The sequence below is a fragment of the Amborella trichopoda genome, chromosome 11 (assembly GCF_054954075.1).
Source record: "Amborella trichopoda isolate Santa Cruz 75 chromosome 11, AtrichopodaSantaCruz75HAP2 v2.0, whole genome shotgun sequence".
NCBI lineage: Eukaryota > Viridiplantae > Streptophyta > Magnoliopsida > Amborellales > Amborellaceae > Amborella > Amborella trichopoda.
The window spans coordinates 14,217,398-14,289,486 of NC_142346.1; the positions used below are offsets into that span (position 1 = coordinate 14,217,398).

General features: G+C 43.5%; 1 protein-coding gene and 1 non-coding gene across 8 annotated transcripts; one reads left to right on the top strand and one right to left on the bottom strand.

Moving 5' to 3' along the window:
- Positions 1-28,458: 28,458 nt before the first annotated feature.
- On the top strand, positions 28,459-32,507 carry LOC18444803 (ferredoxin, root R-B1). 6 transcript variants are annotated; one of them, XR_016044709.1, is made up of 2 exons: positions 28,459-28,677; positions 31,781-32,507. It is a non-coding gene; the product is annotated as a ferredoxin, root R-B1 (transcript). The 6 variants fall into 6 exon arrangements; XR_016044705.1 differs by having other exon boundaries at positions 31,800-32,507; XR_016044710.1 differs by having other exon boundaries at positions 28,459-28,542.
- A 1,925-nt stretch (positions 32,508-34,432) lies between these two features.
- Positions 34,433-54,250, bottom strand: LOC110008176 (uncharacterized). 2 transcript variants are annotated; one of them, XR_016044711.1, is made up of 3 exons: positions 50,722-54,250; positions 45,350-45,451; positions 34,433-45,107 (listed from the first exon to the last, which is right to left on the bottom strand). XR_016044711.1 is itself a non-coding variant. In XM_088852206.1 (3 exons), the coding sequence occupies exon 2, from the start codon at positions 47,096-47,098 to the stop codon at positions 46,169-46,171; it is 930 nt and encodes a 309-aa protein (XP_088708332.1). In that variant the 5' UTR covers positions 47,099-49,053; positions 50,722-54,250; the 3' UTR covers positions 34,433-45,107; positions 45,350-46,168. The 2 variants fall into 2 exon arrangements, 1 of the variants encoding a protein (XP_088708332.1); XM_088852206.1 differs by having other exon boundaries at positions 45,350-49,053.
- Positions 54,251-72,089: the final 17,839 nt, after the last annotated feature.

Here is a 72,089-nt window from a genome sequence, read left to right on the forward strand (position 1 = left end):
CTGGTGCATGCCTGACCTGAGGCGGGTGACTCAAGGTGGCACTCTTAGGGAAAACCTTTGAGTACCTTGTCTCAATGTGCTTCCCTGGTGAAGGAAGAGTGATAGAAGAAGGGACTAGTTCATGACTCTTCCTGAGTCAGGATCAGGGATGAACATACAAAGCTTTTGCATGTGCACCATTAGGGTTAGCCATCCGGGTGACTTAAAGGTTAGCCCGGGCTCGGTCAGCTGGTTCGACCCTAGGAGGTCGGGACTCATGAGCTTGTGTCTGTGAGGGACCGAGCTAGAGCCTGTCTCTCACAGGGTGAAGCTGTGGGTGCTGAGAGGAAGGAAAAAGCAGTCGGCCCTCATGTGCTCGAGCTTGCACTAAACTGGCGTTTCCCCGAGCTGTAGGATGTAGATGCATGGTGTGTGTAGGGTTCGACTCGAAAAGGCCTAGCCTTGGACGCGAGCTCAAGGCAGCATAAAATTTCCCCCGAGGTGTGGCTTGAGTGGATGGACCATGAGCCTTTAAGTGTGTGTGAGGGGTGGAGACCCCAGGATCTTGGCCTCTGTGTGTCGAGCCTCTACGTGTAGAGGTTCGGGGTGGTGAAGGAGTATGGGAGTTTGCCTTACGGCGACGGTTAGGAGCGATGGCAACCTGCATTTCTTTCGCGAAAGTAGATAGGGTAGCCTTCCGGCGTACCTCAATAATATGACCGGAAAGGCACTTTCCAGTAGCAGAGTGTGTGCTGTGAGCGGTAGCAGTTGTGCTATCAATGCAAGGGGCCTTGGTGGAGGGTCCACCAAAACGAGGAAGTGGGGGGTCAGGGACTTTTAAATCCCTTCTCGTGCCAATCCCGAAAAAACCAGGGAGCTGGACTGTGAGTCCAGACTTAGAAGGAGTGTAAGAAAGGAAGCTTGAGTAGTTCGCTTCCCTGAGATGGTCACAAGTACGAGGATGAGAAAATCCCCAACTCGGATGAACGTGTTGAATAACCCAGATGCCATAAAATGTAGTGCAGAAAGTAAAAGGTGCTACTGATCAAACAAGAGCGAACCGACAAAGGGGTAGTAAGTCTTCAATGGAGTCGCCAAGCTGGTTAGGTGTCTCGATCTCGCTTCTCAGGATCTAAGTGATCGGGTGACCCATGTCTCGGGTTGAAAAACCTGGGACTTGAGATCGCTCTCTCGGCAACCTCGTTCACAGAATAAGGGCAGGTGTCCAACTAGTGAGAGAGGAATTTTAATGTGAGGTGAGGATCAACCTCACCTGGGTCCGTGACTTACTTGGGCTGACTCACGCGAACGCCCTCTTAGATCACGACGAAAAACCCCTAAGCTACTTCAGCTGGTTCGAAATATACTCCCTTGACCTGCAATCTCCTTGTTTTATGTACAACATTATCATGGTTAACCTGCAAGACAAGTGGGTCGAAGGACCCACCCTTGTCTTAGGGCAATGCACCTTCATAAGTGAGGGTGATGAAGTGTAAGGATAGAATAAAGGTAGACAAGAGAAGAGAACTTGGTAAAGGGACAAGACTACCATGATAGCTAGACCAGTACAATGATCGACTCGGAGCGGTAGCAAGATAGGCATGGTACTAGGACCAGCACGACGACAATACTACTCGAAACCAAGGCCGATATGACTGTCCTAATCTAATGTGGCTGCAAGATGGGCATGGTACTCAGGACCAGCACGAGAGCAATACTGCTTGATAGCCAAACCGTTATGGCAATGTTAGGCCGAGTCTACCCTCAATCAAGTGAGAAGAGAACAGAATGAGGAGAGAGCGCGAGACGATGGAGAGACCGGGTCCCGACGGCGCTTAGGCATCGCCATTCACATCCATGGAGTAGTAGTGTCATGGCCCTTGGAAGGCGCTAGGCACTATTGCTCACAGCTGGAGAGTGAGCAGTGAACTACAGGCGGCATTGAGCATCGCCGTTGGCAACATGAAAAGGTAGCACACCCCTTCGCAGGCGGTGATAGCCTCTTGTGAAGTGCGCGGCAATAGCCACTTGTGAAGCATGCAGTGATAGTTCCTTCTAAGGCACACGGGGATGGGTATGGGATGTAAGAGAAACCTGTGGACGGCGATGGGCATCGATCACATGAAAGAAGCTTGCGGACGGTGATAGGCACCGAGCACACGAAGGAAGCTTGCGAACGGCGATAGGCGTCGAGCCCATAAAAGGAGCTTGGAGGCGGCGATAGGTGTTACTACGACCCTTCGCGAGCGGCGATAGGCATCGCCATCTACGGTAGGCATGCAACATGGGAAGACCCATGCGGGCGGCAATAGGCATCGTTGTCTGTGCTTCTTGCGAAGAAGTAGAGACGAATGAAGAGGAAGAGATAGCAACTCGCACATGGCGCTGCCATCGCCATGCACGACCTGTGAAGCCACAAGAGGGGGAAAGAAAGAAAGAGGTGTGCACGGCACTGCCACTACCGTGCATGGCCTCTAAGAGGAGTTCAGACGAAAGAGAAGAAGAAGAAAGATAAAGCAGACGAAAGATAAGAAGAAAAGAAAAGGAGAGAGAGAAATATTTACCTTGAGCCTAGAGGTACCGATCCAAAAGTTTCTCTCTTCTTCTTTTCTCTCTCAAAATGTGACCCAACAATAAGAAGCAAGAGAAATTTTATTAAGCAAAGTTCTCTTTTGCGAAGGGTCTGCGTACATTGGTAGTACGTGGTATATATAGAGTTGTGCCAAAAAATGGGTGGATTGATCAAAATTAAACCTAATTGTTGAAAATTTAGATTTTACTGAATTAAAAGAAATTGTAAAAATGGATGCAAAATGACTGATTTGCCTTTTCTCAACAATTTATGGAATTCCCAAACAATCCATGTACTGTCTTAGAACGTGTGTGATCTTTCATGAATGATCTGAGGTTGTTTTAATGCTCGCTTGATCGAAAGAAGATTGTTTCCTTATAGGTCTCGACATGACAATCGATTTGATACCAACTTCAAGCCATGGATCGTGTTTTTAAGCCACGATCATGCGGCTTCAAATTTGGATGAATCTTGAAACTTTGGATCGATAGTGTGCTCATTCCTTGATATTTTTCTATGATTTCTTCGCTGGATCACACTGAACATGTCATTACAATCGCGTGCAACAACCACAGCTTGATTTCGTATCCGGACTAGGATTTTGCAAATTTGGAGTTTTGATCAGAAGCTAAAAATCTGACGCCCGAATATACAGCCACTTCTTCGGCTTCCAGTGATAACCATGGATTCTACGCACGTTGTGCAACTGGTTTCTCATCGATCGGGTTTACGAGTGCCGTGATTTGGCTGCGTGAGTGAGACATGACGCTTTCTTCGCGCCCAAGCGTCGTCACAAGGCATGACACATATTGAAACGCTCGTCTTGATGAGATGAATATGCTCAATAAATTGGAGCACGATCTAACTCAAGACGGGTGAGATATGAGCATCAAAATTCAATGTTCGTGACTGCCCTTGTAATGGACTTTAGTTGCAGGGTGGCCGCATGGGAATAGTGTGCGGCCTACCCCTTTTTGGTATTTTCCCTATAGCTTCTTCCTGGAGTGTCCATTTAAGCTGAAATTTTACCCTTGGGGGTTTTCAATTGTAATAGATCCAATAGAGATGGTCCCACATCAATTTAACGTACAAAAAATATAGTTCTAGTTATAGGGTCCGTTTTCGGGCGTTAGAGGCTCATTCTGTCAAATCTGTTCCTCAGTTTGCACTGCCTTAGACATGTAGGAATGTGACAAAACTTGGCAAGAGACTTTTAGGAGTCTTTATGAAGGTCTTGACTAGTTACGGGGCCATTCTGAGACTGTTAAAATTTTCACTTTAAGTTAGGCTTTATTGACCAGCTTCTCCCTTTTATTCCACATAGGGGACCCATGATGACGAAAAATGTCTTCCAACACACGTAAGTTAGCTTGAGTATGTCATGGACCCAAGTGAGGTAAGTCCCATCTCACACCTTAATTCCTCTCTCACCGGTTGGTATTCATACTTGTGTCTTCTCGACACGGTTCACAAGAGAGCGGTCTAACGTCCATTTCGAACCGGAAGCCACGCCACCAGGTCATCTCGACCAGAGGGTGAGATCAAGGCATCTAATCAATTGGGTCCGCTAAGGCATTTATCCATCTCTTGTATGATTGAGTTTGCTTGTCGGTGGAGTCATCTGATGGTGGCGTCAGTGCAAGCATTAACTTGGTAACTATGTAAGTCATTTTCAGAGTGGTAAGCAATAAGAGAACCTTTTATTGTCATTTTTTTAACACATTTCAGCACCTTGGCTCCCAGATGCAGAATAAAAACAAGAAGCCGGTCAATAAAGCCTCAATTACAGTGGAATTATCGACAGTCTCATAATTGCCCTAGAACAAGTGGAAATATTCATAACGACTTCAAAAGACCACCTGCAAAGTTTTTGTCACAATCCAACATGTCTAAGGTAGTGTAGACAAAAAAAACAATTTCGAAAAAATTAGTCTCTTGCACCCTGAAACGAACCCCATAATTAGAACTCTATTTTTGATACGTCAAATTATTGTAGCACCACCGCCATTGGATCCGACAAGGTTGAAAATCTCTATGGGTCAAGTTTCAGCTTAATCAGGTGCTCTAGGAAAAAGTTATGAGTAAAAGACCAAACAGGAGTAGGCCACACACTATTCTCGTGCGCCACCCTGCACCAAAGAAACATCAAGATGTGAGCACACTATCGATCCAAAGTTTTCGAGATTCACACGAATTTCAAGTTGCATGATCGTGGCTTAAAAATACGATCCGTGGCTCGAAGTTGGTATCAAATTGATCGCCATGATGAGCCTTACAAGAAAGTAATCATCATTTTGTTAAATGGGCACCAGAGCAACCCCGGATCACCCATGGAAGATCACGTACGTTCTAGGGCAGCAGCAAGGACTATTTTGAAATCAATGTATTGTTAGGCAGGGGAAAAACAATCACTTTGTTCCCATTTTTAGTATTTCTTTTAATTCAAATAAATTGTAATTATCATCAATTAGGATAGTTTTTTGGTATCCACTCATGTTAGGGGGCTAGTTCTATAAATACATGCTAAACTTAATTGTAAAGGATCCCCCTCTCATACTTTCAATTGATGAATAAAGTTTGAGTTTTTGCATTGAATTGGAGTGGCAGGTCTTGGAGAGAGAGAGTACAGAGAATAATTAAGCCGGTACCCCTCTTTTGTAAGATAATTCTCTCTTCTTTTCTTCTCTCTCCTCCTTATTTTTCTCTCTATAACTCCTCTTCTTTGGTTTCTTTTCTCTCCCCTTCTTTCTCTCTCTTCTCTTCCTTTCTTTTTTCTCTTCTCTCTCTTCTCTGTGAACATGTACAGCTGTGGCAGAGCCGTGCATGCCTCTCTCCTCCTTCTTATCCTCTCTTTCTCCTTCTTCCTCTTCACCTTCTTTATTTATTCTCTCCCTGCTCTCTCTCTGCTTCTCGTCTGACCGTTCATGGCGATGGTAGCGCCATGCATGAACTTCTCTCTCAATTATGTTTTATCTCTCTAAACACACATGGTAATGGCAACACCGTGCGTGTCTCCTTCTCTCTCTTCTCCTTCTTCCTCTTCTCTTTCTTCATTTATTCTCTCTTTGCTCTATCTTTCTCTCTGCTTCTCTCTATCTGAACGTGCATGGCGATGGCAACACCATGCATGAACTTCTCTCTCTATTTTTGTTTTTTCTCTTTAACACATACGGGGGTGACAGTGTCATGCATGTTTCCTTCTCTCCTTTGGCTCTTTCTTAATCTCTTTCCTTCTCTTTCCTTCTTTCTCCTCTGACTCTTTTCTAACATCTCTCCTCACTTTCCTTTTCTCTCTTTTCTTTCTTTTTGTCTCACTAATCACCTTCCTTCTCTCTTTACTTTCCTTTCTTCTTTCTCTTCCCTAAACTCTCTTTCTTCCTCTCTGTCTTTCTATCTCTCACCCTATTATTTCTTTTCTCTCTCTTCCCCAGTCACGCATGACAAAACCCATCACCGGGCATGAAATTCTTATTCTTTCCTTATCCTCTGGAAACATACAAAGTGAGTCGGGCCTTAACTCGAGTGGCAGGCCGAGCCTCTATTCAAGTTTCCCCTTTCCCATATTTTACACGGCGATGCTCATCACTGCGCATAACATTCCTTTTCTCTCCTCATTCTTTGACAAGGACATTGAACCAGGTCCTTTCCCGAGTGGCAGTTCGATTCGTGTCTGAGTCCCTTACGACACGAGTGGCGATGCCAAGTGCCATGCATTTTTTTCCCCTTTCTTGTTCCTCTCTCTCTTGACATGGATGATGGAGACCCATCGTCATCCATGTTCTTTCTCTCTCCTCTTTCCTCTATCATAGGTAGTGGAACCCATTGCCATTCATGTTCTTTCTCTCTCCTCTTTCCTTTGCCATAGACAGCAGAACCCATCGTTGTTCATGTTCTTTATCTCTCCACTTTCCACTACCATGGGTGGTGGAACCCATCGCCGTTCATGCTACCGTCTCTCTCCTTTCTCTTTTTATCTCTTATTCTCTCTCCCTTCTCTTCTCTCCTTTCTCTCTTCTTCTTCTCTCCCTTCTCTTTTCTCTCTTTTATCTCTCTTCTTTTTCTCTCTTCTTCTTCTCTCTCCCTTCTCTTCTCTCTTCTTTCTCTCTCTGTTTTTCTCTCACCTTTCTCCTTTCTCTCCCTTTTCTATTTCCTCGTCTTTTTGTCCACATTCCTTTCTTCTTTTTTCTTCTCTCTCTCCTCTTCTCTCTCATTCGTCTTCTATCTCTTCTCTTTCTCTCTTGCTTTTCTTATCTCTCCTCTTTTTCCTTCTTTTCTTCTTTTCTCACTCATTTGACCAAAGGAAGAATCTAGCACTGTCATGGTAGTCTCGTCATCGAGCAGTATTGCCGTCGTGTCGATCTAAGTTATCGTGCCTGTCTTGCTGCCACGCTGAACTCACCATTGTGTCAGGCTAGTTGGTGTTGGTGTTCTGTCATCGAGTAGTATTGCCGCCGTGCCGGTCCACGTTACTGTGCCTGTCTTTCTACCACGTCAGGTCAATAACCATGCCAATCTAGCCACTATGCTAGACTAGCCACCAGTCGAATCTCTCTTTCTTTTCTTTTATTCTCTCTTCTTCCTTCTTCCATCCCTCGTCACATCATTCTTTTCATTTCTCCTTTGGATGTGCACGACTGTGTGCATTACCCCAAAGACAAGGTGGGGTCTCTTGGCCCACTTGTCTTGTAAAATTAACTATGTGTGTGTGATCACAGAAACAAGAGAATACAGGCCAAGGGAGGCGATTTCGAACCCGTTGTAGGACTAGGGGGACTTTTTCCGTGATCTAAGAGGGCGCCCACATGAGCTAGCCCGAGTAAGTCTTGAACCCACCTTAAATTCCTCTCTCATTGGTTGGAATACCTGCCCCTGTTCCTGAGCAAGGTTCCCGAGAGAGCGATCTCAAGTCCCGGGTTCCCTTTGAAACCTGAGACGAGTGTCACCAGATCATTCAGATCCGGAGTTGAGATCGAGACACCTAACCAGCTTGGCAACTCCACTGGGGACTTACTACCCCTTCGTCGGATCGTACTTGTTTCGGTTATTTCTCCGTTGTTTTTTTTATTTTCACACACCACATGGCTTTCAGGTTCTTTAACCCATTCATCCGAATTGGGGATTTTCTCATCCTCGCATTCGCGAGCTTCCCCCGAGAACAAGTTCCTCGAACTTCGTTCCCAAATTTTATTTTGAGCAAAGACCTAGTGTCTAGCTTCTAGGTCTTAACTCCCCATCGCCTTGCCCTGGTGGACTTCCACCCAGGCACCTTGCATTGATAGCGCATCTTCTACCACTCATAGCGTTCACGCTATTATTTAGTAAGTCATTTGTTGGTCGTATTGCCGACGTACGTTAGAAGGCTGCCTAGTCCCTCTCTGCAAAAGGCAAAGAAGTTGCCATTGCTCTTATGGTTCACCGCAAGGCCACCCCCCACATTCTTGCACCACCTCGGGTCTCTATGTTTAGAGACTCAACACATCGAGGAGGAGACCCTAGGACCTCCACCTCTTGCACACACCCTACGACTAGTGGGTCATCCACTCGAGTCACACCTTGGGGCAGCCCTTGTGCTACCTCGAGTAAGCGCTTAGGATCAGGCCTCCTTAGGCCGAAACTTGTACGCATGCATGTGCATCTCACTGCTCGGGGCAACGTCATTGCTGCGCCAACCCAAGCACACGGGAGACGATCTCTTTGTCCTTCTTCTCAGCACACACTAGCACATCTTGTAAGGGGAAAGCCCTCACCTATTCCCTCGTAGACACCTGCTCTCAATTCTCGACCTCCTAAGGTCAGACCACCTGTTCGAGCCGAGGCTGACCCCCAAGTCACCTGGAATGCTACTTCAAGGGGCATACACACGCCACCTTCTCAGACCACTGCTTGCTCCCGACCCAGACATCGTCGAGAGCCGGTCCTCTCTTCTTCCGCCCTTTCTCCTCCCTGCAGATATCTCAAGACCTGGTACTCGAAGGTTTTCCCTAAGAGTACCATCCTCAACTAGCCCCTTCAGGTCGGCTATGCCTCTGGAGCCCACAAAGGAGTTCGGGGCAAAGGCCTGATGATTGATGAAGTTCTACAACTTCCAAGGCAGTAGCCCAAGCTGGCCCCTGTCCATGGTCCACATTCACTACCCTATCTTATGGACACGACCCTCTCATGCTCTAAAAAGGCCGGTCAACCTCGATCCCAGTCTCAGTTCTGGAGAGAAGTCTACCTCAGCCTCAAAGATAAGCAAAACAAAGGACTACAGATCCTGAGAAGACGAGAAAGTCGAGGCACCCAGCTCCAAGGGTCTCCTTCCTGAAAATCCCTTCTACCCTCTTCAAATCACAGAGACTGAAGAAGAGGTGCGAGAATCCTGCGTCGTGGTCAGCATCATAGAAGATGACCCGACCACCAAGCAACCACGGTCCGAAGACCGTCAAGAATCGATGCTCACGCGGTCAGCATATAAGACTCAAGTACAGTCGGGGAATGCTGAGCCCTTGCTGACCGATCTCCAGCACGGGACTCGCCAAGCTCCGAAACCTTCAACCGCACCTAAGGTTGGCCGTCCTGAGGAAATGGTTAGCGTTATGGTTGTGACAGACCCCAACGACTTCCAGGAGGAGCGCATGAACAGGTTTGAACATATGGTGCAAGCAATGATGGAGAAGATTGATCGCATGGAAAGCACGCTCTCCCCAGTCAATGTATCCCCTCATGGGGCCAACTCCCATCACTCGAATGATGCATCTCTAAGGCAGCCTTCTCTCCTTGCCTCATAGAACAATTCTGTCCCTCACCCTATCTCACTGGTGAACATCGATCCTATGGTAACCCAGAGCTTAAAGAGCAGACAGCACCCGAGTATACATGGTACAATTCTTTATTAGAAGTCGTACCCCTCCTACATCGATCAGGTTATGTTTCTCTCAAACTACAAGAAAGGGAAGTTTCCCCTGTGGAACAACATCCCCGCACCAACATATCGTGCATTTCCAAGCGGCATGTTTAGAGGCAGCGGCTGATGGGAGACTCCTTCTCCGTCAGTTTGTTGAAACTCTTGATGGCCTCGCCTTTCAGTGGTACACTCGGCTTCCCCCAAATTCAGTACATACTTGGGAGGAAATGGAGAAATTGTTCGTCCAGCATTTCTATGAGGTCAAGAGAGAGGTCCAAACCATCGAGCTTCTCACCTTGACCCATGATTTAGATGAACCTGTGGATCAATTTATATCAAGACGGAGAGATTTGGCAGCTTGTCATCCCAATCCCATGCCTGAGAAAGAAGCTGTTCAGACCTATGTGCGAAATATGTGACCTGAAAACGCTCCACATGTTGAGGCCTCCAATACGACCTCCATGTCAGAGCTGATCCCTAAGTTAGTTCGCATACAGAGTTTGTCGCGCCACCATGGCGGGTCACGACAACAGCCTTCAAGCTCAGGAAATAAACGGGGTAATGGCAATTCTCGGACCAATGCTCGAGCCAACCATCAATGATCCAAAGAATTCCGCCTCTCAAACTTTGGACCTCTCCAAAGGGGTAGGCACAGCAAAAACAACGTCTCAAGCAAGCAAAAAGCAGCAATCATACAACCGGGTACGCCCACCTGTGAACCTTAATCGAAGTGATTATTGAACTAACCATCAAAATAGGGTATATCCTTTTGAAAAGGAATGGCTTCCTGCACTGCTGTAACTATTGCTGGAACAAAACATGATTGAGCTGCTAGAGATCAAGTTTCTCGATCAAGCTGGTCTCGATATGCATGCAAGATACTGTGCTTATCATCGAATGGTAAACCACTCCACGAAAGAATGCTACACACTTAAAGACCTCATCAGGGCTCTGATCCAGAAGGGTCAGATCAAGCTCGACGAACTCAAGAAAGCACTCGGGGCATTTGAGGCTTCCCACATGGTAACAGTACAAGAGAAAGACAAAAGCCTGCGTCGTTCTGATGAGCTGTCAACAGATCTTCTCCACGCTCTATTCGATATGATGCTTTAACAAGGACTCATTACACCAAAACTGACGAGGCAACCCAAGCACCTTGCTCAGGGGATCGAGAATCACTGGTGCCCATACCATTATCTATGAGGTCATGAGCTAAACGAATGTTATGGGTTCAAAGACGAACAAGGTTCCTCAGCCACCGGTTGAGCCAGAATTTCTCAGGCCTCTTCCTCTCTTGCCGACCTTACAAGACTTCATACTGGTCGCCATCGACCTTATTCCTTCGTCTCATCAAGAGGATACCCCTAGGTCATCTCTTATTCGAGGCACGTCCAATGAGAGTGATGACATTAAAAGCACCCCCCAACAGTTTAAGCAAGGGAAAGACCTAAAAGACTCCCTGCATACGTCCAACTCTAGTGATGAGGTAAAAAGCTGCCCAAATCGATCCGATGAAGGGAACGACCTTAAAATTCCCTCACCTACTGTAATAATCCTAATATTAAAAAAAAAAAAGGGAAAATAAACTTTTAATAAGTGATGGTCCATATGAGCATGATGGTCCTTAGGGACCATCACTATTTTCATAAGCTTTTCTTATCTTATGACGTGGCTTGTAGTTTCTCTTACTTGTTGGCCCTTGACAATCCACTATGACGTGTAAGTAAATTAAATGTGCCATCTTCCTATGGTATAACCATGAGATGTGTTTTTTTAACTGAAACTTTTATCACTGAGCTCTTGTGCATACTGATTCCATAAGATCTACTGTAAACGGGTGGCCTTTTAGTGCCCCAACCAACATACACCAAAAGCATCAATTTCGTGAGTGATTAAAAGTAAGTGACATCGTCTTCCTGAAAAATAGTCTGTTTTTAATAAATAGTGATATTTCCGTCCAGGATCTTTATTTTATAAGTTTTGTGTGTAAGTGACCTTATTGTCTCAAAAAATAATCCATTCTTTTTAAAAATAAAATGAAATAATTATTTCTACTTATTATCATGAATTTTAGGCGCGATAAATTTTATGCACACGCGACCTCATTATCTTGAAAAATAATTTTAATAAAAATTGTGATATTTTATCAATGTTAGAAATTTTAAATGCTGTAAATTCTTAGAAAAATAAATTTATTTATTTTTCTTGTCTATTGTTAGAAAATTTTAGATACTATCAAATTATTAGAAATAAATGTGATATTTCTGCTTTTAGTAAAATTGTGAGATTTCTTTCTACTGTTTTTAAATATTTAGACATTGTAAATTTCATGTGCAAATGACTGCCTTGTTATCTGAAAATTGATATTTTTGCATTTGATTATAGCATTGTTGTGAAATGTTTATTTGCAAATTAACATCCCATAAATTGTGATAATTCCGTATTCTTGAATTTCTATAAGAGTTTTTCTATACATATTAGATTGGAAATTATGCTAGAATATCTTTACGAACTGCTACCTTTCTAAATTTGAGCCCAAAATATTTGATTGGTTATTTTTGAAATGTTATTGAAAGTGAATGTTATTAATGGTTTTAGTGAAAATCATATTAATGATTTCAGTGATACGTTGAGTACATGATATTGCTGTTTTCGAATGTTTAAAGAGATTTAGAAATACTTTAAGTATGCAAGTGGACTCATCTGGTTCGCCGATGAGGTATAAGTGGACCTATCCGGGACGCCGGTAGGGATTAAGTGGACTCATCCAGTACGCCGATGAGGTATAAGTGGACCTGCTGGGATTAAGTGGACCTATCTGGGACGCCGATAGGGATTAAGTGGACCTATCAGGACGCTGATGGGGTATATAGGTGACCTACTTGGGACGCCAGTAGGGTATTTTGTGAAATCCTTTGAATTATGCATTGACGCGTTAAAGTGTTATGTGCATTTCAATTATTCGGATTATACTTAATTATGCATTTATTGAAAGTGAAACTGTTGATGCATTTCTGTTAATAGATCTTCTTTTTGAAAATATTGATATCTTTCAACCATGATTATTTTTTAGGATTGTGATGATCACTTGCTGAGTAGCCAAACTCATCAAACTATGGTAAACATTTTTTCAAGATAACTGCGGATTCATTTTGAGTGCTAGTCAAGATCAACCTTGGAAGATACTGTTGTTGTGCTAGCTTTCTTTATTTACTTTGTAAGACCTCGCCACTGGAAATTTGTCCTATCAATAGATGTATATATGTTTTGTCTGTCACATCTCAGGAATAACAGTATTGTAAATGCTTGGGGTGTGACACCTACCTTCTTCTTCTTCTTCTTCTTCGTCTTTTTTTTTCCTCTTCAATGTCTCGTGCAGGTACAACCTTTAAATATCCAGACTTCGAGGCTCTAGATAGAGAATTTGAAAGAACCAATATAAGTAGGACGCACCGGAGATGGCTTGAAAAGGCAATAGCTCAAGCGGCTGGATTCTTGACAGTTGCTGACGCTCTGGCAGCTCAAGCAAAGTCAGATCCATCTTCTTCTACAAAGAAGCACAAGAGGTCAAAGCCAAAGAAACCCCAGTGGCCACCTGAGCACGACTTTGAGCAGAGGCAGAGAATTAAGAGGGCAGAGCTTCTATTCTCAGGAAGCCACGTGGTGCAAATCTCAAAAGCATCACCCAGCCTCCACCTCAGAAGACATGCATCTTGAAGTTCCCTGGTCCGTCAGTTCTCCCTTACCTGAATCCTTCAGACAATTCGCCCATCCTCCAACTCCCTGGGCTCGTTCCTCATCCAAATACCCTAGACAATCCACCCATCCTCCAATTCCTTGGGGTGCCGCTAGTCCCATATACCTAGCCACCTCCTAAGCCTCAACCTCAAACCTCCATTCCACTAAAACAAATCCCTGTCACCCAATCCACTCAGACTTCCCAGACCAAGCCAGCTGCACAATTAGGTCAGTCAGCATCCCAAAATAAACCTCTTCCACCTAAACCTACTCCTCAACCCATTATGCCACCAAAGCCGTTGGCAGGACCAGGAACACAAAAGGCTGACAAAAACAAGTTGAAATATGATGTGATAGGGCACCTAAGGAAGCTTCCAGCCCTTCTCAGCATCTATGATGCCCTCATGCTCTCAAGGGGTTACCATATGGCTCTAGTTCTGGCTCTTTCCAATCCAGAGGTATACGAGACCGAGGTGGAACCATTGAAGTGGACCCAACGATCTTAAGTGGATGTATGGCAATCACCTTTTCAGGGGATGATTTGCTATTGGCACACAAATTTCACAATTTCTCTCTCTTTATGATTATTGAGTTACATGCATGCCCCATCAACCGAATTATGTTGGATGGAGGGTCAGCAGTCAACCTTATCCCAAGGAGACTCCTCACTCGTTTGGGATTATAGCTGAGGATCTCACTCCGACTCACATCATAGTCTAGAGGTTCAACCAGTTAGGAGCGAAGCCAGCTAGCACGGTCTGCCTTCATCTCAAGATTGGTGAATTAAGCGAGTACGCCCAATTTCATGTGATTGACACCGACAATCTTACAATATCCTTCTCGACTGCTCGTGGCTCCATGATTAGGAGGTGGTTCCATCCACATTGCGTCAGTGCTTCAAGTATAGTCGAGATGGGAGACAGTATATGATCTATACAGATAGAAGACCATTTCCTGTAGCCAAAACTCACTATGTTGATGCCAAGTATTGCTTCATAGATTCAATGTCACCCCAAAAGTTAGGAGAAGGTGATCACAATTTTGTGAAGAAGGCGGAACCTTCGCCTCATGAAGATGTAGAGGACATTGGGAGAACGCTCGTAAGCATGTTTAAAGAAGAAGAAAGACAAGGAAAAAATCTCCCACTAACTCATCAGCATGCCATCAACCATCCCTGAGGAAACGTCATCTTCACCTGAAGATGAGGCTTCCCCCTCTGCTTCCAATTCTGAGCCACCTTCACAAGAAGATGAACCAGAAGACACACCCGTGATCGAGGAAGTTATGGGGATAGATCTTCTTGCTCTGAAGATCACCTACACGCCAGACAATAAAAAAGTCCTGCATGTCCCCATTGCACTCTTGAAAGAAAAATTGGCACACCAGTCGCCGCGAAAGGATTTGGGTTTCCCTGATTCTGTGGGAAAAGAGAAGTTAAAGAAACGACAACCCTCTTGCCCTCAAGAGCAGGATCTTCTGGTAGAGTTAAGAAGCGAGGTTTGCAGTCTCCAGAACCAATTGGGGGTTATGTGTATCGCTTCAAAACACCTAAAGGAGTTTGTGCCTGAGACCATGAGCTACAACGGGCTTGGGGCAAATGCACCTCAAATAAAAGCCAAAGCCCCCTCTGATTGGACTATTTACAGCGAGCAAGCTCATCACATTATGAGAACAATGAATTATGAGCCCATCTTCAATCAAACATTAAGGGGAGAAAAAGCAACTGCTCCCCCATTTGAGGTCATTGAAGCTACAACGACTTGTCATAAAACAAAGCCAGGTATAGGGTATTCCTCCACGACCGAGAAACAATGAACAAGAGTAAGAGATAGAGTGTAGAGAAGCAAATGGAACAAAAAAAAAGTCAAGCATCATACTAAAGAAAAAGGAGAATTTTATTCATAAATCAAGGGCATATTACAAGTGTCGAAATAAAAACAAGGGAAAAGGAAAAGAAAAATAAGATGACACTTTCAAAATCGATTAATCACTTCATTGGTCTTTCCCTTATATGCTGCAGCTAATATCTTAGCCTGTTGGATGCGTCCCTTCAACTCTACTACCATCTCAACCTCGTGCTTCATCAAGGCAGTCCCTTCCTCTAAGGAGTACTCAAGGAGTCAAAATAGTATCGGCAAGCACCTTATCCTTTGCTTCCCAAGCTGCAGTCTCCTCCTCCAATTTATCAAGCTTTTGCGTCAGTTTCACTATCTCCACCTTCAGGGTCATCACCTTGTTGTGGCGAGCGATGGCCTCCTCAACAAGGTCGGATCTCTGGGAAACCGCAACATCCTTATCTTGTAATTGATCTTCTATCAGTTCACAATGGTGTATGAATGAGGACTCCAAAGAGGGCAATTGCAAACTCTCTAGTCGTTGTGCAGTTACTTCCTCCTACAAGGCCCTTATTCTCCACCGTTCTAGCTTGTTTATAACACCATCGAAATATGGGAGGACCTCTAGTGCACCCCCTAGAAGGGCAATCTGCCTTAACTTCTGGATTGCATTGTCAAGTTCAGTAAGAGGCAGATCCTTGAGTCTCTGCACGCCCAGACGAAGCATGTCTATGATTATGCCAGACATCCCACTCAAACTAGACCTGGACCATGCGGTTGGGGTCGCCGCAATAGAAGGACCATCAGTCTCAATGGAGGGGCTCGAAGGGATGATCGTCATGTGAGTCACTGGCTCTTCTCGAGCAATTATGAAACCCAAGGTTTCATCCTTTGCAGATTCACAAGGGGGCCCAGTCTCAAGCTACTCAGCCCCCACAGTATTTGCCTCCTCACCTGGCCCTTCAGCCTCACCATTAGTAGGCTTGGTCCCTTCAAGGCCAACCTCTTCTCCTTACCTCTTGTTTTCTGGAGCAGCCTCAATATGCTCCAAGATAGCCTCAGCCCTTTCAGGCCCAACTTCTTCTCTCTGCCCCTCAATCTCTAGAGCAGCCTTAACAAAGACCACCACTTCAGCTACAACCTCTTCGACCTGGCCCACATCTTCTACAACTAGAACCTCTGCCACAAAAGATCAACTCCCTCATCTTCCTGACCTACACCCTCTGGGGCCTCAGTCTTTGAACTCTCAAAAAAGGCCTAGTTTTGCACTACCCGTAACTCCATCACCCGGGGTAGCGGCTTCCTGACACTCAGGAATTTCTTTAATTATACCCTCTACTTCAGTTGGGGCAACAATCTCCTGCGGTTCGAAGGCCCTGTTGATTTCAGGTTCCTCCCTTAGAGCAGCGACTCCAACACCGTCATTCCCAGCCCGATCAATCTCCATTGGAGCCAGATCTGACTCAGCAGTCGTTCTGCGAGTTTCGAGCACCACCCCAAGCTCAGGTGTCCCCTCTCTATCGGAAGCAATGATACTGGGCCCAAAAGGGCCAACGTGTCTCCGAAGAGGCCAAAAATAGCTCAGGAGTGATAGAAGGTGACTCAGAAAGAGCGGAGGGTGACTCAGAAGGAGCAGCAGAGAATTCCAAAGAGGCAGAAGATGAAGAGCCATCAGCCTGTTTCAAGATGGCAGCACGTCTTGCACTCCTGAATTTTTGAACAGGCTTGACAGCTCGGAACGGAGCTCGAGTGAGAGTAGGGGTAGCACACTTCCTCTTCTTTCCTACCCCTGGTGGAGGAGCAACTGTCTCAGAACTCCTCCTGTGAGAAGAGCCTGTAGCAAGAGAACTATGAGAGCCACTCCCTATCAGTGCATTCAATTCTTGGATCGGGCACCGTTCATGACTCGGGACCTTTCGACTCTCGTTCCATTCAAAGATAGAGGTGAGGTTGTCAAAAAGGCTCCCCATCCTCTTCTCCATAGCAAGAAATTGTGGTGAAGTTTTATCTGCTGCTATCTCGCGAGGTATCCCAAGAGCCTCCCAATTCCAAAGGTAATCCAAGGTAAAAATCTCTTCTAGTGAAGGAGTCATGAGTATCCTCTTTTGCCTGGTATCCCGACACCAGTGGCAGTTCTCCCCTTTCCAGGGGTGGTCAGCCTCCTAGTACCCTCAGCTGATAATCCTCCACCAGTGCGCATAGGCCTCAGTCATTTGGGCCTTTCTGCCAAAATGTGGTACCACGTACTTGCTGACCTCAGTCATTTCTGAACATGTGGACCATGCGGTACGAATATGCTCTGGAAAGTCTCTAGCTCTTCTTCCCTACCAGTGTTCACTCTACCCTGGCTTTTTTCAAAGAATACAGAAAAGGGAAACCCTGATCAAGCCCATGTTGACGAGCAAACCGATGAGGAAAGTACCTTTCGAGTCTGGCATTGCGTGGGGTTCGATAGGCCAAAACCCTGCCTCTAATGCTCAAGATAAACATGAGCTCCTTCATGGTTGTGGGAGCACCATCCAGCTCCTTGCTCAGTTCATCAATTAAGGCACGGTCATTAAAGCCTCCAACTGAAAAGGTAACCAGACGCATGCTGGAGAACTCATTCCCAAATTAGTTACGAGCCTCCCCTGGGCAGTGAAAGATTGTCTTCTGCCCGGCAATCCTCATCAAGAAGGGGCATATCTTCTCCCCCGTGCCTAGACTTCTGACATAAGTGGCAGGGAAAAAAGCTCCTAGCCACTCGTGTACATAATGGACGAGGAATGGTCTCTTGAAGTCCCCTGGCAAAGCTTCACTTCCGACAAGGCCATTGCCCCCTCTTTAACTTTCGAAGCTTTCCCTCTAGAGATGGCTTCCAGTCCGTGATAGATACTGCATAGAACTGGTTGCGCAAGGGTGTACTGACGCCTGCTCACCATATCGCAAGCCACATATAATGTGCCTAGAAGGATGTCATCTGCCCCTCTAGGAATAGCGAACTTGCACATAAACAGGGCCAAATATGCGGCCAAGAAGACGCAGTTATCACTGGTCTCGGGTTGGTAGATTGGAGGCATCCCCTTCACAACTGCCTTTCCCTTCCTTCTTGAAGCATCTGGACCACCCTCCTCGGGGTAATCTCCGAACAAGAATTTCACCCATTTGATGAAGGTCACTCGATTGTTGCTAGCCTTGGAATAAAGCAGCTGGTAAATCTCAAAGATTTTCTGAAGACTAGTAAGCAACTCTTATTTTCCTTGGCGAGCATCGCCAAAGATGACTGAGTTCTGTGGCACGAACTTGTCATACATTGCTCCGATCAGTGGAAGGCTACCAATGAAGTGAAGATCGAGTAAGGAGATTCCTGCCTCCCCATGCCCAAGGAGCCATGTGTTGCTAACATGACTCCAGGTCTTCAGCAGTATCTTAAAGGAGTTGGGGCACTGATCATAATATCCGGCCGAGCATTGAACTGCTGCTAGCAAAGAAGCACGCTCAAGAATGCTTATGTGTAACCCCAGCACTTGGATGGTCCAGGAAGAGTACCCCTTCAAGTATTGGTGCTCCCCTGTACTCTATGACCTGTAGAAGACCATATCAGCCCCTTGGTCTTCACCATCGTCTTTCTTAGAGTGGGCAAGTTTGCACCAGAAGCCACGTTTCGGTGCATGCAATGAGGAAGAGCCATCCCTTCTTCAACACTGACGTTCCCGTCTTTATCCTCCTGGACCTCAAATCGAACTGGATAAATGTGACACTAGGAGGCTACTCCGCTTTGCATAGTGGGGCCGTCAACCAAATGGGTTCACCCCGGACCAGACTCTCACCAGTAAATTCACTGGTGCCAATCTCTCCTCCTTTTGGAAGATTCTTCATGTTAGGGATTCTGTTTGAAGGCCCAACCATTAGACTGACTATAAGCACTCACTACCATGTAAAACTCACCAAGACACAAGGCTATCATTGCACGTGAAATGCATTGACTAGCTCCACGTGTGACTAACACTGCTTACGTGAAATAAGACTAACACTGACTGTGCTTGCTGAAGGCTAACGCCGGGTGCGTTTTGAAAGCCTAACATCGGCTATGTTTGCCAAGGCCCAACGCCGGCTGTGCTCTCGAAGCCCAACGCCGGCTGTGTCTTCAAGGACTAACACCGGCTGCGTTTTCAACGACTAGCGCCGACAGGGTTCTCAAAAGGCTAATGACGACCGTGTCTTCAGGACTATCGCCGCTTGAAGTAGCGCCACTCATATCTCCCACACATGTCACAACTGCACACATGTCACCGCGAGCCTTGGGAGCGCTGCCTGACAACCGTTGGCCACGATGTGGCCTGACGTACGTGCTCGCACGTGTGGACTAGCAGCTGCTCACCTCCCAGTGACCACTGTCAATGACTGCTCATTCCCCTACGACCTCTCGGCTTCCTTCCCCCTCTCGCTCGCCAAAAAAATCACTGGCACACATTCCCCTTTTCTTCCTAATGGTGGAAAACCACTGGAAAACTCCCGAAAACCAGTGGAAGTTCACCAAAAAACCCTTTCAGATCCATTTCCTCTTCTCTAGTACTCCCAGAACCACAGCTGAAATCTCTACAAACTCCGGCCAACTCATTGTTTTGCTCGCATTGCCTGCTTTTCAACTCCAACAGCAGTGACCCTCGCGAAGCCCCCAACGCAACTCTACCGGTTCTTTCTAGATGACGTGCTTGTTGACAAACTCTTGCCTGTAAACTCTGTGTTCTTGCAGCAATTCTCGTTGAGAGCTCCCTTACTCTTACTGTTAAAAAGTCTTAGCCATTTTTACCTTTGGTAAATTGGTAAAATGGGGTTACCCCCTTATATAGAAGACGCTTCCTCAAAGTGCCCCTCACAAAGCAAGAATACCAGACAGGTCCATGAAGGTCAAACAGCAATGGGCCGAACCGGGTTGGGCTCAGACCCAAGACCCGAACAGAGGTTTACCCCTGTCAGTGTAATGTCGAGCCTCAAACAGCAATGAACCAAGGCCGGGCTAGGCCCAAGCCCAAGGCCCGATCTCAGACCAACGCCGCTGGCAGCTAATGACGCGTGTGAAACTTCGTGACTAACGCCACGCATGACACCTCAAGATGAATGCCGTGAGTGAAACTCCCTGACAAACGCCTCTTGTGAACTAACGTCACACGTACCAACGCCACGTGCCAACAACTGCTCAACATTGTTCGTGCAACTGGTGACTCCATTCTAATGTCGCGTATGGCTGAACTCGATCACCACCGTGAGTGTTCTACAATCATCCTCAGTAGGAGTTACACCAGTGTCGCAGCCCATCATCTCTAGTGGAGTTAGGTGTATGCCAAAAAGGTCGTGCTTACCCCTTCAATCACCACGAGTCAGTCTCGCACCAAGCTATTTCCCATGGAGTTTCATCTTTCACCTTAAAAAGCCATGCTTGCCTCCTAACCCCCAAAAGTTCGCTTCCGTTTGCCACTCTTAATCAGGTCACCATCTCCGTCTAAGCCCTCTGCTTGGGTATAGCCTTAACTATTTTATCCCCAAGGAGTCAAATTGCTATCCAATGACCTATCCCCCATAAAGCTTCACCTACATGGCGACCCACACAATGGTCCGTGCTACATAACCTTAAATTGCACAGTCATGATCAGTGCTGCATGACTCTAAACTACACATCTATGACCTGTGCTGCATGACCTTAAACTGCACAGCCTTGGTCTAGGTGCGCGACCCCAAAACTGTATGGTCTAAACTATACGACCTTAAACTGTAGTGGAGGTCTAGTTGCACGACCTTAAACTGCATGGTCCTTGCTGCATGACTTTAAACTGCATAACCACGGCCCAAGCTATATGACCTTAAACCATAGTGCATGTCCCGGCCACATGACATTAAAAGGCTTAGCACCATGGTCCAAACTATATGACCTTAAACTGTAGCGGAGGTCTAGTTACACGACCTTAAACTGCGTGGTCCTAGTTGCATGACTCTAAACTGCATAACCATAGTTCAAGCTATATGACCTTAAATCATAGTGCACGTCCTGACGTCTCGACATTAAACTGCTTTACATAAGTCTAGGAGGCATGACCTTAAACTCGCCCCAACGCAGGCGCATACGCCCTTTATGTGCATTTTCATGCATTTTTTCCCTAATTGACCCATCCGTGTGTGCACATCCTCTTCATCAGCTCCCCAGTAAATCGATCTTCCTTCATTACCATTCATCATTCCCTAGTGAGTCTCACCCATGCTCACAAAACGGCGAGCCATCCTGCCAGCCATACTCGCCATCAGCTAGTTGGTCACCACTTTTCGCCCACCATTCATACATCATCCATCTTTCATAGGTAGCCTCATGCCATCTTCCTAAAGTGAGTCAAAACCACCATCATACTCACTCCATGGCCTCAACATATTGTCATCCATCCCCACTACGGTTCAGCTATATAACCTTAAACTGTAGTGCATGTCCTGGCCGCATGATGATAAAAGGCTTCCCACAAGTCCCGATGGCATGACCATAAATACGCCTTCACAAAAAAAGAAAAAAATATAATAACGCGCATGGTGCATATCTGGACAAGGGAATACCATGAGTAAAAATGACGAACGGGCATTTGTCACCAAACCATGAGTAAGAGAGTTTCATAAAAATATAAACCCCGGTACGGTGAAAACCCAAAAAGGGCACCATGAGTAAAAATGGAAGAATAATGGTGGACATGGCCGAAAGGTCATGGGTAAAAGAACATCAAATAAAAGGAAGTTGGTGAAAACCATCTCTACGACACCGCTTCCCAAGTCCAAGTGAAAACCCGCAAAGGGTGCTTGGACCAATAAACAGGTTGATATCGCGTTCGCCTCAATAGGCGGCTTCAGCCTGCATTCAAAAAAGAAAAATCCTTAGTTTCACAATACCAAGACCTAAAAATATGAGCTTCAAGCAAGATTCCGACAGCCTGAGTTCATTCGCAAAAAGGACTCGAAGGACAGAAGATTCGTCAAGAAGGCAAAACAAGTCTCATGAAGAAGAGCACCATTCTCACAAGGTCACTAACGCACTTCAAGATGCTGAAGATGCCCTAAGAAAGCCAAGTCAGCCAGACCTTGAACCTGCTATGCAACAACAAGATTGAGCCCTCAGGGGATGCCTCAGACAAAGAAGAGAGGTATCCTGATTGTTAAAACTGCTAGCAGTAGGCAGGGGTTATACCCAAAGCCGTTCACCTCGATAAACTGAGGTACCCTACCCATCGAGGACAATCTGGTGCACCATGCAGACTGACTCCAACCAAAGGCCCTTCAATAGTCCATTCAGAACAAACAACAAAACAAACAAACCTAGACCAAATGGGAAAAATACCTTCAGCATGGCACTCCACTGCCAGACGGGCTTGATTCTAACCAACCAGATCTGTACAAAATCCTTAGCTATCAGAATCACAAATAGTCCCTTGAGGGTGAGGACTTCGACATGATCCCTCAAAAAAGGCTCTTCTCCCCCTAAAGTCTCCACGGATGGACCTGTACATTGCATCCAAACGTTTGAGCATCCTACTTATAGCATTGTGTGGATCTCCTCGACGTTTGCGTGGTCCTGTGGCTAAGAAGAAAAAAGTAATAAAGCCAAAGGAAACTTTTCGAATTTTGTCCTTCTTGTTTCTCTCGAAGCATAACATTCGGTGGGGCAAGTTGTTTGAACATTATTTTCAGCATCTTGGGTCCCCAATGCGAAATAAAAAAGAGAAGCCGGTCAATAAAGCTTGAATTACAGTGGAATGCTCGATAGTCTAAGAATTTCCCCAAAACAAGTGGAAATGTTCATAAGGACTTCAAAAGGCTACCTTCCAAGTTTTCATCGCAATCCAACATGTCTAAGGCAGTGCAGATAAAGAAACAATTTTGGAAAAATCAGTCTCTAGCACCCTGAAACAGACCCCGTAACTAGAAATCTATTTTCGATGCATCAAATTATTGTGAGACAACCTCCATTGGATCTGGTGCAGTTGAAATCCCCTATGGGTCAAGTTTCAGCTTAATCAGGCACTCCAAGACAAAGTTATGGGTAAAAGACCGAAAAGGGGTAGGCCGCACACTATTCTCGTACGCCCTCCCTGCACCAAATCACCATTAAAAGTGATTGTTTTTATAGTATCAAGTAGTAAATTTCGGGAGCCATATCTCACTCGCCCCTAATTGGATCACACTCAAATTTTGTGAGCGTGTCCGTCTCGTCAAGACGAGCGTTTTGATATGTGGCATGCCCTGTGACGACGCTCGAGCAGGGAGAAAAGCTAGAGATAATTTGATGATTCGTGGAGGAAGTTACAGGAAATTTAACAATGAGATATCCCTCTCGAGCGGCCATATCAAGGCACTCGGGCATCATATTGACACGAGACAAGTTCTATCACGTGTGTAAGGTCTAGAGCTACCATTGGTCCGAACCCCGTGCGGGATGAACAGTCGGATTTCACGCACAAAGCTGATACAGTTATTGTAAATTTTGGTTGCCAGAATTCAGATTTCGACCAAAAACCCAAGACTGCAAAATCTTCGTCCAGGAACGAAATTGAGATGCGTTTGTTACCACATGATCATGATGACATGCTCAATGCAATACAGTGAAGAAATCCCAAAGAAACATCAAGCTATGAGCACACTATTGATCCGAAGTTTTCAAGATTCACACGAATTTCCATGATCGTGGCTTAAAACATGTTTCGTGCCTCGAAGTTGGTATCAAATCCATCGTCATGACGAACCCTACAAGAAAGCAATCATCGTTTTATCAAACGGGCACCAGAGCAACCCCGGATCACCCATGGAAGATCACGTATGTTCTAGGGCAGCTAAAGGGATTGTTTGAAATTCCATGTATTGTTAAGCAAGGGTAAAACAGTCATTTTACACTCATGTTTAGAATTTATTTTAATTCAAATAAATTGTAATTATCATCCATTAGAATAAAACCTCTCTCCTCACTTTCCTTTTCTCTCTCTTCTTTCTTTTCATCTCTCACTGTTCACCTTCCTTCTCTCTCTACTTTCCTTTCTTCTTTCTCTTCCCTAAACTCTCTTTCTGCCTCTCTGTCTTTCTATCTCTCACCCTGCTATTTCTTTTCTCTTTCTTCCCCAATCACGCACAACGATACCCACCGTCGGGCATGACATTCTCATTCTTCCCTTATCCTTTGGAAACATGCGTGAGTCGAGCCTTAACTCAAGTCGTGGGTCAGGCCTCTGTTCAAGTTTCCCCTTTCCCATGTTGTGCACGACGATACTCATCAATTCGCATAACATTCCTTTCCTCATTCTTTGATAAGGACACTGAACTGGATCCTTTCCTAAGTGGTGGGTCGGATCGTGTCTAAGTCCCTTACGACACGAGCGGCGATGCCTAGTGTCGTGCGTGTCTTTCCCCTTTCTCGTTCCTGTCTCTCTCTCTTAACATGGATGATAAAGACCCATCGATGTCCATATTCTTTCTCTCTCTTCTTTTCTCTGTCATGGGCGGTTGAACCCATCATCTATGTTCTTTCTTTCTCCTCTTTCCTCTGTCAAGAGCGACGGAACCCATCGCCGTCCATGTTCTTTCTCTCTCCTCTTTCCTATGCCATGGGCGGTGGAACCCATCGCCGTCCATGCTTCCTTCTCTCTCACTTTTCTCTCTCTTATTTTTCTCTTGCCCTTCTCTTCTCTCTCCATTCTCTCTCTTCTTTTTCTCTCGCCTTTCTCCTTGCTCTCCCTTTTCTCTTTTCTCATCTGTTTCTCCACATTCCTTTCTTCTCTTTTCTTCTCTCTCTCCTCTTCTCTCTCCTTCCTCTTCTATCTCTTCTCTTTCTCTCTCTTGTTTTTCTTATCTCTCCTATTTCTCCTTCTTTTCCTTCTTCTTCTCTCATTTGATCAAGGGACAAGTCTAGCAGTGTCACGATAGTCTCGTCGTCGAGCAGTATTACTGTCATGCCGGTCTAAGTTATCGTGCTCATCTTGCTGCCACGTCGAACTCGCCATTGTGTCAGGCTGGTCAGTGTTGGTGTTCTGTCGTCGAGTAGTATTGCCATCATGCCGGTCCGTGTTACCGTGCCCGTCTTGCTACTACGTCAGGTCAATCACCATGCCAATCTAGCCACTGTGATAATCTAGTCACTATGCTAGACTAGCCACCCGGTCAAATGTCTCTTTGTTTTCTTTTCTTCTCTCTTCTTCCTTCTCCCAAACCCCATCGCATCATTTATTTTCTTTTCTCCTTTGAATGTGCACACTTGTGTGCATTCACCCAAAGACAAGGTGGGGTCTCTTGGCCCACTTGTCTTGTAAAATTAACCATGTGTGTGTGATCACAGAAACATGAAAATATAGGCCAAGGGAGGCGATTCTAAACCAGTTGTACGACTGGGGGGCTTTCTTCATGATCTAAGAGGGCGCCCAAGAGGGCCAGCCCGAGTAAGTCCCGAACCCACCTTAAATTCCTCTCTCATTGGTTGGTATACCTGCCCTTGTTCCTAAGCAAGGTTTCCAAGAAAGTGATCTCAAGTCTCGGGTTCCCTTCGAAACCCGAGACGCGAGTCACCAAATCATCCAAATTCGGGGGCGAGATAGAGGCACCTAACCAGTCATCTCTTGAAATTCAACCTGTTGAAGCGTTCGAGTTGAGTAAAATCGTGATTCATGAAATTTAAAAAAGTCATGTCAATCTCCTTTCTTTCACCTATGAAATATCGTCTTGAATTGTTGGAGTTTGGTTGGGTGAAATGGGGGCAAAAAATGATACGATTTCGAAAAATTAGATATTGAACTCTTCTTATTTTCGAGCATGCAGGAGCTTTATCTCAAGGTGATATTTGGCCCCCTTCGATATAGTATTTGACGTGCAAAGGAAGGGTAATTCGTCATTGACATATAAGAAAATAGAGAGGTATTTTATAATGTTCCAAAGCTCTATGCACCCGAGCTTGGAACCCACACACTAGACACCAGAGTCTTGATAGTTTAGAGAAAGAAAGAGACAAAATCGAGTAGAGAGAGAGAGAGAGTTAGCCCACTGGTTTGCTTGCTGGAATTGCAGAGAATGATGTATTGTTGAGAGGATAAAAAATTGTTCCAAGTGTACAACTCGTATGGGTAGGAGGGTTCTTCCTATAGAGCACTAAGAGGCTTTGTTGTGGTGGTTACATGCACCACCCAATAGCTACAAGTTACATGTGGTTACGTCCACCCCAACAGCTATAAGTTATATGCACTTGAAGGCTGTTGTGCCGATGTGAGCATGCGAGTGCGAAGATCCCTATCAAGCGCCCTTGCGCCCACACCCTTGCTCACATGCACACGAGCGTCGTACGCTCACGTGCTTCGCACATGCACCTTCTCTCTCCTTTGTACGTAGAGTATATTGTATGGAAATGTGTACTCATAAATACAACTCAATAAACTCTCTCCTCTTCAATGTGGGATTCAAACCCATATCTTTCTCTCTCTACAAACAATTTAAGAATTGTTGTTTTGAAATACACGTAAGTATTTTTCAAACAAAAGATACTAACAATTGGAACCCAAAATTTGGGTTAACAGGAACCAGGAGGGTCCCTATTCTGTTCTAAAAGATCAGTTCCAGTTTGAACCGGCCTTTTTTCCTACAATGGAAATGAGTCTACAAGTGTAAGGACTTTAAACTTTCGCTTAACCCATCGTAAGCAGTAAAGGAGTTGGGTTCTGTTAGGTAGGCATACAATGTAAAATTTTGTCAAAACTTTCCATGATGATGAGTCATCTCTTAAAAAGCCTGTTTTCAAAACGGATTTAGAACTTAAAATTTATAAAATATATAAGGGAATGTATACAATGAGACCATTAATCTTTGATATATGGTGGTCACAAGTCCTTACAACCATTTGATGTGAAATTTGATAGCTTGGATGTGTCACAAAGTTCGAGAAAATTTCTTTTGAAGTTTGAGCTTGATCAATGTAATAATTGCAACCATCAATTTCATATCCAATAGTCAAGATTAATGTTACCACCTTGTATCAAAGGTAAATGGTCTCATTCTATACTTTCCCAAAATATAATCTCTTACATAAAGATCATTAATACATAAAAATAAATAAATACTAAAAATTAAAATTAATTTCATTAAAAAAAATGTAGATGTTGGATTAGCTTTTCTTAGAGGGAGTAACAATATGGCATCAGGGATGCAAATGTGAAGAGGGATTGTATGCAATGAGATCATTTACCTTTGGTACAAGGTGGTCACAATTCTTTACAACCATTTGATGTGATATTTGATAGCTTGGATGTGTCACGAAGTTCGAAATTTTTTTTTTTGAAGTTTGAACTTAATCAATGGAATAATTGCAACCACCCAACTTCACATCAAATGGTCAAGATTAATGTGACCACCTTGTATCAAAGTTAAATGTCTCACTCTATACTTTCCTTGAAAATGCATAAGAAAAAAAAATTCGGACTCGTTCATAATGTGCTCCGTTGGTTTCATGTTATAAGTGCTATTCAGTGTGTAAAGTGGGTCTACGCATGTTCTTTTAGGGAAAATTACAAAAAACCCCCAAGACTACACCTTTTTTTGTAACTCACCCCAACCAAACTTTTTCTCTCACTTTTTTTCTCCAAAATACACTTTATATGCAAATACCATCAATCAAATAAAAGAATAAAAAAATACCTAAACTACCATCTTTTACTTTTACCTTACTTACGCCTCTATCTCCTCTATCCTATCAAAATAGGGGCTCCGACATTGTGTAAGTACGGTTCGGTAGTAGGACTTCGGCACTGCATAAAGTGCGGTCCTGCAGTAGGGCTCTGACACTATGTAAAGTGCGGTCCGACAGTAGGGCTCCGACATTGTGTAAAGTGTGCTTCAACGGTTGCAAAGGACGCTTCGACGGTTGCAAAGGACAGTCTGACAGTTGTAAAGGGCGTTCCAACAGTTGCAAAGGGTAGTCCGACAGTAAATGTTACTGGATTCCAGGGTTTCGACACTATGTAGGGGCGGTCCGACAGTACTCAGTTTCGGTCCAGTAGTTGTCTTAGGGCGGTCCGACACTTGTGCTCCGGTAATGTGATCACAATGCCTTCCGACAATGTGCTACTGGGTTCTAAAAATCAACATTAAATCTGGCTAAAATGATTTTTGTGTGCGGAAAGAGCAATTTCGTCTAAAAAATAAACTTTTTTTTTTAGGGATATTTGTATAGAAATTCGTTCCAGAGAAAAAAGTGAGAGAAAAGATTAAGTTGGGGTGAGTTACTTAAACAAAATTGTAGTTGGGCTTTTTATTTTTTTTTCTTAATGAAAACCTGGTTTGCAAATGAGGGGGCGACGCCGCTGTTCTCCCTGCCTGATGACGTGGCACTTCATTATTGCATTCCTTCTCTCTCTGCCAATTGTTGCATTGCTTTCTCTCTCTTAAAATATGTGTATGCTCTCGGCTGCAAAGAGACACGAAAGGGCATCTTAACCCACCCCCCAATGGTGCACAAGGCCAACTATCCTCTCTGTTTCGAAGTATAAAAACAAAGGAAGGTCAGTGGCTTTTAACGCTAAGACGCCCCACAAGCTAAGTTCTATTTTGTGCGAGTTTGGGGTCAGAGAAGCAATATATGTTAGGGAGGGATTTATTGTAACCCTAGTTTGGGTCTGGGAAGCTATATATCTTAGGTAGGGATTTATTGTAAACCTTATTTATTTTATTTTTTTTTTCTTATTTTAGGGCGTGTTTGATTGCCTTTAGCCGCGGTTTCTGTTTTTATAAAAAAGGGTTTTATTGGATTGTACTTGTCCTCGAAGATTATCTGTTTTTTGGAAATTAGGGTTCCGAAGTGTTGCCATTTGTTATGATGATTGATCTTTGTTGTGTTTTCTTTTTTTAAAGTTGTTGATGTTGAAGAGCTAGGCCTTTCCTTTGTCTTGTTTTTTATTGTTGCCTCTAGAACAGGATTGGGGTGATTGCCTTCTTTGCCTTGCTTTGTTTTCTGAATCCTTTTATATGTTCCTAAGGTCTCTCTGATTCATGTGCACGTTGAGAACTGTTTGCTGGAAAAGTGCTTGGATTTAGTTTGGTTTGTTTTCCTGTACATTTGATATTTATTACAGTTAGGATCTTTGTGTAATGTGTTCAGCTCTTTTGTGATGCATGTTGTATTTGGCATTGATCTATATTTGTTTATGCATGGTTGTTCTTCTCTTTTGGATAATCTAACAAGTTGAAGTTCTCTTGTCTTTTAATAATCTGAAGTTTGAGTTTTTTGCCTTGCATGATGGATGGTTGCTTATGCTTGGGTTTGTCTTTGATTTGGCTATGATCTTTAGCTGTTTATTCGTAATTAGGGTTTTTCCCCTTGTTTAAATGGTTCTTCTATGTACCTACTAGCATTTCTCTCTCTGATGGTAGCTTATCTATATTTATATTGGCATCCCCAATATTACTTTATCTATTGACTTTATTTTGTTCAGAACCATATGAGTTCTATGATTTAGCTAGCTATACTCTTGATTGATTTGTCCTTTTAAAGCTAGTCTAACTTATTCTTTCAGTCATTGCATATTGTCTATCTCCTGTAAAATTTACATGATCCTAAGTACTAATTGATGGGTAAATTGCTACGTTATTGTCCAAAGAGTTCTGTAGCATATTAGAATGGGGCGTGTTGCATACAAAGTCTTATACGGTTGTTCCTACCATGCCATATGTGATCAATGGTTTGATTTGCTTATGTCTATTTTGCCATCTCTCTCTCTCTCTCTCTCTCTCTCTCTCTCTCTCTCTCTCTCTCTCTCTTTTAAGCTTCTTTTTGTCGTACTTGAAAGGTATTCTGATTGCCTGTGGAGTAGGGCCACTATTTCACGTTTTCTATTTACGGCATGGGAAGGAAAGTTTTTGTTTTCCCTTTGGAATTTTGGTGCTGCTGAAACTAGGTCTCAACATTTTTTGATGAAATCAACCTTCATGAGAGGCCAAGAGGCTCTTTGGTAACATCAGTTGGCTCTGCATTATATGTTTTTTTGGAATGATGTGTATGTCCCAGTGGCATCAATGTTTCAAATCTGTTAGAAAAGAGAACCTTTATGTAGTGCAAATGGGATCTCTAAATTATTAGATAATGTTTGGTTGTCCAAAATGTAATATCTATGGGGGTAAATTTTATAAAAAAAATTTCTAAGAATTCTTAAAATATAAGGTTCTTAAATTTCAGACAATATTGAAAATAATCATGTTGGGCATTATGAAGAGCTTCCAATGGAACCCCTTCAATGTTTTGGAACTTAGCTAGAATTTTGAGTTCTTAACCTGCAGAGTCCATGTTGACTTAGTAAGTCATGAAACTTTTTTTTTTCCTTTCAGAAAATGAAAACAGAAACATAGTTTATTTAAGTTAGTCTTTATTATAAAATGTTTCAATAACTAGTGGAAGTTATTTAATATGCGCTAGCAATGTCGAGTGTTTTTATGGTCTAATTTGAAAAGCCTAAATGCCTGAATAGGCAGCTTCCATAATGGCCAGAGAAAACTTAGTTAAAAGTGATGCATCTACACACTTCTATTACGGATATGGCTCTGTGTGCTTCATGTTGTAATGTATGTATTTGTGTGTGTTCATGTGTATTGGCGATCTCGCCTGGTGAAGAGCCTACCTTAGTCTCTGTGTTAGCGAAGGGCTAGTCCATGAATTTCTCTTGCCATTAATGTTGTCTGATGTACTACCATGATGTGAGGGCATTAGGCAGTGCATGAACTACCTCTCCTATGATTACTACCCTGTAATTTTCCAGAGATGTTTGAGCCCTTTAAGTTCTGCTTAGTTCCCACTTCTGTGTTCGTAATGCATTTGAGTATACTTAGCCAAGGACAGCATTTTCCAGTAGGAATTGTATTACCCTATCATCCATATTAAGATGCCTCCCTGGTGTATTTGTTTTTGTTTTCTGTTTCTACTATTTTCTACATCTATGCTTTTACTTGAATGAATCCACCATAGCAATAAAATTTAGTCAACATTTGCCAAAAGAGAGCCTACATAAATCTTGCTCTAGGAAGCCCCTGCATTTGGTCAAATTCAGAAACTCATCCATTAAATGGAACCTACACCCACTGGTCCCAATATCCCACACAAAGTATAGTCTTGTTTATTCCTGTTGAATCCATTCAGAGAAGTTGTTGACATCCCTTGCTCTAATATGAGTGGCTTCACTATCTAACCTTCTCACGAGACACAGAGCTCCCATCATTGATACTTCGATCTAAAAGTTATGTTTGTTGCTTTCCATCCACAACCAAAGTAGTTAGCAAGAGGGCAACATCTCTATGGGAAGCTACCTCACTTCTATAGAGAGCCAAACAACCAAGCTGAGATGGTAATATTTTGTTACTTTGGAAGCCCCTATTGGATGCCTAATAGTTAAGGAAATTGTACTTAGATACCCATGGATAACTCGCCCTGGACAAGTAAACACACACAACCCAAACAACAATCTAGAATAACTCCCAGCCTTCCACTTAGTTCTAACTAGAGGTGTCATGTGTATAAGAATGTGATGGTAAGTAACCAAATATGGGTGCTTATGTTGATGCTTTCTTATGAGAAAGACTTGAAGGAGATGACACCATTCTTTAATGTTGTTGTTGATGCTACTGTATTAGCAGCATTGCATCCATGATTTAATATTGTTGTTGATGCTACTGTATAACAGCATTGCATTCCTGATCTCTCTCTCTCTCTCTCTCTCTCTCTCTCTCTCTAATCCATGGTCCTGACTCTTGCAGTTATGTGTGGTTTTTTTAGATATACTGATTTGCCATGGCTAGCATGACCCTCCCTACCACCTGTGCCATGACCAATATCCCATCTTCACGGAACACCTCTGGTCTTCACATCAAAGCTCCCTCTTCTTTGGGCACAATACGGAACATCTCAAGGGCCTTTGGGTTAAAGAAGTCCTCTGTCTTCAGGGTCCAAGCAATGGCCACTTACAAGGTCAAGCTTATTGGCCCCGATGGGGTCGAGCACGATTTTGAAGCACCTGATGATTCCTATATTTTGGACTCAGCTGAGGTTGCAGGGGTTGAGCTCCCTTACTCTTGCAGGGCTGGTGCTTGCTCCACTTGTGCAGGCAAGATTGTGGAGGGAACAGTTGATCAATCCGATGGGTCCTTTCTTGATGATGAGCAGCTCGGCAAGGGTTATGTGCTCACTTGCGTCTCGTACCCCATTTCAGATTGTGTGATTGACACCCACAAGGAAGGTGAACTCTACTAACTTCAGATTGTGTGATCCACACCCACAAGGAAGGTGAACTCTACTAAGAGGATGCACTCTCTCTCTCTCTCTCTCTCTCTCCCAGCTTTTTTTAAGTGAATATCTCCTGAGAACTGTCTTTGCACGCTTAGAGCTGGGAGAATGTGAACTTGGGATTATTTTTGTTCAGAAGACTTGAAATTAACTGTTAGTGTTTGGTTTTGGGTTATCAAATGATTGGAAACTTGGTTAAAAGACCTGATGAGGGTGAAATTTCAGAAATGTTTGTCTTCATTGGTACTCTTGTTGGTCCTCTGGTTTTCTTGCTCTGCATATTTGACTTTGGCCTTTCATTGTTTTCACAAGAGTGCAGTTGTTAGGCTACTAAAAGTGCTTTGTGGAAGCAATAGCATAATTGGCATCCATTGAAGCCCTATGATACAAATATGTAGAGCAAAGGGTATGCATTGGTGAAAAATGTATTGAAGCATTATGAAATATTGAAGAGCGAAATTTGTGGAGAGCAGTGTATTAGAAGGTTAAAAATGTTTGAAAGTTAGGTACATGGTACAAAAACCCTACTTTGCTGGGGTCATCACTCTTGGAAAGTGAGCGACCTACCTAATTGGTAATGAAACTATTAGACTGCTTTTCGATAGTCCATTGGGCAATGGCACACTTTTCTTCATATTCTATTTCTAAGTATTCTATCTACTTAGAAATAGAAGAAGGGTGTGGTTTGTACAATGCTGAGGCCCTAACGAATACACATTTAAATGGTACCAAGATATGTTGTTTTTAGTATCAACAATTTTTGTGATGACCTGAAATTTATTTTCATCTCAAATTATAAAATTAAAAGAGATCGAGTAGATATATAAACATTTGAAAATCTAAACAATCAAATTAGGAAGTCCACCTCAAAAATTTCATTGGAAGAGGTTTTGTTTTAATGACCAAATGTCTACAAATTGATCATCTCAACATCAAGATGGATGGACGTGAGAAAAATAATAGATTTCAAGTTTGAAAATAATGCATCTTGTAAAGCAATTTTGGACCGTCAGTTTTCACGATTTTTAAATTTTCCATAGATCTGCTTGATCTATATTATTTTTTGATAATTTTAAAGTTCAAGTACGCTTTAAAGCATCATGGTGTTTGAAATACCGTGATGGCTAAAGGAGATATCACATTGTTTAAAAGTTGTGATGATCTCCAAGAACTCAATAATCATCCAATAATCATCACGGTGTTTGAAATTCCATCAGAGTTTTGGGTCCAACGTGAAGCCTTCATAGATCTAAGACTATCAAGAAGAGTATTTTTATAAAAAAAACTCTAACAGTAGATAAAACGGGTATAGATGAGGTTATGAAAATTTTGGGATTTATTTTTAATAATATTTTAAAAAAGGTATATTTTGGATAATTTTCCTATTTTCTTTTTTTTTCTCTTTCTTTTATTTTTTCTTTTATTTTTTCTTTTCTTCTTTTCTTCTTTCTTCTTCCTTCTTCCTTCTTTCTTCTTCCTTGTTTTCTCTCTTCTCTCTTCTCTCTTCTCTCTTCTTTCTTCCTTTTTTCCTTTTTTCCTTTTTTCCTTTTCTTTTTTTTGTTTTTTTTGTTTTTTGTCAATGTTAACTTAGGATGACTGAAATTTGAACTCATTGTAGCTCAACGTGCCCTAATCGTAGTCCCAGTAGCTCTCTTCCCGGTTAGTACTCTAAAAAACAGATTGGTTTGCTTAGTTTGAAATGAAACCAGTTAGGTAAAACACCCTAGACTCTCCTGTTCAACTAGAAAAGTATACAATGAAAAGCTGGTCACAATTAATCTTGCGTAGACAGCCCGTTCGAAATTTTGGCCAAGGGAATTTTTAAAAATCTGAATTCTAAGCTCAAAGGACCATAGAAACCTAGTGAACTATAGACAATTTAGACCTAGTAGAACCATCCCAAACTTGACCAAAACCTGTCCCAAGCCATAGTAGACCCCTATAGTAGCCCCCGAGAGTTTTCCAACGGTCCAAAAATCGTTTGAATTGGACCTACATAAGGATTTGGTTTGAAAATTACCAAAATGGCCCTATAAATGGATCCATCGCGACCCGCACGAGGTTCCACGCATTGCGAGGTTCGATGTGGCTCGATAGGCTCAAGCGCGGCCTGATGACACCGAAAATTGCATTTTAAAATCACATAAACCTAAAAAATAGTAAAAATCAATAAAAATATATAGATTAATCCTAATTAAGCTAGGAGATTAAATTGAATAATTTCAACCCTAACCCTAGCTCAAACTCATAAATGCTCCTGTCGAAGCATGATTGTTGCCGCCCCATCATATCCTTGTGGAGTCCAATGGCCCTTAGCATGCCAGCATGCTTAACCAAGGGAGGATATTCGTCGAACTCCAATAAAGGGGAGGAGGGATTCTTCATCTCCTCCCGAGCTCGTTCAAGCAATATCCTCGTCCCTCTAATGGTCCACGAGAGAGTGGAAACCCTGCTGTCAACCTCCGGAAACACCATTTGGGTGCGTGACGCTAGGGCAAAGCCAAGCCTTTCCAACGCCACCTCTACGAAGGAAATAATGGAAGGCTGATTGGAAAAGGATAAAAAGTAGTGGGCCTATCGAAGGGGTCATCTCTTTCGAGGACCATACCCGCAATGCAGAAATCTCCTGGCCCTACTAGACAGTCAGGTAAACTCTTCCCGCAGCAAGTTTGCATCAGGGACGCCAAGAGCAATAAGCTCTTCCATGGCCCTTCCTAAAGGGAAATAAAACATGCATAGCTCAGAAAGGGAGGCCCCACAAATTGATATATGGCCTTCAAAAGGTCCTCCTCGAATGCCAACTTCCGAATATCTAAGCTCAAAAAGGACAACCCCTGAATTTGAACAGAAAGGGGCACATCCCAGGGACTTCCTTGCCCCAGGTATGGAACAGGAAGAGTGGGCTCCTCCACATCATCGGCTATGGTTATTATTTCACTTGGATTTTGCTGACCCGCAAGCCTTCTTGTCTAGGACCTCGTAACATGACAACCCGGCATCAGAAAAAGCAAGGAGATGGTAAAACCGTTGGGTACAAGGTGGAAATTCACAAACAACCTCTCGGTACCACATGAGACGCCTTTATATAAGGACCTCAACACATGTCGTGAAGGCGTCAGTGCCATTATTTCACCTGGATTTTGTTGACCCGCAGGCCTTCTTGTTTGGGACCTCGTAACATGACAACCCGATATTAGAAAAAGCAAGGACATAGTAAAACAGTTGGGACAAGGTGGAAATTCACAAGCAACCTCTCGGGACCACATGAGACACCTTTAAATAAGGACCCCAACACATGTCGTGAGGGCGCTAGTGCCATTGCAGATGGTGCCAAAAGCTGACATAGGCCTTATCATAACAAGCCCCAAGGGTTCCTACAAGAGGCCACTCAATCTAATTAAGTCAGGATTGACTGAAAGTATGATTCCCTCAAGCCCAACGAAGGTCAAATAACCAAAATGCCCTTGACCACAGTGGGGCACTATTTCAAATGGCGCTAAAGGCATTCCCATTAGCGTCAAATCTAGTTCCGGTAGATGCCACCTAAAATGAAATGCAAAAATTAAACGGATCCTTGGGGAACCTATACGAATACTCCAAGGGATACTCCCATCGATTAATCAAAGCAAAAAAATGCAAACGCATATACACAATCAAGCATTCTAGAAATCAAATCAAGTGATGAATATTTTATTTAAATAAGAGAAACCCGTTAGGGAACCATTACAAGAACTGAAGCAAGAGAAGTAGTACAAACACGAAGACAATAAACTTTCAGAAGCCGTTCTTCGCTAGAACCTGTTGGCTCTTAACTAACTCCTCAAGTTAAGCTGATGGATGCTGCGTTTCAGCCAACTCTTCCAGATCCATGATATTCTTGGCAATGATAACAAGTTCATCCACCTCCATCACAAAAGAATCAACTCTAGGGGAACCCACCTCCTTCAGATCCGCTACCACTGTCTAGGAAAAAGGAATACCTCCTCGTAAGAAGCATGACTCAGGGCGCGGTAGAGACTCTTTAAGATAGAGGAATGGTTCCCCTCAGGAAAGTCAAAGCACGATGATGATCGAATCTCAATGGACTTACCGGGGTCTATCCCAGATTGAGATACAGAACCACGTCCAGGAACAGACAATTTTTGGTGGGGAATAGCATCAGCACAGTGGGACCCGTTGATAACACCACTAATCACTGATTCTTGGGATGAAACACGACAGTGAGAAGACACTCTAAAATCTAAGAAAAAAAAAAGCCACCAATGGGTTCCTTTGAGACCCCAAGGATCCCTTTTATAAGAAAGAAGGCCCCACAGTGGGGCGCCATTCGAACTTGCACCAACGCCATTTCGAATGATGCCAAACCCCATGCTTTGTCATTTCAACTCCAATCCCCAAGGGATCAGAAGCAGTCCCATCAAGCCGAAAATCGGGGTAGGCTTATAACCAGGGATATCAGGCCATCTTGGATGAGCTCATTTGAACTGGTGAGGTGTTCATAGATGACACACCATCTCCACCTGAAAAGGTGCTTCATAAGATCGAAGCTCTAAGGCATGAGAAGGTCGAACAGGTTTAGCTTCTGACTCAGGAAACCCTAGTAACTCCTGTTCTTCAAACCCTGTTGAAAGACCTAAACAAGGGAAGGAACATCATGGTCGTTGAAGGTCGAAAGCCCTCAAGAGAGAGACCATTCGGCAAGCCAATGTGGTACCTAAACCATGAGCTCAAAAGGTCGTACCTGTCAAGAAAAAGTCAAAGAACAAACGGCCTCCAAAAGCTCAACACCAAAAAGCGAAATTACCACAGTTGCCGATTGGAGCAACATTCCTCCCCTCTTCCTACTTTGTATGACTTCATCCCAAGGCAAGTTCTCTTTGCCAAGGGTGATCAATACATCACTATGAAAGCACTTCCATCTACGTCTAATACGGGTGAGGACATTAAAACACCCCACAATAGTCTAACAAAGGTGAAGACTTTAAAAACACCCCTCAACGGTCTACCTAGGATAAAGACCTTAAAGATCCCCCTACAATCGTCCAATTAGGGTAACGACATTAAAAGGTCCTCGATTACGTCCAATGAGAGTGAAAGCATCTTTGAGTCCAATTCAGGTGATGGCCACAAAAGCTATGCGATTTGGTCCAATTTAAGTGATGACTCTAAACGCTCTGTCCCTTCTGCTATCCCTGATTCTTCAAACCTTCTTCCCTCTCAAAATATCTCTCTAAACTCACCATGGAGTGTTTAGATTTTGAGGCTCTTAATAAAGAGCTCAAACTCTGCAATACAAGCAAAAGGCATAGCAAACAGATAAGAAATACGGCTGCTCAAAAGGCCGTTTTCTATAATGTTGGGGATGCTATGGCCTTCGCCGCTAAAAAAGACAAGCCTTGTCCCACTCCCGAAGAGGTGTTCAATAGGCTTCTAAACCCAAAGTCTAAAAAGAAATCCCAATAGCCTGCAGAGCCTGACTTGGGGGAATTATGGAAGAACCTGAAGGGAGAAAGTCCTTCGAACTATGAGGCATGCCATATGCGGGTGTTTCATGAGGGAAGCACAACAGCCTCAGTTGTTAGAATGAGGTTGAGATCAGGAAGGAGAATTGGGATAGGCATTGAATAGCTTGAGCCCACAAACTTGACGGTTCAAGGATTTAATTAGTTAAGGGAAAAACCGGCTAGTGTTATTCGTCTCAAGCTCAAGATTGGGGATTTGAATGCTTCTACTCTATTTCTTGTCATTGATACAGATACTTCCTATAATATTCTTCTGGGTCGTCCCTGACTACACAACCATGGGGTAGTTCCATCTACACTTTATCAATGCTTCAATTTAGGCAGAATGGAAGGCAACACACGATCTATACTGATAAGAGACAATTTCCCATTGTTGAATAGCATAACGCTCATGCAAAATACTAGTTTATAAACCATGTGCATTCCCAAGAGAAGACGTTGCCTATAAAAGCCTTTACAAGGGAACAATCGATTCAAGCCCGCAGGCACCAACAGTCACTTATGCTCATGGTGACATGAAAGTGTTACATATTCATATCCCCTTCTTAAAAGCTGAGGCTGCATGATAGGCCGAGAAAGACCAAAAGGTCTTGCACATTCTAGTCTCTCTAAGAGAGGAGAATGATGCTTGTCGTACCCCCCAAGCCGACAATGCACCAAATCAGCAAAAGGTATTGCAAATACCTAAGGTCTTACATATTGAGAAGGACAACGATTGCCTCACACCTCAAGCCCCCCTTAAACAAAATCCCCCTAGAGTTCTGCAAATACTTATGTTCTTGCATATTGAAAAAGACAATGCTCACCTCACACCCCAAACTCCTCTTCAACGAGACTATCAAAATCTTGCAAATCCCTAAGGTTTTGCATATCTTAAAAGATAATGCTTACTTCACTTCTCCACCTTCTCACCAGCAAGATTCTCCCAAAGTCTTGCGAATACCCAAAGTCTTGCGCATTGAAAAATGCAATGCTTACCTCACTTCTCCACCTACTTACCAGTGAGACTCTCCCGAAGTCTTCGCGTGTGAAATCCGACCGTTTATCACGCACAGGACCAATGGTAGCCCTGGACCTTACGCACGCGATGGAACTGGGCTCGTGTCAATTCGATGCGTGAGCACCGTGAAATGGCCACTCGAGCGAGGCATGTCACTGTTGAATTTTCTGCAACTATCTTCACGATCGCCAATTTCTCTCTAGTTTTTCTCCCCTACTCGGGCATCATCACGGGTCATGCCGCATATCAAAACGCTCGTCTTGACGAGATGAATATGGTCACCAAATTTGAGCGCGATCCGACTCACAACAAGTGAGATACAAGTCTTCAAAATTGTTGCTCGTGGTGTAGGGAGGTCGCACGGGGATAGCGTGCATCCTACCCTTTTTTTATGTTTCACCCATAACTTTGTCTTAGAACGTCCGTTTAAGCTAAAACTTGACCCTTAGGGGTTTTCGACCGTGCCCGATCTAATGGCGGTGGTCCCACGGTTGTTTGACGCACCGAAAATAGAGTTTTAGTTACGGGGTCCGTTTCAGGGTGCTAGAGGCTGATTTTTTGAAATTTCTTCTTTGTCTGCGCTGCCTTAGACATGTTGGATTGCGATGAAACTTGGTAGGTGGCCTTTTTGAGTGCTTATGAAGATTTTGACCCGTTCTAGGGAAATTATGAGACTGTCGGGAATTCCACTGTATGTCAAGGCTTTATTGATCGACCTCTCTTTTATTCCGCATCGGGGACTCAAGGTGCTGAAAAATGTGTTCAAACAGCTTGCCCCAGCAAATGTTGTGCTTCGAAAAAAGCGAGAAGGACAACATTCAAAAAATTTCCTTCGACTTTATTACTTTTTTCTTCCTAGCCACAAGACCACGTGAACACCGAGGAGATCCACGCAATGTTGTAACTAAGATGCTCATACGTTTGGATATAATGTACAAGTCCATTTGTGGAGATTTTAGGGGGAGAAGAGACTTTTGAGGGATCTTATCAAAGTCCTCACCCTCGTTTGGACTGTTTGTGATTCTGACTGCTGAGGATTTTGTACGAACCTCGTTGGTCAGAATCAGGCCCGTCTAGCAGTCGAGTGCCGTGCTGAAGGGCATTTTTTCCATTTAGTCTGAGTTTGTTTGTTTTGTTGTTTGTTCTTGATGGTTTGCTGAAAGGCCTTTAGTTGGCATTCGTCTGCATTGTGTACCAGAATGTCCTTGGTGGGCAGGGTACCTCAGTTTATCGAGGTGATTGGCTTTGGGTATAACCCCTGCCTACTATTAGCAGTTTCAACAATCAAGATACCTCTCTTCTTTGTCCGAGGCGTCCCCTAAGGGCTCAATCCTATTGTTGCATAATAGGTCCAAAGTCTGGCTGACATGGCTTTCTTGGGGCATCTTCAGCATCTTGGAATGCGTTAGTGACCTCATGGGAATAGTGCTCTTCTTCATGAGACTTGTCTTGCCGTCTTGGCGAATCTTCTATCCTTTGAGTCCTTTTTGCGAATGGACTCAGGCTGTCGGAATCTTGCCTGATGCTCGTATTATTTGGTCCTAGTATTGTGATACCAGGGATTTTTCTCTTTGAATAGGTGTTGAAGCCGTCTATAGAAGCGAGCGCTGCATCAACCTGCTTATTGGTCTAAGCGTCCTTTGCAGATTTTCACTTGGACTGGGAAGTGGCGTCGTATAAACGGTTTTCACCAACTTCCTTTTATTTGGGGCTCCTTTACCAATGACCCTTCGACCATGTCCACTCTTTTCATCCATTTTTACTCACGGTGCCCTTTTCGGGTTTTCACCGTGCCCAGGTTTTTATTTTACGAAACGCTTTTACTCATAGTTTCGTGACCATGCCCGTCTGTCTTTTTTACTCATAACGTTCCCTTGTCTAAGTATTCACTATGCCCGCTATTTTTTCCTCTTTTTTTCTTTTTTTTTGAGAAAGCGTGTTTAGGGTCATGTCTTCGAGACCTGTGCGAAGCCTTTTAACATCAAGCGACCAAGACGTGCACTACAGTTTAAGGTCATACAGCTGGACCATAGTGGAGATGGGTGGTAGTCTGTTGAGATCATGGAATGAGTATGGTGGTGGTTTTGACTCACTTTGGGGAGATGGCACGAGACTACCTATAAAAGATGGATGATGTATGAATGGTGGGTGAAAAGTGGTGACCCACTAGCTGACGGCGAGTATGGATAGTGGGATGGCTCGTCGTTTTGTGAGCACGGGTGAAACTCACTCGGGAATGATGAATGGTAATGACGAAAGATGGATTTCTGAGGGGTTGATAAAGGTGGTGCGCGCACACGAACGGGTTGGTTAGGGAAGGCATGCGTGAAGACACATAAAAGGCATGTACGCGTGTGTGGGGGTGTGTTTAAGGTCATGCCACCGGGACCTGTACAAAGCAGTTTATCGTCTTGCAGTCAGGACGTACACTATACTTTTAGGCCATATAACTTGGACCGTGGTTATGCAGTTTAGAGTCATGCAGCTTGGACCTCAGTTTAAGGTCGTACAACTAGACATCCGCTACAATTTAAGGTCATATAGTTCCGACCATGGTGCTAAGCCTTTTAACGTCATGAGGTCAGGACGTGCACTATGGTTTAAAGTCGTATAGCTTGGACCGTGGCTATACAATTTAAAGTCATACAGCTAAGACCATACAGTTTAAGGTCATGCAACTAGACCTCCGCTACAGTTTAAGGTCATATAGTTTGGACCATGGCTATGCAGTTTAGGGCGATGAGCTTTTGCCGTCCATGACAGAGGAATAAGAAGAGAGAGAACATGGACGGCGATGAGCTTCCGCCATCCATGACATAGGACTAATAAGAGAACTTTGACAAAAACCTGGCCTACCACTCGGGTTAAGGCCCGACTCACTGTTTACATCCCAAGAGTAGAAAGACATCATACCCAACGATAGGCTCTGCCGTGCATGAATAGAGAAGAGAGAGAAGAGAACAGGGAGAGAGAACAAAAGAGAGGAAAAAGAAAGGAAAGATAGGAGAGAGGGAAGGAAAATGAATAAGATTAGGGAAGAAAGAGGAAAGAGGGATATAAAGGAGAAGAGGAGAGAGAGAGATGAGAGGAGAGAGGAAAAGAGACGAAGGAGGAGAGATAAAGAGTGACGAGAGAAGGAGAGAAAAAAGATAAACGAGGGGAGGAGAGAGAAAGAGATAGATGAGGGGAGGAGAGAGAAAGAGAGAGACAAGGGGAGGAGAGAGAAGGAGAGAGAGGAGAGGAGAGAGAAAGAGAGAAATGAACGGAGAGAGAAAGAGAGATGAGAGGAGAGAAAAAGTTACTTCACCCAAAGGGTACCAGACTTTTCCTTCTCTCTCCTCTCTCTCTCTCTCTCAAGAGTTGCCCATCATTTCAATGCGAAAGCTCCCAAATTTTATTCATAAGATTGAAGTATGAGGGGTCATTGGACAATTAGGTTTAACATGTATTTATAGAATTGGGCCCAAACATGGGTGTATGCCCAAAAACTATCCTAATTGATGATAATTACAATTTATTTGAATTAAAATAAAATCTAAAAATGATTGCAAAAAGGCTATTTTGCCCTACCCAACAATATATGAAATTCTAAAACAGTCCATGCTGCTGCCCTAGAACTTGCGTGATCTTCCATGAATGATTCGAGTTTGCTCCAGCATCTGTTTGGCCGAAAGATAATTGCTTTCTGTCGGGCTCGGCATGATGATCAATTTGATACCAACTTCGAACTACGACTAGCGGTTTTAGGCCACGATCATGCGACTCGCAATTTGTATGGATCTTCGAAACTTCTGATCGATAGTGTGCTTGTTTTTTGATGTTTTTTTTTTATTTCTTCGCTAAATTGCATTGAGCATGCCGTCACGATCACGTTGCAACAAACACAACTCGATTTCATGTCCGGGCGAAGATTTCATCATCTTGGGTTTTTGGCCAGAATTTAGAAATACGGCGGCCGAAATTTACAGCAACTTTATCGGCTTCGCACATGAAATCCGACCGTTCATCATGCACAGGGTTCGGATCAATGGTAGCCCTGGAGCTTAAGCACGCGATGGAACTGGTCTAGTGTCAATCCGATACGCGAGCGCCGTGATATGGCCGCTCGAGCGACCCGTGTCGCTACTGAATTTTCTGCAACAATCTTCACAAATTGCCAACTTCTCTTTACTTTTTCTTCCTACTCAAGCTTTGTCACGAGTAGTGTCACATATCAAAACGCTCGTCTTGACAAGACGAACACGCTCACCAAACTTGAGCACGATCCGACTCAAGACGAGTGGGATACGAGTCTTCAAAGTTGTTGCTCGTGACTGTGCAAACCAGTCTCCTTTATTGGATATTGGTGCAGGGAGGCTGCACAGGAATAGTGTGCGGCCTACCCCTTTTTTATGTTTCACTTATAACTTTGTCCTAGAATGTCCGTTTAAGCCGAAACTTGACTCCTAGGGGTTTTTGATCGTACCAAATCTAATGGCGGTGGTCCCACAACTGTTTGACGTACCGAAAATAGGGTTCTAGTTATGGGGTCTATTTCTGGGTGTGAGAAGATGATTTTCCAAAATTGTTTCTTTGTCTGCTTTGCCTTGGACATTTCAGATTGCGAGAAAACTTGGCAGGTGGCCTTTTGGAGTGCTTTGGAAGATTCTGACCCGTTCCGGGGCAATTCTGATACTATCGAGAATTCCACTGTATGCCAAGGTTTTATTGACCGGCCTCTCTTTTATTCTGCATCGGGGACTCAAGGCGCTGAAAAATGTGTTCAAACAAACCCCATTGAACGGAATATGATAAGAAGATCAGCTACTCGATATGTGTGTCATGATGGCACCTTATTCCGAATCTCTTACAACAGTATGCTACTTAGGTGCATTGATCAGAAATATGTGTACCCCGTGCTCAAGGAAGTTCATGCTAGAGTGTTTGGAATATATCAATTTGGCCCTAATCTGTACGACAAGATTGTCAGGATAGGCTACTACTGGCCTACTATGAGTTATGATTCTCTTATGTTCGCAAGGAACTTCTCAGTAAGTCAGATTCACTCAAGCTTCATTCATCAAGCTCCTAAACCTTTTCACCCAACAGTATCATCGTGGCCCTTTGCTCAGTAGGGAATGGCCATTGTAGGTCCTATCGACCCGCCATCTTTCACGGTGCATGTCTTTATACTTGCTGCGACATATTACTTCTCCAAATGGGTATAAGCCATCCCTCTCAAGAGTGTCCCAGGACTGCACCAACATATCATATATAGAGTCGGTGTGCCTGACCGAATCACTTTTGATAATGGTCCTCAGTTTTGAAGCAATCATATCGATTGTCTGGTCAACCAGTTCGGGTTTCAGTAGAAATATTCGACCACGTACCATCCAAGAGCTAATGGTCTAGACGAAGCTTTCAACAAGACCTTTTTTTATTCTTTAAGAAAGTTTGTCTCTGACACAAAAAGGGATTGGCATGAAAGGCTTTCTGAAGTTTTATGGGTCTATCGCATTACAGCTCAAGGTCCAACTCAGTTGACCCCTTATTATCTGATATATGCGGGTGAGGTTGTGTTACCTCTGGAAATATAGTTGTCATCACTCAGAATAGCTCTTCATTATAGGAGAACAAATGAAAAACGAGCGGCTCTTCGTTATCAGGAGCTCGATGCACTTGATGAAAAGAGGCTGCTGGCGCAACAAAGTCTTGAAATTCATAAGAACTGTATGCAGTGAGCTTTTGACAAATCAATCAAGATACATTCATTCATGAAAGGAGAATTGGTCTTGACAGTAAGAAGGCCGATCGTCACTCACAGTCGAGCAAAGGGGAAGTTCGAATCAAAATTGGAAGGACCTTTTCTGGTAAAGAAGGCTTTTCCTAATTGAGCTTACATACTGGATAATGCTGAAGGTGAAGAAGCTATGCCCCCAATCAATGAGATATACTTCAAAAACTATTACTCATATACATGATCCAAGCCACATGACCTTAAACTGCATGGCAATGGTCCAAGTTATATGACCCTAAACTATAGCACACATCCTAGTGGCATGATGTTAAACTACACCACATACGGTCTCAAAGTCCCGACCCTAAAATTGCCTTCACTAGGTCTTGGTGGTTGAAGTTAAACACATCAACTCTACGATCTCGACAACACCACCATAAAACTACCTTCACTTGGTCTTGGTAGATGACCCTAAAACACACCAAACCTTAAGCACACCTCCCCATGGTCACAGTAGCATGACCTTAAAATTGCCTCCTCAAAAAGATGGACATGGTGAAAACCTACAAGGGCGTCATGGGTAAAACAGTCAAAGAACAGAAAAAAGAAAAAAAAGGACAGGCGTGATAGTAACACCAGCTATTGCGAGTAAAATATGTCACAAATAAAAAATGGGAACTACGAAAAGTCACAAGGGCGCCGAGAGTAAAAATATAAAAACGGCAGGCATGGTGTAAAAACCATGGGCAAAAGGGCCACAAAAAATAGATACGGGTTTCTTGTGAAAACCAGAAATAACACATACCTTGTGGACTTGGGTGAAAATCCAAGAGAGCATTCATGCCACACATGCTGGAAATCAAGCAAGTCTCCATGCAAAGCAAGCCTCTAGGCTCATCTCTTACCCCTTTTTAGAGGAGACAAGGGTCAGTTACAAGAGATTAAGAAAGAAGAGTGCAAGTCATGAAGAAGAAAAGAAGAGCAAATTATAGAGCAAGAAGAAGAAAGCAAGCCAAGGATAAAAATAAGAGAATTCATAGACCCCTAGAAGTTTTCAAGCGCCTCGTGAATCTTGATCTTTAGCGCCTTCGACGACTCCAGTGCCTTCTTCATCTGTGATTTAAGATGGGACATTGCTTGAGAAACTTGGCTTGACATCGTGCTAGTCACAGCCACCTTGGAGTCCAAAGTCTCCAACTCTCGAGACTGACTCTGAACCTCTGCTCTCGTTTGCTTTTACCGAGTTTTCAATTGGTGGATGTCGGCATCCAACCTAGCTCTTTCTTCCTCTAAAGCTGCAATCTCCGCAGAGACGCTACATCTTCTTGCTTGAGGTGAGCTTGATTAGAAAGGAGGGTACTCTTTGTCTCTTCATATCGCCTCATGACACCATGATGTTGGGCTAAATTATCCTCTAGAGCACATGAGGCCCACATATCTCTTGCACCTCTGACTCGCATTGGGAGGCCTCAGCTCCCCAAAGTTTGAGCTTTGACAGAAGACTCTCATACTGATCAAACAGCCCTTATCATAGCCAACAGCCTTCAAGGCTGTAGCGCAGTCTCTAACTCCAGCAACCTTGACAGTCAGGGAGAAGGCACTCTCTTACTATTTCAAGACTTGATCATAGAAAAGACGCACTTGTCGAAGCCTTCACATCTGCTGTGGTGCTTGACATTGGGGCAAGCAAATAACTAGCTGTGACAAGAGGAGGAGGTTCGGCTAAGACAACCGGCTCTTGAGGAGCGAGAGCCGAAAGATCGTTCGAAGAGACACAAGGCTTAGGTACAGCCTCTACCACATGAGCAGGTTTAGTCTCTACATAAGAAATCGTAGAAATTGGTGCTTTTGAAGACAAAACTAACACAAGTTCCAAAGTTGCATTTGAAGGAGCAAATGTTTGAGGTTTTGCCTCTGAAATAACGGGAGCAGAAACCTCTGAGGTGGTTACAACTGGAGCCTCATCCATAACCTCCGGCTCAGCTTCAAGGATGTCTCCTTCCTCAGTAATGGTGCAAAGGAGGTCTCCCTGACTCAATGGTGAAAGATCTAGAGTTTGCTCTATCACAGGCTTGACAGGTCTCTCGGCAAGAGGTGCCTCTTTTTCTACAATAAGGGGAGGAGCACTCTCAACTTGGCGACTCAACTTGAAAGATGTCTGACCAGATATACTTGGTTGCGTCTTGACAACTGTAGATACAATCTTTGGAATAGGAGTTGTTGCCTCTAATATATGAATTGGGCTGGAGGTAGCCCCCATATTCACACGCTTCTCGGGCCTAGGAGGTAGTGTAACTCCTTCACTTGAAGTAACCGGAGCCATAGGACGTATGATCGGACTCGACATAGTATTTTTTCTTATACTCTTCTCGGGAACCTTAGGAGCTGTAATAACAATGGCTTCAGAGACCTCTACAACCTTCTTCTTTCTTAGCCTTTTCTTCTTTGATCCCTGCTCTGGGATCTCTTCAGCCATTGGCTCTGGAGCAACCTCTGTGGGCTTCTTTCCACGATGAGGTCTGGCAGGGGAAGCAGAATGGGGCTCACTCCCCATCAATATATTCAGGTCTTAGACAGGACGACCTTCATGGCTAGAGACAACATGACCCTTGGTCCATTCAAAGATAAAACAAAGGCCATCAAAAAGTGATCTGGTCTCCCTCAAGAGAGAGATATTGGATACCAGCAAGATCCACTGCTATGGAGCGGGCTGCGCCAACTCTCCTCCAGGGTCGAGGGTAATCCAATTCATAGATTTTGTTGAGAGCTGGAGGCACAAAGTTCTTCTCGTGCCGGTCTCACGCTTGGTGCTATTAATGACCTTCCATGTCTAGCTCGCCTACTAATCCGAGCAGTTGGTGACAGTCCACCATCGACAGTGGCCTTCAGTGGCGTGGCCTATGCAACCATAATGAGGAACAAGAAATTTGCTTAAACCCGTGAGACTCAGGCACATCTCCCAATCCATCCTCATTTTCTCGTCTGTCCAAGACTCTTTGCTGCCCCCTAAAAGATCATGGTCTTGATGTGCCCCTTTCTTCCCATACTTCTTTTCAAAGAGCAACCCTGATCAAGACCATGTTGACAAGAAAACCTATGAGGGATATACCCCTCCAACTTCTGTCCCCGACACTTCGAAATGGCAAGATACATCCCCTAAAACTTAAGAGATACATTATTACTTTAGTCTCAGTGGTACACCCATCAATAACCTCACTGGAAAAATCAATATATACAAGGTCAATGAGACCACTTACTGGGAATGGACTACGCTGAGAAAAGAAAGAAGCACTAGCATAAAATTTGAGCGCTTCACCCAGGCCCCCAAAAGTGGCTTTCATGCCTGCAATCTGTGGCATCTGTGGGCAAGTAAATCCTAAAAGATCCTCGTTGATCTCAGATGCCCTTATAAAATACGCAGAAAGCCAACCAAATATGTAATGAACTACGACGCTTGTTGTGAAGCGCCAGGAAGTACTTCCCCTCCTAAATATTAACTTTTGCTATTCTAGGTTGCAGCTTTACCACGTGCAATTGCTCCTAAGCCGTGGTATATGCTACAAAGTATCAGCTGAGCTAGGGTATACTCATGCCCCTAAGCAAGCCGGCCCACTACATAGAAGCAGTCGGAACGAATGACATTACCATTTGACCTTGAAAGTGCGAATTTGCACAAGAAAAGAGTCAAATAGGCAGCCAAGTACACCTGATCTTTTGCAGGCCATCTAAGGGGGTTCACATGATCCTTGGTGTCCTCTTCTTCTCCCACCCCTTAATCATCATCATCCTAGATGACGCCATAACTGGGTTCCCGCCTGTCGCAACGGTCCTCGTGAAAGAAGTCTCTCCATGCTGTAAAATACAAAACCTTAGACTTTCTCTTCACTTCCTTGTCCTAAAAAATCACCTCGTTATCGGGGATGAACTCCTCATTCATGAAGCCCAGCATCGATAGGCCACCAATAAAATGCATGTCGAGGAGAGTGATGCCCCCTCACTTAGATCCAAGTGTCAGCTATTGGTTTTGTATCACCAGGTTTCCAACAATGCCTTGATAGTGTTGGAACACCTATCATAATAGCTAGCTAAGCACTGGCATGCTGCAGCCAGACCACATGCCTCTAAAGCCCGAGCATGTGATTCAAGGGCATCAAATGTCCAAATGTTGTACCTCCTCAAGTATTGGAGCTCCCCTGCAAAACGAAGTCCACCAGATGCCCAGTGCAACCCTTTCTTTGCCAACATTCTCTTGCCTAGAGTGAATCAAAATTCCTATGAGAGCATGGTATATCGGTCTACCATCTCCTTGAAACACGGACTCGCCATGCTCATCTTCATAAAGATAGAACTGCACATCTTCACCCACATTGGTGATGCTTAGTGGCCACTCCAACTTCCGAGTGGGCTCGAAAACATATAGAGTAGTGGATCTCACAAAGGAAGCACCTGTATATTTACAAGTGCCCAATTCTCCAGGGCACGGTAATTGGGGCACATCAAGAATTTTGCCTACAAGAGAGGTACATGAGAAAAAGATGAGCAAATTGACAAGACATATAAAGGCATCAAAAATCTTGGAAACTTTCAACACCATCTCCCCTATATGCATAGGGCTGGCAAAGAAGGTGCATGGCTAGCCCAAAGCACTTGGGAGATTCTAAGAAGTCACGAGTCGGACGACCCTGAGAATTTTTCTTTTTTTTTGACACAAGAATGCCTCAAGAATACTAGAAGTGCATAACTATGCATGACAATACTTAAGAATGCACAATTGTGCAATGGGCTGCATGAATATACTCAAATATTCTTAACTACACCAGAAAATGCATGACAGTGCTCAATAAGTGATCACAAGAATTTTGGGTGGCATAACTATGCATTAGAGGTACGTTATGCATTAGAGGTACGTCTTTATGAACAAAGAAACGCATGAAAGTGTTACAAAGATGCTTGAGTTGGTAAGGCATACATAAGAATGTGCTGCAAGATAGGCATGATGGTTGCAGAATTTTTAGTGACATTCAAAGCATTTGCATAAAAAACGTGTTCTTGGAGTGCTCAAGAGATGCTGCCAGCTGTGATCAATGCACTACAGGAAAATTGGCATTGTTGTCATGTCCCAAGTGCTCAAAATGGATAAACACCCAATCCAAAAGCATGGGGTATAACAGACCAAGCAACAGTTACAAAAATCCAAGTGTGCTTATGGCACTTATAGAATTTTTGTGATAATCGCAGGGTCATATGTGGGTTATGATCAAAGTTCATAAAGTGCAGTCATGTTTACAAGGGTGCAACCAAGGTTCATGATGAACATACTCTGTTGTGACAATCAGTCACTGTCCATATGGTGAGCAATACAATGTTCATCGTGAACATGGTGTGAGAAGATCAAGAACAACTATAACATTTGGGTCTAGTGTTCATGTTCAATAACACTTAAGCTCATAAGCCTTGATGAGAAATGTAAAGTGGTGCTCGTGATGACCGAGTGCATCCACACGGTGATGGTAAATGTTCTAAATTCATTCATGAAGCTTATTCATGTTCATAAGTCTACAACAAGATGTTCAATACAAACCACTCTATGCCATGGCTAAAAAAAAAAACAACACAAGCTTATGGTCTGTGATCAGATGACTGCTCATATGGTGCAAGATGGTGATAGACAAGGTACAAGCACACCCGTGACATTTGAACAAGGAGGTGATGCCCGATAATGCATAACAGTGCCGAATGAAAGCTCAAATAGAAAGTACAATGTTGAGCATGACCGAGATGGTCACAATGCTCAAACATGCCCAAACACAGTCACGACCAAGACAAGTATGTTTAAACACACTCAAGAGCACCCCAAGGGGCAAGAAGGCGCACGGTGTGGCCAAGGTGGATGCATGAGGCAGCTAAGGCATGCCTGGGACGAGCATGATCGAGAGGGTCATGACGATGAGGCGCACCCAAAGACATACCATCATGATGAAAGAGGATGAAAGACCATGAAATATGGTAAAATTGTGCTCAAAGGAAAGCCAAGATGTCAAAGTTATGGCAAACGGAACCACTCGGGCATAACATCAAACATCTGGTGCACAATAGAAAAGTAACACGAGAAGGGCGATCCAAATTTTTGATCAGGCATGGGCAAGAAAAAAGAAGGGTCATGAAAAGAGAGAATACCTTTGGGATGACGGGAACTTGTGCTGGCCATGGCCATGACTTCAAAAATTGCTCACCAAAGCTTTCTCTCTCTCTCTCTCTCTAGTGAAACTTGGAGGGGTAAAAATCTCTTTTTCTTACCGACTATAAAATCTTTGGGTAAAACCCTCGGCGCGGGCCTGTCATTTCTTTTTTACCTCCCTCCCTGTCATTCGGTACAAAACCCCTGCCCGCGCCTAACCGCGGGTCCGTCAATCTTGGCACATCCTTACCCTTCCTTTTTCTTTTCTTTTCTTTTTTTTTGTTAGAACTCACCTACCTGCGCCTAGGTGTGAGCCCGTCAAATTTCATCTCTCTCGTTCAGTAAAAGCCCTGGGCTCATGCCTAATCACAGGCCCATCAAATTTCATTATGCCACTCTTTTTCTCACTCATCAACAGTTCCCTGCCCATACCTAGGTGCACGCACGCAAATTGCACTTCACCCCTCTCTCTCCTTTTCGTCAAAAGCTTCAGGCCCGTGCCTAGCCGCGGGCACGATTACCCCTCTTTCAATTCACTTTTTTCCCATCGCAATCAACTTACACGAGCCCATGGTTTAACCATGAGCTCAACACACACTTGTGCACACTTTACACAAGGTGAACAAAAGAGCTATGCTCCTTGTCTTACCTACACACACTAACCCCTCAGTAGGTAACCCCAAGGCTAGGTGAAGCCCAGAACTTTGAGCTCAGTAGCCCCTTTTTTTTTTTTTTTTTTTCAAAACCCTCTCATCACAAACCATGGATTTGTTAATCCAGTGTAGCCCAGGGTTCAGTGTAATGAATTTTAAATAAACTCTAAGGATATTTTGGTTTTTTCAACTCCCAATGGAGTCATATCGTTGATATTCCTAATCCTCACTAGGAATACATTGAGATATACAGTTACATTAAAACTTCAAAATCAAACTCAAGCCTATCATTGGGGTTGACACATGCTGTTTAATGGAAAAACCTGATGGCTCACAAAAACCATGGGAATCCTAAAACCATCCCATTCACCAACTCTGTCTCCATCACAAACCATCCTACCAGCCCTTGTTCACTTGGGCTTCAACTTACAACTCCATTATCCCAATGGAGTTATACCAAACATACTCCACCTATTTGAACCTTCACAAGACCCCATAAGAGATATCATGCTCAGAGTACCATAAGAACCCCTAATGATACTCCATCCCCAGTAGGCCACTACTTCAAGTGGACTATCACCCTTAGTGGTCCATCACCTTGGACGATTCATCATCGCCAGTGGACTACTACCACCAAGGGACCATATACCCTAACGGTCCATCTCCCTCAGTGGTTTGTTATGCCTGACGGACCAACATCCCCAGTGAGTCACCACTTTTAATGGTCTATCTGGTCCATCCACCACAACAAACCACCATCCCAATAAACCATCATCCCAAGGGTCTAATACCCCATTTGATCCTTATTACCCCAGTGGAAAGTCACTATTCTCAATCCACTGCTACCCTCAGTGGTGGAAATATATGTTATCCCTAGGGAGTTTCATGCATCATAATCAACTGGTCCATCTCAAACCCCAATACCCAGCAAGCATGAACCATTCATCACCTTGCAAAACCTAGAGCATCCCTAGTGATGTCCACTTCCCTCAATAAAAGCCTCACCTATGGTATTTATTATCTCGGTGAGCCTTATGCAGATATAATCCCATTGTTCTATGCATCGTCAAGGGGGAGGATTTATCTAAAAAGAAAAAAAAGCCAGGCATGATGAGCATCCGATGAGGATCGTCATAAATAAAAGTGAGAGCTTCCAGGGGACATAGACACGAAGCTATGGATAAGATTAGAAAAAAATAAATTGGGCATGGTGAAAACCCGAAAGGGCAACATGAGTAAAAATAAAAGACGGGCATGGCCATGAAGCCATGAGTAAAAGTGATCTAAAAGAAACCGGGCATGGTGAAAACCTGAAAGGGCGTCATGGGTAAAAATGAAAATAAAAGGTGGATGTGACCACGAAGTCACGTGGAAAAGAGCCTCAATAAAAGAAGAAATTTGTGAAAAATGTTTTTACGACACCGTTTCTATCCAGTTCAGGTGAAAACCCGAAAGGGCGCCCGAACTAATAAGCAGGATGATGCAGCTTTTGACCAAAGACAACTTCAACCGAGAGCAGCAAAAGTCTGATGGTTTAGGAATCGATACCTCTAGTGGATACCTTACCATCGAAACCAAAAAGATCTTAAGAAAATCCAACAGCTTGGGTTTAGCTTTGGCAAAAACCCCATGAAGATCAGAATAATCATTAAGATGGAAAGTCAAGATAGCCATTTGTTGAAGAGATTCTCCAATCCAAGATGCTAACAAAAAACAAGAAGAATGTTTTGACAACCCGAGATAGAAGTTCTTACGAGGAACTTGATTGCCCAACCAGAATCGATGCCCTGGTTCCGAGGGTAACTGTCCTAATTAAGGCTCTCATTGCCAATAGGTTTAACTTTAGGGTAAGCCACCATCGTACAGCTGACTAAGCCTGGTATATCGAGCATACGCCCCAAAAGAGATTGTCTTACTAAGGCATCCATTGCCGACAGGCTTCGACTTTCAAGACAGGCTGCCAAAAATCCCTTGCCTAAGCCCGGTACATCGGCTGTAAACCCCCAAAGAGACACTCCCTATGCCATCAGTCCAAATCCTAGTGAAGCAGTTTTACACCCCATTAAGGGTTCTCCTCGGTTGACTATCCAAAGCAACATAGAAAAATCCAAGGTTCAGTGTAAATGGGGAGAAAGCTCTAAAGCAAGGCACCCCACCACTAGCCTCTCCAAGAAACAAACCCAAGGTTCATCGTAAACGAGGAGGAAAGCCCTTAAGCAAGGCATCCTACCACTAGCCCTTCAAAAGACAGAGTTCAGTGTAAGCGGGGAGAAAGCCCTTAAGCAAGGCACCCCACCACTAGCTCTTCAAAGAAAAACCTGATGGATTGGGAAGTAAGTCTCCACGTAAGGCCCCCGATTGCCAGACACATCTGGATTCTGATAACAGTGGGAAAGAAGCCCTTAAGAAAATACGGGTCTGCCGCAACTGTGCTTCAAAGAGCTACAGTTTGGTACAAGTTTTATGCGTGATCAGAAGCCGGATGATACGAAATTTGAGCTTGAAGAAAGGCATACTTTTTTGTTTGCCAGAATCTCATTTTCCAGCGACCTCCCAAATTTGGAATATGCTTAAATGGAGGCCAAAACGGACGAAAATTACTGTAAAATGATTGTGATAATGTCCTCTTCAATTTGTGATAAAAATGAAGACTTGGAACATTATAATCAACCTACATTGATGGATGAGGAATTGTAAAGTTTATGGATTTGGCCGGATTTTGGGTTCTTCCTAAAAAATATGTTTCAAGACGATCAAAGGGTATCAAAACGTTAACAAGCATACAAGCATCGATTCTACGATGATTGATCGCCCGAATTAATATTGTAGGTGTCTGAAAAAGCTCCTGAAGACTAGCAATAGAAATGGGCCCCTCATAGAGGGATGGTTTTGTCATTTGTTGAAAAGTACTTAGGGGTATTTTGGTCATTTGGTCCAAACAGAGGGTGATTATTTTAATTCAATAAATGTGTAGTTTTTTTAAAATTTTGGGTACTTTTGAGTATTCCACTCTTGTTTAGTGGTTGCTCTATATAAGGAAACCCATGTCACTTGCAATAAGGTATTTGAATGATTCTTGAAAGTTAAGTCATTAGTGATCAAGCTCTTGCTTGTTCTTGTGCTTTGATTTCAAATTCAAGACCATGGAGTGACGAGAGATAAACATTTTTAAGAGAGAGAAAATACCCTTAGGCCATCATACACCATAGCCCATTCCATACACCATACCCCATCCTCTACACCACACACTACACCCAGCCCTAACACCTTCTCTCTCATGTGCATGCAAAGGGACTTATGGTTGTGCACTTAGGTTTACACACATCCTAAGTCCACTCTCTCTCCTCTCTATCTCTCTCATCTCTTTCTTTCTCTCTCTTTTTTCTTTTTCACCCACTTGCTTTCTCTCTCTTCCCTGCATGAGTTCAAAGCGGGCTCGTGCACTTCCCCTCTTTCCTCTTCCCTTCTCTTCTTCTTCTCTCACTTCCTCTCATATGAAGTTTCGGACCTGTGTCTAGGGCAGGCCCAGCTTCCTTTACTACCTCTCTCGTCTTACTAAGACCTAACACCCTCACTCTCGTGGCGGCACTTAATAGCTATCTACCCTTACTCATGCATGTGTCATACTTTATGCACTCCTACCCACGCTTTGCTTCATGCACTCCTACCCGCATATTAACTCAGCATAATCCTGTCGCACTTTACTTCATGTGCCTTAACTCAGCATACTCCCGCCCACGCTTAACTCGGTATCTTTCCACCTGTGCCCAACCTTGCACACCCCTGTGCATGCCTAGCCATGTGCACCTCTACCCCTGCATGTTCACTTACACACATCATCACCTAACTCTTCCCTCATTTACATCCTAGCCCCCATTCATGCTCAACACATACCTTTACCCCCTCATGTCTCTACACCTCCACCCGCACCTAAACCTTATACGTACCCACGCCTAAGTCACCCCTCGTACCCGCGCCTATACACGTACACCTGCTCGCTCGCTCTTTAATACCTGCACACCTTCACACGTCCCTAATTCATATTAAGCCCTACCCGCGGTTACACACCGTATAGTCTCCAACCAACCTATAAACATCCACATTTGTCATCCTCTCTTCCCTAAGACACACTCTTCTAATCCTTGATTTATTTTTCTATTCCATCATCTTCTAATCTCGTCTTTTTAATTGGTTGCTTCTCTCATTGCCTAAAACACTCAACTTGAGGTTATCCAGAGATAGTGTCTTAGGGTCCTCATTCTGGGATCACTACTCTAACTACCTTCTCGTATAATGAATGCAGGTCGTAAGAGGTATTGCTTCTCTTTCACCCATTTACTCGAGTTGGAGTCATCCTGAGTTAGTTTTCTTAGAATTCGTATCCTCTCACTACTCTAACCACCAAGTAATACAGTGTTCAGGCTGTGATAGACTTCCTTCTCTCTCATCTTCTTTCCTATATTTCATCATTTCTCTCCTTTCCATCTCTCTCTCCCTTAAATCATTTAGAGCCACTCATCCTTTTAACGATACATCAAAGAGGAGCATACTTTATATGAACTCTATCAGCAGTTTCTTAATGTGAGATTCTGAGGTGAGGTGATGAGTTTTCGAGAGGGGGTCATGTCCAAACCGAGCTGCTGGACAGTTGGAGGGCTTTCGCGTGTTGATCTAAGAGGACATTTGCATACGCTTATTCCACGAACTCAAATTGTGGTGAGATAAGTGCACTAGTCCATATTTTCACTACTTTTAAAATCCTCTCACAAGTTGGACATACCTATCAGCAAAGTGATGCACAAGCCGCACAAGAAACCCGTGCAAAGTCACACAGTTGTTTGAGAGGGGTCCAATCCAACCCAAGCCCCCGACCAGTAACCATTATCCTCCTCCCTTTCGGGGATTGGAATATGCAAGACCTTAGGGATTTTCATGACCTAGAAATGGTCATGCCAAACAAGGGTTGGGGGTATGAGGTGAGCATCATTCTCCTTGATGCGCAAAACCTTAGCTATTTGGTTTGTCTCAACTTGATGAGTAACGTTAGCTTTCTTGAAATTGAATGGGGATACGTAACACCTTTATATCACCATGAGCATAAGTGACTGTAGGTGTTAAAGTGGTCAAGTCAGCGATTTCCACCTTCTTGACTTGCTCAATTTGAGCCACCACTGGAATGGGTTCTTGTGAAGGTGAGGTAGAGGATGAAGCTTGCTCTTCATGACTCTGAGGCATCACTTCTTCTCGGGAGTTTGGTAAATTTCCATCAATGGAGGTCAAGGGAATCACTTTTCCACACCTCTTCTCTTCTTGAAACGAATGATTAAGTGATCCTGCCATATATTCCACATCTTCATGAGAGGTTTCAGAAGTTTCTCTCATGTTAGGGCTCGTAATGGTTTTCATAGGCAACATTAGCTCTTGAGATCACATAGGATCTGTGAAATAATACTTTGCAGCAGCGTAGTATGACTCAGCAATGAGAAACGGTCTCTTATCAACATAGAACATGTGTTGCCTTCTGTCTCGGTTATATTTGAAGCATTGATGGAGTGTGGACGGAACTACCCCATGGTCATGTAGCCAGGGACGACCCAAAAGGATGCTATAAGAAGTGTCTGTCCAAACATGTGAAACACTGTGGAAGCATTCAATTCTCCAAATTTGAGCTTGAGATGGATAATACCAGTCGATTTCTCCCTCGACTGATTGAATTCTTGAACTGTTAAGCATGTTGGCTAAAGTTGTTCAACACCTATCTCGATTCGAGTAAGTATTCTCTTAGGTATAAGGTTCACTGCGGATCCCCCATCCAACATGATCCCATTGATCGGACAAGAATGCAATTCACCAGTTATGATGAGAGGTCGGTTATGTAACCTTTCACCCAACTGAAGGTCATCATCAGAGAAAGTGATAGCCATGCAATTGTTAATGATTGTAACATCTACCTCAATCCTCTCAATCTCAGTCTCATACACTTCAGGCTAGGAAAGTACTTGTACCAGGGCCATAAAAATTTATTTGATAGCATGAGAGCATCATAGACACTTAAGAGAGCCGGAAGTCTCCTCAAGTGCCCAATTACATAATATTTGACTTTGTCGCCTTCAAGAAAGACAAGTCATTGGTTCACCACTGGTTTTGGAGGAACAGGTGGTAATGGAGTGGCTTTAGGAGGAGAAGGGTTTGCTACAGCTACTAAGGGTCGGTTGTAGTGGTAGGAGGAGGCAGAGAGGGCTGGATGGGTTGTGCAGCTGGAGTAGGTTTCGGTAAGACAGGACAAGATGAAAATTTGACTAAAGAAAGTGAAGGATTTGGGTAAGGGACTAATGGTGGTTCTGGGTATTTTAGAAGAGGATGGGGTTCTTGCATGGGAATAGGTAATTTGAATACAGAACCAGTGGTGGTCCGGGGTATTTTAGGCGTATAGGTGGAGTTGGTCTTTGAATTGGTTTAAGTCTCTTTCCTAACCTCAACTGCATTTGGTCAACTACAGCTATTGTGCTTCCCTCATGAAAAACCAGCATGTGGCATGCTTCATTATTTGAAGAACTTTCTCCCTTCGATTTCTTCCATAGTTCTCCTAAGTCAGGCTTTGCAAGCCATTGAGACTTCTTCTTAAGCTTTAGATTTAAAAGCCGATAGAATACCTCTTCTGAAGTAGGACAACACTTGTCCTTTTTTACGGCAAAGGCCATAGCATCTCCAACACTCAAGAATCTGGAATTTTGAGAGACCATCTTCCTTAACTGCTTGTTATGTCGCTTATTGGTATTGCAGAGTTTGAGCTCTTCATTAAGATCCTCAAAATATGGGCACTCCAGAGTGAGTTCAAAGAGAGGCATTGAGAGGGGAGAAGGGTTTGAAGAATCGGGGATAGAAGAAGGGACAGAGGTTTTAAGGTCATCACTAAAAATTGACCAAACCAAGTAGTTTTTAGGATCATCACTTGAATTGAACTCAAAGAGGCTTTTAACGTCTTCACTTTTATTGAACGTAATCAAGGATTTTTTAATGTCGATCTTTAAGGTCTTTACCCTGCATGGACCGTTGAGAGGCGCTTTTATAGTCTTTTCCTTTGATAGATTGTTCTATTGTTCTTTAAAAGCCCTCACCCATATTGGACAGGTTTTTATTTGATTGCATAAATATGTATTGACCTACAAAAAGGACTTGCCTTGGGATGAATTCATACGAGGTGGGAAGAGGGGGAATAGGGGGAATGAATGCCACTTCACCTAGCAATGTTGTAGTTTTGTTTTTCGGTGTTGAGCTTTTGAAGGCCGTTTACTTTTCTTCTTTTTCTTAACAGGAACGATCTTGCGTGTTTGTGGCATAGATACCACATTAGCTTACCAAATGGCCTCTCTCTTGAGGCTTTTCATTTTACCACGACCATGGTGCTCTTGCCATGACTCAGGTACTTTGACAGGAGTTTGGGAACAGAGACTTCTGGGGTTTCACAACCAAGAACATGAACTTGCTCTACTAGCTTATGTAACAAGGATCCAAATTCTTGAGCAAACTTTTGATGTGGAGGTGGTATGTTATCTATGAACACTTCACCATTTCTTATAAACTCATCTTAGATGGCTCGAAAACCCCAGCAGGGGAACATGTCATGTCCCTTCATCTGATGATACTGGCACCACAAGTCCTTACATTCCTCCTTCAAGTATCTTGGCTTCTTAGGTAAGCAAGTCCGAATCATTTCTAGTTGTACAAGCATATCAAAGATGATTGGAAACATGTCAGGGGATACTTCATCCATGGGGACACTCCAAGGTTGTCCCCCGTGAATTGTAATCATGTGTGAAGCTTCCATTGTTTCACACGTTTTCTTAGACCCATCTGATTGAACTTTCAAAGGTTACTGGATTGGGTGGTTCACAAGTTTGGATTAGTATATTTACAATGATTCATCCTTCAGTTATGGACTCTTATATAAATGTCCTAAAACTCGAACACTGAGATATCCCATGGCCCCATGCTTGGTGGAATGGGCACCAAATATTTTCAGTCCCCTAAATCAAATGCATAGGTTGCCTTGATGACATTGGGGTAATCAGCCTTTGCAATGCCATCATTGCAAAGAGATATGGACGAAGGTCAAATGATACGCCTTCTAGTTGTAAGGTCTGCACTCGTTCTTCTTTAACTGTGAGAACATGTGAAGCTTCTGCAGTCTCGAAAGCTTTTCTGAGACTATCTAAGTGAATCTAACCTTTCTAAATCAAGGCTTCAATATGATCCTTGAGATGGAAGCTGTCTGGAATAGGATGACAATATTTTTATTATTAATGAGTCCCACCTGGTCTGGTCTCTTTGGCTCAGGAAGAAATATCATACCTTGTTCCAACAACATTTTCAAGGGGACTGGTACCTAAGCGTTGTTAAAGCTATATTGATTTTTTAGCCTCTGCTCAAAGTAATTGGGCTTATATAGATTTGGTGGTGGAGGCACCACATTATAATCCTGAAGTTGTTGTTGTCATCGGTGGGTTTCTCCTTGAATTGCGTTATTCCCCGCAAAGTATTTAATGTCTTGAGAGGTGCATTGGCTAAAAGAGGTTTGGGAAGAATGGGTGTGGCAGTAACCGCTGCACTGACTGTATCTCTTTACTGGCTAGTGCGAGGGTCAGACTTGTTATTAGTAAAGGTCCGACCTTGACCTCCCCCTGAGGTCTGAGCCTGAGTCCCACCATGGTGTTTAAGTAAGCTTTCAATCTTTACTGTCTTTGAGATCATGTCTGAGAAAGTGGTAGGATTAGAAGCTTCAACATGAAGGGAGATTTCCTCTTCATGTTCCTAATAAAGTTTTACACCGCATCAATCTCGAGCATGGGATTGCTCTGGTATACCGCAAGATCCCTCCATCTCTTGATGTATTCGTTCACTGGTTCGTTCACTTCTTGAGTCATAGTAACAAGTTATATGGCTTGAACTTCTTGCTCGACTTCATAGAAGCATTTAAAGAACAATTGTTCCATCTCTTCCCAAGAGTGGACAAAATTTGGAGGTAAACACGTATACCATTTGAAGGCAGGCTCGGCTAGTGTTTCCACAAACTGTCGAAGAAGCAATCTAGGATTGGAAGCTGATTCTTGGCATGCTGACACGAAGTGCGCCATATGTTGTTGAGGTGTACCGGTGCCATCAAAGATAGACAGTCTTCCTTTTTGGTAGCCCCGGGGAAAAGAAACTTGATCAATAAAGGGTGGGTAAGGCTTTTTATAATGGGAATTTTCATGAACCTTTTAGACTTGTTGGCCCTGAATGCTTCGATTGATCATTCTTTTAATTTCTTCTTGGGTAACCACTGGGAAAATAGCTTGGGAGGCTACATTGGTTTGACCATTAAGAAAGGTTGGAGGAATTAGAGGTCATGAGGTATGAGCTATAGGAGGAGGTGGAGGTCTTCATTCTTCTTCTTCCAATTGAGGTTCAAAGGGTGAATTTGCTCCATGATAGGAAGATACTCTGATTGGTCGAGCATTTTCTAACTCTTTGAGCATGTCCAAGATATACTTCACAATTTCATTAACGCGTGCCACCGGTTCTTTGAGACTATCACTATCTTGACTGACTGCCATCACATCAGCTCGTTTTTCGGAGTTGAGTGACTCAGTGGAGGGAGTAGTCCTAGTTCGCTTTGTCCCCCAATCTGGCAATCAGAGCAATAGGGGTTCAGACTTCCCTGACTGGATCTGAGATTGCCTTGATGATCCAGTGAATACTGGCTCTTGATGGTCTTGGGGCGGTAGCTCAGGAAAATATGGCACGAGACAGCCTTGGGGCCATGGCTCGATCTTAATAGGCTCATGACGGCCTTGGGGCCATATTTCTGTCTATTGTGGATCAAGACGGCCTTGGAGCCATGGTTCAATCAGATCGGATTCATCTTCCCACACCTCAACAACCGAGAATTTCATAGTGTCACTCACTTCAGGTTCCACTGCAGTTTGCAATGACTAAAAAGAGTTTTTCTTCAATAAGTATTTTGAGGTGGAAGACTCTAGCTTCTTTCTTATGAGCGGCACTTTCATGCCTTTCTGCGGCTTGATTCTTAAACTCCAGTAAATCCACTCCCATAACTGGAATTGGGTGTGGCATCCTGCTTGATTGGCCCGTCTCAAGGAGATTACATCAAAGTTGATCAATTCACGTAAAGCATGGTGCGTTGGGAATAGGGAGCTCGAAGTTGTCTTTGGAAGTTTGGTATTGTTTGAAGAAGGGAGGGGCTGCTCCATTGACTTCGGGGGCATAATTTTACCCGGAGTCCAGCCACAAGGACCATGTTGTACATAAGAAAGAGAAGGATTTGACAAGTGTGTACTCGAAGGAAACTTCTTGGAGTACCATGTTGTCATGGGTTTTGGGGTAGAAGGAAGCATGCATTGTTGGCCCTTCCCTTAAATCCCGAAACTGCATTGGACCTGCATGTGTATGTGCGATACATAGAAGTGTTGGGGTGGCTTGGGAGCCAACCCTTAGTGAAGCGAGTGGTCTAGTATTTGGAATGCTGACCTTTGTAGTTGTAATGGTCTTAGGACCACTTTGGTTTGTAAGCATGCGCATATTTGTTTGGGACCTACAACTGAGTCATGGGACATGTGTTCTTTAGGGTGCAACATTTGGATTGCCCCAAGCCGGGTGAGTATTATGCAATGCATGAGTGGCCTGAGAACCACTTTTAATGGGCCTAGGTCCCAAGAGACCCGAAGCAGGTGAAGTGGTTGGAGTTAGCTTTTGCTCCCCGATTCATCATGGTGATGGTTGAACCATTCGTAGTGATGTGATTGAGAGTGTGTGGGATGGCTTTAGAGCCATTCAAGTTAGATGGTCTGGCGAGGGAATCGCCAGCATCAAGTGTGTTAAGCGTCATACCAAGGTGAGTAGTGCCCATGTGGAGTGGAGCTAGGGTGATCCTAAGGTTACCCACTGAAGCAATGATCTTAGACGAGCTAGTTTCGAGAGAAGAGGGAGTGATCTTAGAACCACTCTTGAGTTTAAGACTGGTGGAGAGTCCACCAATTACAGTGTGGGCATGAAGGATGATGGTTTTATAACCACTCATGCAGTTGACATTAATGAACTTGCCATTGATACTGGTAGAGGGGGAGCAAGGGGTTTGAGGACCCTTTCCCAAGTTATCCTAGGCTTGAACCAAGGTGCTAAGGTCCAAGAGACCTCACACAAGATATATGAGAGCAGTGGATTGAAGAATCTTACTTCCCATGGGTAAGTTCATGAATGTGAGGATGATGAAATCCCTAATTCAGGTGAGAGATAAGTAATTGGACTCTATAAAAGTTTTAAGTGACAGTGAGACAAGATAGCGGTTTGAAAGCGAACCGAACCAACTATAGGGTGGTGTATCCCCAGTGGAATCACTAGTTGGTAGGGCCTAGATTTACCTCGTTCAACTCCCTCTAGGACCAGGCTCGCTGAGTCCCTCTCGGACAATCACTTGACTCACGCATGCGTGTGCACCCCATGTGCCACATGCGGATAGATATTTCTAACGGTGAGAGGAGTTTAAAGCGATAAGGAGGTGGACTCGAACACCTACCTCACCACGATTGAGTTCGTGGGATATGCTCGGGCTGCTTCTCTTAGATCGATTAGGAAAGCCCTTCAGCTTTCCAACAACGTCGTTTGAATTCGATGAAATCAACACCTAACCTAGACCTTCACGAAAAGACTACTAATGGAAGGTCCACTGATAATAAACTCCTCTTTTATGTGCTTACAAGTTAGTGGTTCTACTATTGGGGATTAGAGTGATAGGTAAAATAGGTAATAAAGAGAAGAAAGAAAGGAAGAAAAGTAGAATGATGAGAACTTGGTTTAGATATAAGAAGATGAAGAAGAAGCTGGTTGAAAGAAGTAAAGGGATGACCTGAAAATTGGGCACCCTCCTAGCGTAACCTCTCCTAAAAGGTATTGTTGGAGACAAGGGAAAGCATCAGGCTAGAAGCCTTCATACCCGGAGGATTTGGAAAGTGAAGTTACAAGACAGAGCCTATAACTATGTCACTAACCTAAAGAGTCCCCCTAAAAATGATCCAGTGAGAAAAGATAAGAGAATGAGAGCAAGAGAGATGAAAATATTTCACAACTCAAACATTGTATGACCCTGCGGTTAAAGTAATGTACGGGTTAAAACTCTAAGAAAATTTAGCTTAGAATGACCCCAACCCTAGTAATCGAGCGCAAGAGAATTAACGACTCAACTACTTTGTATGAGCTGATGGTTAGAGTAGCAGTCCAAGAGTTAAAACTTTAAGACACTATCTCAGGTAGACTCCGAATTGAGTACACAAGGGTGAAAGAAGTAGTGAATAAAAAAGAGAATGAAGAAGTGATGAAATAAAAAACAAAATAAAATGAGTAAGAGGTCAAGATATGATTCAGAGAGAGAGAAGGAAGTGTTTAAAGTTAGTAAGAAAAGAGTCAAGAGGGATGAAAGAAGATTGACTTGCCTATGGTGCGCGTCTGAGTGTCTTGGGTTGTAATTTAGGGCAAGAGAGGGTGAGAGGAGATGAGAGAGAGATGGACCCACCTATGGTGTGGGTCTGAGCTTCTAAGGTGTAGCTAGAGATAAGAGAGAATAAGAGTGTAAAGTGGGGGAGAAGGACCCGCCTATGGTGCGGGTCCAGGCTCTAGGGGAGATGAGAGAGTGAAGATGAGAGAGAGTGTGGAGAGAGGCAAGGTGGACCCGCCTAAGGTGCAGGTTCGAGCTTCGATGGGTGAGGATGAGAGTGTGGGGAGAGAAGAGAATATGGGGAGATGGACAAACCCGCCTTAGGTGCAGGTCCGAGACTCTAGGTGAGAGGGAGAGAGAGTAGGAAAGAGTAGAGGAAAGAGGGAGAAGCGAACTCGCCTATGGTATTGGTCTGTCAATTGACAGGAGAGAGAGAGTAAGGGAGAGAAGTAGAGAGAGGGGGACGTGCTTGCCTAGGGCGCAGATCTGTGACCTGAGCGGGGAGGGAAGAGAGATAGAAAAAGAGAGAGAAAGAGAAGCCAGACCCATCCTAGGTGCGGATCCAGAGTTTAAACATGAGATAGAGAGTGGAAGAAGGAGAGAGAAGGAGAGGAGGAGGCTCGGACCCTCCCTTGGTCCGAGCAGGGAGAGCAATAGATAGAGGGAGAAAAGAGAAAGAGAGAGATAAAGAAAGAGAAAGAAGACAGAGAAGAGAGAGAAAGAAAGAGATAAATGAGAGAAAGAAAGAGAGAAGAGAGAAAGAGACAAGAGAGAAAGAAAGAGAGAAGAGAGAAAGAGAGGAGATAGAAAGAGAGAGGAGTGAGAAGGGAGAGGAGAGAGAGTGGACCTAGAATGGGCTTGAGCTTAGGGGCATCTTCATTGGTCCCACTGCATGCACTTGAGACAGATGTTTTAGTCCTTATGGGTCATGACTAGGGTCTAAGGTTTAGGTGTGTTAGTGTAAGATGTGGTGTATGGATTAGGGTATGCATGGAAGGTTTAGGGTGTATAGCTACTATGGTGTATTGATGTAGCTAAGGTATATGGTATAAGGTAAGGTATAGGAGACCTAAGATAGGGTGTAGGGTGTATGGAAAAGGATTGGGTGCTAGGACTTTTAGGGTGTATGGGAGCTAGGAGTTCTAGAGTGTATGGGATAGGATTAGGAGTTGGGAATCCTAGGGTGTATGGGATTTTGGGGTTCTAGGGAGTGAAGGGTTCCTAGGGGTATTCTCTCTCTCTCTATGAAATGTTTCTCTCTTCTCCCTCCTTGAGTCTTGAATTTGGAATCAAAACAAAAGAACAAGCCTAAGCTCTCAAGCTCTTCTCATTCATTTCCAAAATTCTTAAGAGTTTTCAAGAGAGTGTTACAAATGACTTAAGTTCCTTATATAGAGCAACCCCAAAACAAGGGTGGATTGCTCAAAAACCTTCAAAATTATTGAAAATTACACATTTTATGAATAAAAATATTAATCCAGTTTTAAAATTAATGATCAAAATACCCCTAAGCACTTTTCAAAAATGACAAAACCATCCCTCCATGAGGGGCCTCTTACCATTTCTAGGCCTCAAGAGCGTTTTTGGACATTTATGGTGCCAATTCAAGCAATCATACATCGTAGAATCAATGCTTTGATTGTTACGCATGTTTTAATACCCATTGATCGTCTTGGAATGGAGTTTTAAGGAAGAATCCAAAATCCGGCCAAGTTTATAAACTTTGTGATTCTTCGAACACCAATTCAGCACGATCCCTAATATTTCGTGGCTTCATTTTTTTTTATCACAAACTAAAGAGGATACTATCACGATCATTTTGTGATAAATTTCGTCTATTTTCCTATTTTTTCTCTGTTTGAGCGCGTTACAAATTCAAGAGGTCGTCAGAAAATGGGATTTTGACGACCAAAAAGTATTCCTTCTTCAACCTCAAAATTTAGTGACACCCGGCCTCAGACCATTCTTAAAAATTATATCAAATTGAGGCTCTTCCAAGCACAGTCGTAAAGATACTTGCGAAGATCCGACATCGGGATCTTGAGCTATGGCCTCTCAAAGAATGGGATGTTCCTCTTTCTAAAATCTGAATTGTCATATTTTGAGCTCATGTTCACTCTAAGAATTTTCTCGTTTCGGGTCACATCAAGATGAGTGCCATATGTCAAAACTAACGTATCGTTGAGATCTAGCTCGTGTCCGAATTTGAGCTTTATTGGACCTAAAATGAATAAGTTATGAGCACTTGAAAGTAATACTGAAATGAGAAACATAGGTTCTATAAATGGAAACTGGTTCACTGAGGTTGCACCGCAATAGTGTAAAACCCACCCTTTTTTGTAAGTTAGATCCAAAATCGTCGTGGAGGGTTCGATTGAGCCAAAATTTGGTACCTAGGGTTTTTCGATATTCTAGATCCAATGGAAGTGGTCTGATAGTCTTTTGAGACCCAGAAAATAGGTCTATACTTATAGGGTTTATTTTCAATATGATAGGAAATGGATTTGAAAATTGAGTTTTGTCTTGATCAGTTCAAAACTTATCAGAATGCGATGAAAATTTACGGGCATCATGAAGGCGTCAAAAAATACGTTCTCATGAAATTTGAGGGTATTCTGAAACTTTTTCAGAGGTCACCCAATATTAGGCTTATTGCTACAGTGTTCCCATGATCTGGCAGCATCTTGGGCGCCAACGGGACCAGGTTACTATAGGCCCTCTTCTTATTTACCTTGAGCATACAAGTACATAGAAAAAGATGTATTACAGCTCTGAGCTAGATGTGCCTATGGATGCGGCTCTTGTTGTTGAGACATTTGAGCCGGCGATCACCACAGTGGTCGCCCCTTTGGCAGATGTTACTTCTCCCCTGGGTCATTTGTCATTAAATTCTCAACCAGATGCAAGATCCTACAAGGTGATAGGGTTTTTGCGAGCTGGCTTCGAGCAGTTAATAAGGTTCCCTCTTCCTCAACTTGAGGAGGGGATTGTCAACCTCCATGAGTGTGTGATTGCCATGAAAGGTCGCAGCTTCACGAAGAACGTCTTTGCCTATTTTTGTGATAATTTAGACAACCTGAAATGGTGAAAAGTGGAGGCCATGTGGAGCAAGTTTGAAGTACAGGAGTTGAGTGGTTCCAGATTAGCTTCCATAGAGAATACGCTCGCTCAACACCATAGTTTGATAGTTGATTATTCTCGTGAGAAAACTGTTATCATTGCTCAACATACAGACCTCAAGACTTGTGGCACTACTCATAGTGCTAAGCTAAAGGCCATGAGAGAAGAGATGTTGAAGATGTGTGCTCGCTAGGATAAGCAGAGAGCCGAGTTAACCCGGTGGCAAGAGGAAAGCTAGGCTGGGTTTGACAAGCTGAAAAAGCTTGGAGTTGACATGAGGGTGGAAAATGCATCGGTTGAGTAGCTCACAGCATCTACAGATGATCTCAGGAAGCGTGTGAGGGTAGCCTCGGAGAATTCTGAGATGACAATGGCAAAGATTCATTAAGATCTTACTAACTATTGAGGGTATTTTGGTTTCCCAACTTCTCTCTATTTTTCTTTTTTTTTCTTTTCTGGTTTTGAGGCCATGAATCAAAACTTGTATCACAACACACCCCCCCCCCCCCCCGCCCCCCGGCCTTTTACTCATGAAATCAATGCTCATTTTTTCCTTTGCTTTGCTTATCTCTTTCGCTTTGTGGCTTGCACATCTCTTTTTCCTTTGTCTCCTTGAAAGGGAAGGAGAGATGTTGAAGCCGCTTCTCATAGAAGTGCTTCTTGCCTCCATTCTTCTTTAACACCCTTTCAAGTTTTCATCCAAGCCGTTAGGGTATGTGCCTTTCTGGTTTTGCACAAAACCCTATGTGCCTTTTTGGTTTTGCACAAAACGCTATCAGAAATGGTTTTTATGGTGCTTTTACCCATGGTTGTTACACCATGTCCGCATTTTCTTCACACGATGCCCTTACAGGTTTTCACCGTGCCCTTTATATAAACATTATTACTCGTGGTAGCGGACGGTACAACCACGCATGCCATTATTTTTTTTTTATTTTGATATATTTTACCTACGGGACCCTTGTGGGTTTTCACCATGTCTGTCATTTTGGGGAGGTGTCTTTAAGGTCATGCTTTCGGTAGCATAAGGTTACTGTGTTTTAAGGTCATACACCATGACCAAGACCGACGGTTTAGCATCATGGGGTTCTTGGATGAAGTTTTGTGCCTTCCACGCCGTCGTCCTAAGACGGTAGCATGGGTGGCCAATCCAGGTTTGCACCTAGATCCAAGCAATTTTGCATCATGAGGTAGGACAGTGTAGTGCACTTTAAAGTCATGTGACTAAGACTATGTGTTTCATAGTTTACCGTCATGCCACAGGGACGTGATGCCATGACAATTTTGCATATGATAATCCATAGGATAGGACCACCATGTCCGTCATTGGAGGATGAGTTCCCTAAAGGGTTTTCCCAAACCCTCTTTATTTTTTACCCTTTTACCCAAAACACCCTTGTGGGTTTTCACTATGGTTTTCTTTTTTTCTTTTCTTTTGTTTTGACATATTTTCCCATGGTGTCTTTGGTGTGCGCACCATAGAATGTTCATCACTTTCTTTCATTTTCCCTTTTTTTTTGTGGGTCGGGGTGTAAAGAAACTCAAAATTCCTCAATATATCATAAGCAAACTCAGTTTATGGTCCTTGCGACTAGGGACCACAGAGTAGTGCAATTTTAAGGTCTTGCGACTTATATCAGTGTTGTCGCACAGTTTAACGACATGTTACAAGGACGTGTGCTATAGTTTAAAGTCATATAGCTTGGACCCATGACACACAGTTTAACATCTCGCGACTCGGACCCATGCCATGCAGTTTAAGGTTTTGCAGCTCAAACCAATTCTTAAGGGTAATATTGCTTCAAATATGTCTATTAATTGGGGGCATGGCTTCTTCTCCATCAGGATGAACCAGTATGTATGCTCCATTGGGAAAGGCTTTCTCATCTGCCTCTATTTAGTTAACACACTTGAGCAGTATGTCATTGAAGGAGCATCAAAACAGGACGCCAATGTGACACACATATCTAGTAGCTGATCTTTGAATCTTGTTGCGCTCGATAGGATTGTCAAGGAGGCGATGGTGCTCAAGACAATCCATTATTGGTGACCGCTAATCTTTGACTTACTCGATTTCGTCACACACTGGGGCCTGAGACTCCATCTCATCATCATTTATCTCAATTATGTAGACCTACTGATAGCTGCTCGTGGCTTTAAGAACATCTTTGGCTACAAGCAGTGCCTCGAATGGGTTGGGCAGACATTTGAGAAATAGATGTCTCTCATTGTTGCCATCAAGTTCATCAGCAAGCTCGACGTGTCTCCATTTGGATACCCATATTGGTGTAGACTCTTTCAGCAGATCTGAATAGTCACACTAAGCTTGGCGAGCACGTCGACCTATGAATTTGGCCTTCATGGGACATGCTCGACGGTAACCTCTTCGAGTTGCGTCATTAGGGACTTAGCGGTGTTGAAGTAGGAATTTAGGCTATCCTCCTTACATCATACACCCCATTGAGCCACCTTATCACTAAATCAGAATCTCCAAAGATGGCTAGGTACTTTAGGTTCGTGTGAGAAGCAATTTCCAAGTCTATAATGAGTGCTTGATACTCGGATTAATTATGGGATTCTACCCCTTGAAGAGAGAACGACAGTAGAACAAGACCATTATGGGGGTGGAAAATACCACTCTGACACCACATCGTTCAAATTGGAAGGCTTCATCAACGTACATTTTCCAATCAGATGAGGCTTCGATGCAATGCACTTCTTCATCTGGAAGGTCATCTGACGAGGGAGAATTTGTAGGGAGGGCATGTGCTGCTAAGAAATATGCTAGCGCTTAGCCTCTGACATCCTTTTGCGGCACATAGGTTGTGTCAAACTCCATAAGGAGCAATGACCCTTTCGCAAGGAGTCCCAATAGGCAAGGGTGTGACATGGGAAATTTAATAAGGTCGGATTGTGAAATAAGCCGGACTGAGTGTGCCAACAAATAGTGTCGAAGTCTTTGAATTGTAAAGATCAAGGTTACACATATATTTCCAATGTGAGAATAGTTCTCTTGGGCTCCTTGCATCCTCCTGCTAAGATAATACAAACCCATCAAGAGCCGTCACATAGAGGATGAAGGCCTTCCTAGTGATAGGGGCAATGAGGACAGTGAGGTTTAGCAGATAGGCCTTGATATCTTCAAAGGCTATCTGACATGCCTTACCCCATTTGAATGACACATCTTTCTTTACCAGGCGGGTCAAGGGTTTACACCATCTTGAATATTAGAGATGAATCTTCGAATGTAGGCAATCTTGCCTTGGAGAGATCCAAGCTCTTGAAGATTCCTTTGAGATAGCATCCCTTGAATAGCCTTAATTTTGATAGGTTCAATCTCCAAGACCCGATACCTGACAATAAATCCCAAGAACTTCCTCGATTTCACACCAAATGAGAACTTTAGTGGGTTTATCTTGAGTTGATGCTGGCAGAGCTGCTCGAAGACTTGTCTAAGATTCTTGTTGTGGCCGCTTCTCTTGCTCGATTTTACTGCGAGATCATCCACATAGCATTCCACTTCTTCGTGCAACACATCTTTGAAGATAGTGGTCATAGCCTACTGATAAGTGGCTCCTGCATTCTTGAGGCCGAATTGCATCACTGTGTAGCAGAAGACCCCCTTGAGAGTCAAGAAGGTTGCAGCTTCTTCATCTTTGGGACCATTCTTATCTGATTATACCCCGAATAACCATTCATGAAGGATAAGGCCTGCCAATTACCCGTCGAGTCAATGAGCATTTCAATGAAAGGGAGTGGGAAGTCATCTTTCAAACATGCTGCATTCAAGTCGTGAAAGTCAATGCATATCTAAATTTGCACTTTCTTCTTCTTGACAGGGACAACATTGGCTAGCCGTTTTGGGTATTTGACTTCCTTGAAGAATCTTATCGCCTTGAGTTTGCTTACCTCGATGTCAATTTGCCTTTTGAGATTAACTCATAACCTTTTGGACTTTTGCTTCTCGGGCTTAAAACATGGGTCTATCCCGAGTGGTGAATTGCGACTTGAGGGTCAAGTCTAGGCATCTAGTGATAGTTTCATGCAAAAACATCTTGATTGGCTTGAAGGAAGATGGCATATTAGTCGTTTCTTCATGTGGCATAATTGCTGAGATGAAGATCGGCCTCGGGTCAATTTCGTACCCAAGTTTATCTCCTCCAAGTCAGCTATTGTCGTTTGCTCGCCATCTTCCAATACTTCGGGTGTCTCTTCAACCTCCACCTCATTGGAGGGTAGGGGGTTAGAAGATTATTCATTCATCTCAAGTATTCTCATCTTGCGATCAATGATCTGCAACTCTTCTTCCATCTCTTTTATCTCATAGGTCTCAAGTTCTTGAGAACTATGGAGGACCACTACCTCTTGAGATTCTAGGGAGATGAACTCTTCAAGAGTGGGGGGCTCAAAAGGAGAATGTAGCGAATCTTGAGATACCATCATGTGGTTTGTTTGGTTGGCCATAAGTAGTCGAGGAGGTAGATAGGTGGGCCCCATGTATCCAAGGCCTTGTATATCGATATGCTATGATGTAGTGGACTGCTATGATGTAGTGGACTCAATGACTGTAAAAGGTGCCATCAGTCCTTTATCATATTTTAATCCTTTATTAGTGGCTGGTTCATAGTCCATCCTTTTCATAATTTGATGAGCTTGGGGACTATAAAGATCCCATTTTGATGAAACTGATGTGTTAGCAGAAGAGGAGCCTTGAGAGAGCTCTGATTCACTAGACTTTTGAGATTGCGAGATGAATCCAGGCAAAGGCGCCGGGGGGGCGAGTGGAGGCGACACTTCTTTCACCTTGTCTTTACCTTTTCTCATGGACTCTACTTGGCCAAGCAAGTCCTAAACCTACTTCTTCAATTCAATAGTAAGGGTCTACTTGTCGATTCCAAGCTGAGAGGAGGGAGTGTTGGTGTAGATTTTGGTAGGAGGTGGAGGGGTGGCTATCGCAACACGATGAGAAACATCCACTTTTAGAAAGGGGACAAGGATATGCAAGATCGTTTGATGGTCATGTGTATAACTGACACCAAGGGAAAGGCAACCATTGTCCGCCTCCCGTAGAGGAACTAAGATGTACGAGGCCTTTTGGTTTGCT

What these genes read in the sequence shown, in the direction of transcription:
- LOC110008176 (XM_088852206.1), bottom strand. Translation starts at nt 47,098, where the DNA reads ATGGGGAGTGAGCCCCATTCTGCTTCCCCTGCCAGACCTCATCGTGGA.